The sequence below is a fragment of the Grampus griseus genome (genome assembly GCF_964374135.1).
Source record: "Grampus griseus genome assembly, chromosome: X".
Lineage (NCBI taxonomy): Eukaryota > Metazoa > Chordata > Mammalia > Artiodactyla > Delphinidae > Grampus > Grampus griseus.
The window spans coordinates 38,949,577-39,021,665 of NC_138999.1; the positions used below are offsets into that span (position 1 = coordinate 38,949,577).

At 39.1% G+C, this 72,089-nt stretch overlaps 1 protein-coding gene across 1 annotated transcript; it reads right to left on the reverse strand.

Moving 5' to 3' along the window:
• Positions 1-45,251: 45,251 nt before the first annotated feature.
• FUNDC1 (FUN14 domain containing 1) lies at positions 45,252-57,666 on the reverse strand. Its single transcript, XM_082681264.1, has 5 exons — positions 57,512-57,666; positions 56,608-56,764; positions 53,186-53,261; positions 48,479-48,607; positions 45,252-46,753 (listed from the first exon to the last, which is right to left on the reverse strand). The coding sequence occupies exons 1-5, from the start codon at positions 57,537-57,539 to the stop codon at positions 46,676-46,678; spliced, it is 468 nt and encodes a 155-aa protein (XP_082537390.1). The 5' UTR covers positions 57,540-57,666; the 3' UTR covers positions 45,252-46,675.
• Positions 57,667-72,089: the final 14,423 nt, after the last annotated feature.

Below are 72,089 nucleotides of genomic sequence, written 5' to 3' on the forward strand. Positions count from 1 at the left end.
CCCTTCTGGCTCTACCTCCCAACATGAGGTTCCTTCTAGAGGCTCTCCTCTGGAAGAACAACAATCCAGAACTCTCCTTCCTCCCCAAAACTTTCTCCCATGTGTACAGCCTCCCTGCATGGGACAGTCTGTCAATGGACAGGTCCCAAGCCCACAGTGAACAAACTTCTGTTCCTCAGAAGCTGACCTTGGGGGTACAAATGGAGATTCTAGTGACGGGAGCCAAGGAGGCACAAAGGTACTGACCTTGTCCCTGAAACCCACCATGGGTAGCAGCCCGTGCTCCTCAAAAGGAACTTGCCTGGTCTCTGGGCTTCACAGTTGTGTTTGTTGTTGGACAGTTAATGGCGAGACCGACCTTGGGATGGAGAAAGTTCTGAATTTGGTATATGGGAGCATAAGTGGTTCTGAATTCCAGCACTGTGGCAGATCAGTTGGTGCAGCTGCATTTTAAATCTGCCAAACACCTTGGCATTTGGTCAGAATACCTCACGGAGTCCCATAGGCCAAGGGCTCCTTCTGGCCACAAGAGGATCCATGGGATGGTCATGGTGTCCATCTCATCCTTGGATGGTGTGTTCAACAGGACAGAAACCTGGACTAAAGCCACAACTGAGAGAAGTAGCTTTGTCTCTGAAAATATATTCAGAGCACTTGATACATACTCATTGTATGGGGCCAATTTCTCCTCTGAACATGACAATGAAGCTCTTTTAAAGACCTGTAGATCCATCAGTCTCGAGACAATTGTGATAAGCCTTTTAAAGGCACTTATGCTGGGTTCAGCTTTTACCATTACCACTAAATGCATTGGATAGAATAGGACTGTTTGTGCCATATCACATTATAGGAAGACATGACTCCAGTGCCTTTATAGTGGAGCAGAATTAGATAACTCACATCCTCCATTTCAGCCCTCTGAGTACTTTTCAAAGACCTTTTTAAAAAGACATGTCTGTTTCTGAGACAGAACCAGTTTTATTTAGTTGAGATTTTTACAGTTGAATTCTGTAAATTTGTGGCATCCTGACTTAAAGTTCATCTGAGCCCAGAAAACTATATTCCCAATCTAACCAGAGTTCCAGGGTTTTTTTCCCCCAGAGTTTATACAGGTGGACCCCAGAGCTACAAAGCTCTTGTTGGTCAAATCTTCATCTCTTTATGGGCAGAGGTCATGAGGGGTTCCAAGTCACAAACAGACATGTCAGTTTGTTTTATTCTTAGAAATCCTCTTAGGCAGGGCTATAGTAACAGGCCTCTATGAAGTCACCTGTCATCTAGAAATAGGCCTTGAAGTCTTGGAGTTTTCCAAGCACTGGAGTATATATAAACATAAGGGCAACATGCATTAAGCTTAGAGGATGGATCAAGGACAGATAGATATTCCAGAGTTCCTGAGCCACCAAGCTGTTCACTAAACTAGTGACTGTTTCACAAAGGTCTTTAGAGTGCTTACTTGTACCTGTGAAATGTATATCACAAGGTGTATTTGAACTGTCTGCTCTAGCTAAATGAATTCAAATACGTCAAGTGTAAACAGAATCCGGGTGAATTTTATGGTTATGTAATTTATGCAAAATCCACAATGTGGCAGCCTCTATAGAACAAATGACTCATTTTCTTCCACAAATAAATTAAAGGGGGGAAAAAAGAGGGAAAGGAAACCTCTAAGCTAAAAGAAACTTAAGATACATATCAACTGAGTGCAATGTGTGAAGCTTGTTAGGATACTGATTTGTAGAAATCAACTGTTTTGTTTTGTTTTAATGAGACAATGGGAAAAATTAGAACATTTATTGGAGATTTGATGAAAAGAGGAATTGTTTTAATTTTTTAGGTGTGATAATGGTATTGTGGTTGGGAAGGAGGGAGGGAGGGAGGGAGGGAGGAAGGAAGGAAGGAAGGAAGGAAGGAAGGAAGGAAGGATGGATTTGGCTGGCTTTTATTGCCAGTTCCTGGGAGGTAACCTCTAAACCCTTAACGTTTCCTAAGGGACAGGAGTGGAGTGTCTTCGTTACTCATGGTGGGTCCTTTAGACACAGCCTGATAGTGTACGTCAAAGAGATGACTCAGGGTAAGGGCTGGCCACACCAGAAAGACCAACCGCGTGATTAGACGGTTGGGGCTGTGAGCCTCAGGGTATCAGCCTGACCTCTGGGAGCAGAAGGGGGCCGGAGATCGAGTTCAGCCACATGGGTGATGATCCAATCAATCATGCCTACATAATGAAACCCCAATAAAAGTCTGGACATCAAAGTTTGGGTGAGCTTCCTGGGGTGGCAATACTCCATGCACATATTGCCACATAGCAATGCCGGGAAAGTAATGCATCCCTGGGGACATGGGAGCTTTATATTTGGAACCCTCCCAATCCAAGATTCTGCCCTATGTGTATCTTCTAATTTGCACCCTTTGCTTGTAATAAAAGTGAATGTGAATATAATAGGTTTCTGTGAGTTCTGTGTGTCCCTCTAGCAAATTATCAAACCTGTGGGGTTTTGGGAAACCACTGAACTTGCAGTTGGTGTCAGAAGTCTTGGGCAGACTTGGCAGTCTGGAGGATGGTGCCCTTAACCTCAAGTTTTGCTAGTTCCAGTTAGAAAGAAAAGAAGTCCTTGTCTTTAAAGATACATATGGAAAGATTTACAGATGAACTAGTATGTCATGGATTTGCTGAAAAATAATCTGGGGGAGTGGGGAGAAGGAAGTCGAGAGCTAAGTGGAACAAAATTAGCCATGTGGAATCGCAGAAACTGGTTACTGGGAACATCAGGGTTCATGAAATTATTTTCTCTTCTTTTGTATATGTTTTAAATTTCCAAAATGAATATAAAGTAGTGATCCACATGGAAAAAATATGAATCATTACTTTATATGATGTGGTAGGCAGAATTCTAAAATGGCCTCCAAGATTACAGGCCCATGGTACACACACACCTTTTCCTAGTTATTTATTCAAACACAAATTGAGGTAGTGCTGTTTAGGGGTTTTGCAGATGTAACTAAGATCCCAAATCAGTTGACCTTAAGATAGATTGGGAATTCCCTGGCGGTCCAGTGGTTAGGACTCAGCGCTCTCACTGCCGGGGCCCAGAGTTTGATCCCTGGTTGGGGAACTCAGATCCCGCAAGCTGTGCTGTGCGGCCAAAAAAAAAAAAAAAAAGATAAGAGAAATTATCCTGGGTGGGCCTGACTTAATCAGGTGAGACCTTAAAACCGGTAGGACTCGTCCTGAAGAAGAAATTCTCAGTCAGAAAGATTTGAAGGATGAGAGAGATTCCACACAAGGGAGATTCTTTGAAGATGGCTTTGAGAGGAGCTGAGAGCAGCCTCTGGCTAACAGCCAGCAAGGAAATGGAGACCTCAGTCCTACAGCTGCAAGGGACAAAATTCTGCCACAACCATGTTAGTTTTCAAGAAGACTCCAAGTTCCAGTTGAGCACACAGACAGTCAACAACTAGATTTCAACCTTGAAAGATTCTCAGTAGAGAAGTCAGCTATTTTCTACCAGACTTTTGTCCTACAGAACTGTGAGCTGATAAATCTGTGCTGTTGTAAGCTGCTATGTTTGTAGTAATTTGTTACAGGGCAGTAGGGAACTAAAACACACAATTCAAAAAATAAATTCCAGTTGTGAAAAATAAGACTTTACAAATTTTTGAACAAAATTTAGAAAAATACATTTGTGGTCACAGTACAGGGAAGGATTTCTTAACATACAAAAGGCAAGATTAATAAATTCAACTATATTAAAATGACATACTTCTGAACTATAAAATGTACCAAAAGATAAAGTGAAAAGAAAATCCATGGGAGACTTCCCTGGTGGTCCAGTGGATAAGACTCTGCACTCCCAATGCAGGGGGCCCTGGTTTGATTCTTGGTCGGGGAACTAGATCCCACATGCATGCCACAACTAAGAGTTCACATGCTGCAACTAAAGATCCCGTGTGCCGCAACTAAGACCCAGAGCACTCAAATGAATAAATAAATATTAAAAAAAAAATCCATGGACTAGATGCTATTTTCAAGACATAAAATTACAAAGCGTATTTTTAAAAGAAGCTCCTACAGGGAAAAACAAGAAACAAGCCAACAGAATATGGATTCGTAACTCACAGAAGAGGAAGCTTAAAAACCAGTAAATATGTGAAAAGATGTCCAATATGGCTATTCATCAGAGACATACAAACAGTAATGAAATGCAATTTTACCTCCAGTGGACCAACAAAAGGTAAAAATCCAGATAATACTGAGTTCTGGTGAGGATGTAGGGTAACAGAAGCTCTCATGTCCTGCTGATGAGAGTGTAAATTGGCACTAGCATTGCGGAGAGCAATGTATTAATATCTAGTAAAATTAAAGATGTATATACCCTTTGACCCAGCAATTCTACTTATGGGAATATACTCTAGAGAAAATCTTCTACATAGGCTCAAGGAAGCATCTACAAGTATTCCACCATTATTTGTAATATTGAAAAAGTGCAGACAACCTAAATGTCCATTGACACGAGAATGAAGTTAATTAAGTTTTCATTTCTTTCCATCCTCAGTATTCTCCTTTAATCTTGACTGGCAACCCATCTGCTAATCTGCGAGAGAATCACACCAGTTGAAAATGAACTGCTTATTTCACCGGTTCTAAGAGTTACCCATGATTCTCTCAATTGTTGTCATTCACAGAAAAAATGTTTTCACTGACTGTGATCTTCAAGGAAGGCCTCTGAGCCAAGAGGGATCAAAAGTGCCCAATATATCTGGAAATGCACTTCCACCCGAGGATGAAATGACTTTCTAAACTGAGCTGGAAACTGCTGAGCTGAAAAAGAATATGGATAATCCAAGTGAGGCAAATGAATGCTTCTATGCTACTGAAAAAAGAAGATTCTTTTGAAAGGCGCCCGCAAATCACATGAGAATTAATTTCATTTAATGAAGTTGAGCGTAAGCAAAGCTTAGTGTCTAAAAGTCAATCTGTGGATCTTCCAAACATACTAGCACAAGGTAATCATGTCCTGCTGTTTAGAACACATCAGATTTTTAAATTACCTCCAAAGTCTCCATCTTTATTTTATTTATACCTTCCTATCTCATCTGGGAAAAGTCTGAATAAGATACTGGATAGTAAATGTACTCAAGAAGTACTTATGTTTGGATTTAACAAAATAACGAAAATGGAGGAAGGACTTTTTTGTCTTTTACCTGTCCATGATAAACATTCACTTTTAAAGCATGTTTAATGTCCATTCCAGACCCAATTTATATTTCTTTATTTATATTGGATGTTTATCAGGGAGTATACATTGGAAGCAGATATACGCTGTATTATTTATAATTGTATTTATTGAATACATCTAACACTTTCCATTGCAATAACTGACTAATCCAAACTAGCCAAGATACATTTTTTTCATTTTTGCTGATAAATAGTTATAATGGAGTGATATTTTAAAATTCAGATAATATATTTTCCTAAAATATTCCAATTGCAGAGTTATGTATGAGATGCTACAAAATAGATGTGAGTTTGATTAACAGTTTTATGAATAATCATATCACATAATTACCCAGATTTATCACTTTAAAATAAATGAAAATTCTTTGTGGCAGAATGTTTGTATGAATATCAAAGTGTTGATTTTTGTTCTCATTTGCTCAGTTTGAACCATGCCACATTGTGACTTGCAAAGCCATTTTCTCTTTGTGCTAATTATCCAAAAGTGAGTTCAAAGTGCTTTTCCATTTACCTAAGTGTGCAAAATCAAAAACCTAATTGCAAAGTCAAAGTGTTAAGCAAAGGCTCTAGATTTCTTCAGGTCCAACCCTAATGACTCTTAACATGATGACTATTTTATCAGGCCAAGGAAGGCTCTACTGCTTAAAGCAATTACTAAGCTCAAGGCAAAAGAATGTCTCATTATAATAAACTGATGAGAGACTAAAATAATAAATAAGACCCTGTCTTAGTCTGTTCAGCTGCTATCACAGAATAACATAGACTGTGTGGCTTATAAACAACAGAAATTGATTCCTCACAGTTCTGGAGGCTGGGAAGTCCAAGATCAAGGCACCAGCAGATTCAGTGTCTGATAAGAACCCGCTTCCTGATTTATAGGCAGCCATCTTCTTGCTGTGTCCTCACTTGGTGAAAGGGTCCAGGAAGCTCCCTGGGGTCTCTTTATAAGGGCACTAATCCCATTCATGAGGGCTTCACCCTCATGATCTAATCACCTCCCAAAGGCCCCACCTCTTAATACCATCACCTTGGGGGTTAGGTTTCAACATACGAATTTGGAGAGGACACAAACATTCAATCTATAGCAGACCCTTTATATGATATTCAGGGGGAAATGGGCAATATCATACCCTAAGAAGTCATTACAAGAACGACTTGTAACAGGAGGGGCTGCCCATGGTAGTCATTTTTCCTGGACCAGAGTCCTGCTCCGATGAGCCTGAGCTCTCCTTTTGCTATCATGTGGCCAAGATGTTGGTTGTCACCTCCTTTCTGGCAGCCTCCACATGGGGTCCACATCAATTTCTGTTCCCCTGAGATAATTCAGTTGGGCCAAAGCATTCAGAAGTGACTTGGATTTTCTGAGGTAGATGTAGGAAGGGACTGTGTCATGCCCAGCAGAGCAAATTCAATCCATCTTGCTATTTCTCGCTTCCATGCCCCATTAGTTCATCTCGCCACAAGATCGCCCCTTCCTGATCTCCCGCAGCAGGGCTCTGCCACCTCTTTTCTTCTGCTTCTCCAGGCTTCTGCTTCTGTCCTTACTATCTCAGCTGATTCTTTTTCTTTTTTTTCTTCCAGTTTTATTGAGACATGATAGACATGCAGCACTGTATAAGTTTAAGGTGACAGCATAATGATTTGACTTACATACATCATGAAATGATTATCACAGTACACTTAGTGAATATACATCATCCCATATAGACACAAAAAGAAAGAGAAAATTGTTTTCAGCTGATTCTTACTAAAACAGTTTACCCCTCTCATAAGTCCAAACTTGTCCCCCATCATCTATTCAGCAAACAAAGGGTCCTCCATTTATGGGATCCCCCTCCTTGGGGTCCAGAGAGGGATTTCAATTAACAAAGACTACAAAAATGTTTCATGTTCTCTCATATCTATCTACCTGCCTTGGCTGCCTCACAGATTTCAGAGATAATACAAGTGAAAAAATTTTTTTAGCCATAACATGCTACATACTTTTTCTCAGTGATTCTTTATTCTAACCTTCACATTTTACAGATGATACAACTGAAGCCCAGGGAGGTTAAATAACTTGCCCAAACAATTAGTGGTAAAGATTGACTTTAAACCGGGTCTCTAGCCTGCTGCCCTATCATTCCTTCCATTAATCTGAACTGCCTAGGGTAATTTGTGGATTTCTGGAGCTCTGCTTTCCCACACTCCATTAATTTGGGATTAAATGTGATCATTTTCTTGGGGGTCTCCACCACACTTATGCACATACATGTGATCATTCACACAGACCCTGTAGTTGAGGAAATTGATGGGAAGGCTATTCACTCTTTAAATAATTCATTTGTTCCACAGATATTTATTGAGCACCTACTAGGTTCCAGGTGCTGTTCTAAATTCTGAGGATATAGCAGTAAATAAAATAGACAGAAAACCCATGTCCTCATGGACTTTGCATTCTAGTGGGAAAAAGATATGATAAGCAAATGCATAAAGTATTTAGCATGATGAAAAATGCTGTGAAGAAAATAAACCAGGGAAGGGGGATAGGGAGTGGCACAGGGGAGAGGGAGGAGGTTGGAATTTTAAACAGGGTGGTCAGAAAAGTCTTCCCTGGGACTTCCCTGGCGGTCCAGTGTTTAAGACTCAGCGCTTCCACTGCACAGGGCGCGGGTTCGATCCCTGGTCAGGGAGCTAAGATCCCATATGCCACATGGCACAGCAAAAAAGTAAATAAATAAATAAATAAATAAAACAAAACAAAAACACAAAAGTCCTCCCTGAGGGGATGACATTTGAGCAAAGAGCTGAAAGACATGAAGTGTCAAACCATGTAGCTTTTGGGAGAAGAGCATTCCCAACAGAAGAAACAGCCTGTGCAAAGGCCCTGCATGAGAAGCAGGCCCGGCACACTGAAGGAGCAGCTAGGAGTCAGTGTGGCGAGAACAGAATGAACAAGGCGGAAAATCAGCAGAGGAGGGCAGAGAGGTGACAGGGGTATCAGTGCAGAGGCCCTTATGGGTCATGGTAAGGACTTTGACTCTAAATCTGAATGGCAGGGCAGCCAATGGACAGGTTTGAGCTGAGAAATGACTTCTGCACCCACATCATTCCTGCTGCCTTCTCCCTCCAACGCCACCCACTCAAAGTTTCAGGATAAAGGGGTCAAGTCATCTAGGTCCAGGTGGGAAGTTCAGGCATCACATCTTCTTTCACTGGGATATCTGCTCTTTAAAACTGTTACCTTGAGGCTTCCCTGGTGGCGCAGTGGTTGGGAGTAGGCCTGCCGATGCAGGGGACACGGGTTCGTGCCCCGGTCCAGGAAGATCCCACATGCCGCGGAGCGGCTGGGCCCGTGAGCCATGGCCACTGAGCCTGCGCGTCCGGAGCCTGTGCTCCGCGACGGGAGAGGCCACAACAGTGAGAGGCCCGCGTACCGCAAAAAACAAAAAAAACCACTGTCATCTTGGCAGGAAAAAAGAGTTAATTAGAGAGTTTTTGAGAATCTGGGGAAGTGTTTTCCAAGACCTCTGTGGGTTGCCTAAAGTCTCTTTGCAGAAGAAGAGGTTAAAAAACTAGGAAATAGGTTAGGAGAGGCAGCTGACAAAGCATTGAAGAAGTTAAGAAATGGGGGCTATTGCAGAGGGAGAGGGCAGAAGTGGGGCTAGAACACAAGTAGAGACTCCTTACCCAGCACTTCCTGTGCCATTGTTTACAGTTTATATAGCAGTAAACAAAATAGACAGAAAACCCAAAATAGATAAGTGGGGCTACATCAAACTAAAAAGCTTCCGCACAGCAAAGAAAACCATCAGCAAAATGAACAGCAACCTATGGAATGGGAGAAGATATTTGCAAATCATATATCTGATAAGAGGTTAATATCCAAAATATATAAAAATGCAAACAACTCAATAGCAAAAAGAAAACAAATTATTTGAAAATGGGCAGAGGAAGTGAACAGATATTTTTCCAAAGAAAATATGCAAATGGCAAACAGGTACATGAACAGGTGCTCACCGTCACTAACAATTAGGGAAATGCAAATCAAAACCACAAGACTATCACCTAACACCTGTTAGAATGGCTGTCATCAAAAAGACAAGAAGTAATTATTAGCAAGAATGTGGAGAAAAGACAACCCTGGTCCACTGTTGGTAGGAATGTAAATTGGTACAGCCATTATGTAAAATAGTATGATGTTCCTCAAAAAATTTAAAAGCTGCCACATGATCCCCAAATTCCACTTCTGGGTGTGCAACAGAAGAAAACAAAATTGAAGAAATATCTGCACCCCCATATTCATTGCAGCATTATTTACAGTAGCCAAGACATGGAAACAGCGTAAGTGTCTGTGAACAGATAAAGAACATGCGGTATATATACACAATGGAATATTATTAAGCCATTAAAAAGAAGGAAATCCTGCCATTTGTGACAATGTGGATGGACCTTGAAGACATTATGCTAAATGAAATAAGTCAGACAAAGAAAGATGAATGCAGTACTGCATGATCTCACATGTGGAATCTAAAAAAATCAAACTCATAGAAACAGAGATCAGATTTGGTGGTTGCCAGAGGCCTGGGGATTGGGGGCAGGGGAAATGGGTGAAGGTGGGCAAAAGGTTCAAACTTCTAGTTATAAGATAAATAAGATCTGGGAACATAATGTACCGTATGGTGACTATAGTTAACAATACTCTATTGTATATTTGAAAGCTAAGAGAGTAAATCTTAAAAGTTCTCATCATAAGAAAAAAACATAACTGTGCAGTGATAGATGTTAACTTATTGTGGTGATCATTTCACAACATATACAAATATCAAATCGTTATATTGTATACCTTGAACTAATACAAAGTTATATGTCAATTATATCTCAATAAAACTGGAAAAAATAAATTAAAATTTTCAACTTATATATATAAAAAAAAAAAACATGCCCTTATGGACTTTGCATTCTAGTGGGGGAAAGATATGCTAAACAAATATGTTAAATATTTTGCAAGACACAAAGTTTCTAAAAAGGAAAATGAAGGCAGCCCTCCTCAGGAGGAAAGCTCAGTGGTCCGTGGGTAGGACTTAGTGAGACAGGAATGAGCCCTGAGCGCCTCTCCTGATGGAATCTGGTAGTGGGTTCCCTCCAGGGGAGGAGCCACCCTGACTGGTCCAGTGTAGCCTCAGTCTAGACACAGTTGATGTTGGAGCCTGGGGCTCAGCCTCTCCTTCCCAAATATCCTTCCTAAAAGGTTCAGCTTCTAGAAATCCCTCTTACTCTAAGGCCCTGGTCTCCCACACACTGCCTTATTTTCTTCCCAAGTCCTGGAAGTCAGAAAACAACAGAGCAGGGCTTCCCTGGTGGTGCAGTGGTTAAGAATCCACCTGCCAATGCAGGGGACACGGGTTCGAGCCCTGGTCCGGGAAGATCCCACATGCTGCGAAGCAACTAAGCCTGTGTGCCACAACTACTGAGCCTGCGTGCCACAACTACTGAGCCTGCGTGCCACAACTACTGAAGCCCGCGTGCCTAGAGCCTGTGCTCCACAACAAGAGAAACCACCGCAATGAGAAGCCTGCACACCACAACAAAGAGTAGACACTGCTCACCACAACTAGAGAAAGCCTGCACGCAGCAATGAAGACCCAATGCAGCCAAAAAACAAACAAACAAATAAATAAGTAAAATAAATCTATATAAAAAAAAAAGAAAACAGAGCAGGGGGAGAAACTGTTACCTGGGGCCTGAGAAGCTGAATTTTTGGCCTTTAGTAAACTTGCTCCCTCCTCCCAGTGGGCCAGAGCTCCTTGACATGGCTGTCCCTGTGTATTTTCCCTCTACTAGCCATTCCGAGGCTTTTCCATATTTTACTTTTTGGAAGAGTGCAGTAAAAATATTACCAGTTGATGGCATTTTTCGGACAGTTCGTCATCAGCCATTATTGTACATTTAGTTACAACTCAGTGAAAGCCTGCTGTGTACGTGTCAAGAGCTGCATTAAGTGATCTACATAAATTTCTCAAGAACTACAAAGGGTCTGAGGTTTTACCCTTCTTGTAAGCTAAGAAGCTGGGCTGCCGCAGTTTCATGGACACTGCAGAAGACAAAGGATTAGGGACAAAGCATAGTTTATTACTCACAGTAGAGGCAGTATCCAAAGTATCATCATTTGCCTGGTTTCCCAAGCTCTAGTTCCCCAAAGGTAATGCAGTGAAGGCCGGGTGAAACCTGCACACATAGTGGGTTGTATTCCAGGAGAGGAACCCCAGCTTAAGGAACCCAAATCTTTTATAATGGGCAGTAAGTCTGCCTGACTCTTGCCCCAGAAGAAGACGTTGTCTATATTATACATGACAGCAAAAAGTCTGCCCTCTGCTCCAGGGAGAGACACTATCTCCAGCTTTCATGGCTGTTTGGCAGACAAACATCCTTGAAAACATGGTCTGGAACAAAAGCTCTCTTTTTGTGAGCAGTGTCTCTGCTTACCAACCCGGCAGATATGCAAGAGACCTAAGGAGATTTGTCTTCCAACAATGTTATCCCGTTTAAGCTGACACAGGCATGGTTTTCCCCATTTTTCAGATGAGGAAAATGAGGCAGAGAAGCTAACTTGTCCAGGATTCCACAATACAGGAGGCAAGGTCTGTGTGAGCCCAAAGCCTGGGCCACGTCCTTGGGTATGTAGAGGAGATAATGGTCGGGCACCCACTGTGTCAGACACAGAGGACGCAGAGACTGAAGGGCACAGCACTGCCTCTGAAGGACTTACAACTAGGGAGACAGAACATGCCCACCATACCCCTGAGGAGTGAGGGGGAAGCTGGGTGGGCGTCCAGGGTCACCTCTAACCACCTACAGCGTGCATGGTCTTTTCCCACTTTCTCTCTCCTTCCCTCTCCTTCTCTCTCTCCCTCTCTCTCCCTCTCTCCCTCTCTCTCTCTCTCTCTCTCTCTCTCTCTCTCTCTCACACACACACACACACGCACACACATGTGCAAGAACAACTTGCTAACATATTTGTTATAAGTTGTTCTCTCTTTGGTGCTTGCTATCGCTTACCTGCTAGAAGCCAACAAAATAAATAATGCGTAAATCATATATCGAGGCAAAACAATTGTCTTTTCGCAGAGACATGTTTGTTCCTGGCTGTGATTTTCTTAATATTACATACTTAAAATATAGCCTTATTTTTGAGAACTGTAATCATTCCAGGTTGCTGTGAGGTAATTAAATATCCCAATATTTTGTGTCTTTCCATAAAGAGCACCCTAATCCTAGGGGCTTCCCCACTTCAGCCGGTCACAGAATTTCTGATAGGCGCTCAGGGTGGAATGTGGCTTGTTGGGTTTTAAAAGACAAGAATTAAGACAGTTTGGCGGAGGCAGAGAGGCCATAGAGGGGAAAAACAGTGACTAGCCGGACAGGTATGAAATCAGGAGCTGGTCCCAGGAGAACTTAAAGGCCAGGATGGATTTTGCTCTGAGCAAACAATTCCTGAAAGTTTTTGAGCTGAGGCTGACTTGTACACCTTGAAAGGGTGAATTTTATGCATGTGAAAGAAGGAAGGGAGAAAGGAAGGAAGGGAGGGAGGAAGGAAGGAAGGGAGGGAGAGAGGGAGGGAGGGAGGAAGGGAGGGAAGGAGGGAGGAGAGAAAGAAAAAGAAAGAAAGAAAGGAGGAAGGAAAGAAAGAAGGAAGGAAGGGGAAAGAAAGAAAAAAGGAGAGAAGGAAGGAAAGAAAGAGAGAGAAAGAGGGTGGAAGGGAGGGAGAAAGAAAGGAAGGAAGGGAGCATGGAGGGATGGAGAGGGGATAAAAAGGAAGGAAAGGAGAGGAATAAAGAGAGAGAAAGAAAGAAAGCTCCCCAGCAGGTCCCAATGTACAGATAGACTGGAGAGCCACTACTCTAGAGAAAAGGAGACTTTTCTGCTATGATCCAGACCCAAAGTGTGGGGTGTGGCAGTGGGACAAGTCCCAGTGGAAAGGTCAGCTGTGAGGAACAGTAGAGAAGAAAACAGACCAGTAGTCCAATATTAATAGCTGATTGGTTGCAGAAGGTGAGGAAAAGAAAAAAGAAAGTAAAGACTTAAGCCAATGTTTTGAGCCTTGGTGACTGAAGAAACACAGATTTGGTAGGGAAAAGGGGACACAACTGGAGGTGAGTTCCATTTGGACATGTTGAATTCAAGATGTTGCAAAGAATTTCAGATGTTCAGCAAGCAACTGGAGGTTGAAATAAAAGCCATACCCTATGACCACAAGATGGGGAGCACAATATACAGCAGTGAGGACTGGATGATTCCTCAGAGGCCATTTCTTTTTTTTAAATTGGAGTATAGTTGATTTACAATGTTGTGTTTGTTTCAGGTGTATAGCAAAGTGATTCAGTTATACAGATAGATAGATTCTTTTTTATATTCCTTTCCATTATAGGTTATTAAAAGGTATTGGATATAGTTCCCTGTGCCATACAGTAGGTCTTTGTTGTTTATCTTTTTTATGTACAGTAGTGTGTATCTGTTAATCCCAAACTCCTAATTTATCCCTCACCCCCTTTCCCCTTTAGTAACCATAAGTTTTTTTCTATGTCTGTGAGTCTATTTCTGTGTTGTAAATAAATTCATTTGTAACTCAGAGGCCATTTCTTATCCAGTCTGCTACTTATGGCTGTGTGAGTTTAAACAGGCCACTTAACCTCTCTGAGTCTGTTTGCATATATGTGAAATGTGGTTAATAATACCTGCCCTGCCTACCTCACAAAGCTGTTGTATGAACGAAATGAACATGAAAGAGCTTTGAAAACTATAAAGTGTCACGTGACTGAAAGGTGTAAGATATATATAGTCAAATGATTTTGAACAAAGGCACAAAAACAATCCAATGGAGAAAAAAGCCCTGTCAATAAATGGTGGTGGAGTAACTGGATATCTATATGGAAAAAAATTAACCTTGATCCCCTACCTCACACTATACAAATGTCAGATGTGGGCTTTTTCACATGTTAACACTTGTGGAAACATTAAGTATTCTTCAGTAAATGAAATAAATAATTCACCATTAAATATTATTCATGTGATTTGATTTTGCCAAGTCAGCTGTAAATCATTGGATGCATAAATCTCTGCAATTACCACCCTTCTCTATTATAAAGAGGGTCACTCAAATGATGCCTTACATTGCTGCCAAGGACCTTAAACACCTATTTCTTTACTTGACTTATTAGGCTGACCATGTATAAAATAGCAGATCAAAAAGTTAGCTCTTTCTTATCAAGCAGATAAGGTTCGCTTTCTTTACCTTAGCTAGGTGGAGGAAAGGTGAGGGGAGGAGAAATTTTCCTACAGATGGAGCCATTAAAGTGAATTATGTTAACTCTGAGTTAAAATCTTGATTGAACCAGAAGGGAAAAATCTGTTGGTAGCTTGGGTCCAGTTGATACTGTTCTGAAACCCAGCTTTGGAAGTGCACTCACATTTTGAGGTGGAGGGTAGCCTTCGGTCCCTGTCAGGGCCGTAGCTTCTTATCAGGAACAAAAGTATAGGGCCCTTTCTTTCCCTAGTACTTCTTCAAGATGACATCCAGGCCTCTAGGTGGGCTTCCAAGACTGCACCTGTCCACCCTAGAGAGTTATGGAAATTCCCCACATATCACAAACTGCTGCGATTGGATAATCTGAGTCATGGCTTTTGCCATTCTCTTCACTTCTGGATAAGAGTCCTCTCTCAGAGAGGGAAAGGCAGGAGAGGCAGAAAAAGGCAGGAAAACTCAACTCAACAAGGCACTTGTTAGACTATTTCAGTGAAAGTGAATTTGTAACCAATGGAAAATATTAAAAACTTGCATGATGTAAGAGCTTCGCTGTTGGGTTCTCATATCCCTACTGCATAGGCATTAGGGAGTCAGCCTCACAAAATTTGATCTTTACTTATTAAAAGAGTTTCCTAGGGCTGCCAGAGCAAAGTACCACAAACTGGGTGGCTTAAAACAACAGAAATTTATTGTCTCACAGTTCTGGAGGTTAGAAGTCTGAAATTTAGGTGTTGGTAGGACCATGTTCTTTCTAGAACCTGCAGGTGAATCCTTCCCTCCTTCTTCCTAGCTTCTGCTGGTTTGCCAGCAATCTCTCGTGTTCCTTGACTTGCAGCAGCTGCATCACTCCAATCTCTGCTTTTGTCATCACATGGCGTTCTCCCTGTGTTTCTCAGTCTTTGCATGGCCGTCTTCACATAAGGACATCACTCATATTGGATCAGGGGTCCGCACTACTCAAGGATGATTACATCTTCCTCATATTAACTAATTACATCTAACAACAAGCTTATTTCCAAATAAGGTCACATTCTACGGTACTGGGGGTTAGGGCTTCCAAGATATGTTTTTTCTTGGCTGTGAGGGGAGGGAGGAAGGAGGATACAATTCAATCCATAACACTGTCAAAGGACATCAGCTCATACCAGAAATCGCACATAGGATCCAAAATACATTTTTCTACCTGGAAGGAAAAACCAAAACTCAAAAAAAAAAAAAATCATAAACTGTCGTAAGATGCAGAATTTTGAAAAGTTAAGGTTTTACAGAAGGAATTTAAAGGCAACTTGAATATTCCATTCAGGTTGATAGCATGGAACATATCAGAAAGCAAGATTAAAAAGCTGACAAAGTGACATCAAAAATTAAAGGTAGTATATTATAGTAAAATAGAAAATGAAGCAACAGGTAGTATAGTCTAGTGTCAAATCGTCTTCTGGTTTCAAGCAGTTTACCGTGTCAGCAATGCCATAATCTAAACCATTTACTTCATTTATGGTGAGAACAGCATCTAAGCACTTCCTTCCTAAAGCCAATCGCAGAATCCTAACATTGTTGTATGTCCACATAATCTGATTCAACATGAAATAATTTGTTTATTTAGTCAGTGCTACACTTAGCTGCCATAACTAGAAAAGAACAGATGTTGTGAGAGGAGGTCTATTTATTTAGGATTTTCACAAATGTGAAAATTTAATCCTCAACCTACAAAATGTACCCTGATTAAATTCTTCATGGACCGTGTAAGTAAGACCAAACTGTATCTCATATCAAACACTATGTGTGTGATTGAATTTTGGTCAACCTCATCGTAATACAAACCAAGAGTTGGCAAGTTTTATTCGTAAAGGGCCAGATAGCAAATGTTTTAGGCTTTGTGAGCCATATGGTCTCTGTGGCAACTCTTCAGCTCTGCTCTTGTTGCACAAAAGCAGCCACAGACAATACGTAAACAAATGGGCAGCGTGGCTGTGTTCCAATAAAACTTTATTTAGAAAAACAGACAGCGGGACAGAGGGCAGACCGTGTGAAGACACAGGTAGAAGACAGCCATCTACGAACCAGGGAGAGAGGTCTCAGAGGGAACCAACCCTGCTGATGCCTTAATTTTGGACTTCTAGCCTCCAGAACTGTGAGAAAATACATTCTGTTGTTTAAAAAAAACACAGATATCAGCCGAGATTTGGTCCATGGTTGTAATTTACTGACCCCTAGATTAAACATACTAGAAGGCAGCTTGTTCTGTAAACTAAACTTATAAGGTGTTCTTTATGACATGAAAAAGTCCTTTTTTTCCCCTGTTCCCCTGCCCCGCACACTTTTGTTTTTGAAATTGAATTTAGAATATTGGATTTGCTTTAAACAAGGTAAACACATACTGAATGTGATTTCCACTAGAAGGAATCTTGAGCAATGATTTTGCTTAGTCTCCTAACATCAAATAAACCTATGTCTAAATTGCCTCAGAAAGATGAGAATTTGACGATCCACTAAGAGCTGCAAGAAAGAGAGATCCATAATTGCCTTATAGTCCATGCTCTACTCAAAATAAAATCGTTTTTCCTAATAGCTAATCCCATTCTCTTCCGGCTACTTAAACCCATTTCTTCTATAGAGCGAGTGGGCATCCAGCTTGTCACTTCCTTCAGTATCGCCCACCTCAGGCCAATAATTTATTCATAAAGTCCGCCAAAGATAATCAAGGATCATTTGGCTGTAAGATAGCTTGTCCTCTTGGGCAGTTCTTAAAGCCACAAGCACGTTCATAGAGGCAGTGATGTCTTAGCACAGCATTTATAATCTTTTATGCGTCTTTTTTTTTTAATTGGGGTATGGTTGCTTTACAATGTCATGTTAGTTTCTGCTGTACAATGAAGTGAATCAGCTATATGTGTATATATATCCCCTCCCTCTTGGACCGCCTCTTTTAGCAAGCCTTTATTGCCATCCCCATCCCCTCCCTGCAACACTCCAAGCAGGTACAGTAAGTATTAAAGAAATTAAATGGTCATTGGACTGGTTAAAATATGGTTTTTAAATATCCATTATTTAGTCATTTAGCACATTTGGCTTCCTCTGTAAAACTCATGCGTGAGCCTTAATAGAGCTGACCTGTGAGAGAGAACTAGAGAAATCCACATGGGAAACGTACAGACTGCCTGCAGGAGGAATCTGACAGGCTTGTCACATCTGGGACTCCTCTAACCTGGCCGATGTGGTTTTACTGTGAAACTTCAGGGCCCCTCACTGCATGGCACCTTCCAAGGCCCCAGGGAGGAGTCCTAGCTACATGCTCACACAGTCAGACGTTTCTGTAAAATATGCAAAAGTCAGTGTCTTAGTTCAGGCTGCTATAACAAAGTACCATGGACTGGGTGGCTTAGACAACAAATATTTCTTTCTCACAGTTCTGGAGGCAAGATCAAGGTGCAGGCAGATCCGGTGTGTGGTGACAGCCCACTTCCTGGTTGGCTGTTTTCTTGCTGTATCCTCATCCGGCACAGAGCAACGGGAGGGAAAGCAAGCTCTCTTGTGTTTTTTTATAAGGGTACTAACCTCATTCGTGAGGGCTCTGACCTAATTAACTCCCCAAAGCCTCACCTCCTAATCACACTGGGGGTTAGGATTTCAACATATGAAGGGGGTCGGGGTGGGGACACAAACTTTCGGTCCATAGCAGTCAAATACTAAAATTCCAAACAGCTACAATTCTGTCTCTTTCCACTCCAGCTCAGCGTTGTGTTAGTTTCAAGCGTACAGCGAAGTGGTTGAGTTTCATATATATATATACATATATATATATTCTTTTTCAGATTCTTTTCCATTATAAGTTACTACAAGATATTGAATATAGTCCTCTGTGGTCCTTGTTTATCAATCTCCAAAAAGGTACTCTTTTTTTTTTTTTTTTCGGTACGCGGGCCTCTCACTGTTGTGGCCTCTCCCGTTGCGGAGCACAGGCTCCGGACGCGCAGGCTCAGCGGCCATGGCTCACGGGCCCAGCAGCTCCGCGGCATGTGGGATCTTCCCGGACCGGGGCACGAACCCGTGTCCCCCTGCATCGGCAGGCGGACTCTCAACCACTGCGCCACCAGGGAAGCCCCAAAAAGGTACTCTTCATCACACTTTCCCTCCTATAGTGTGGCGGCGGAGTGGCTGTGGACATTCTTAATAAATATTCACTTCAAATTGGATTTACGTCTGAATAAATGTTCACACTCAAATCTAATTTTGGATATTTTTTCTTAATGTGAGCTCTCACCCACCCCCAAACACACACACACACACACACACACACACACACACACACACACTCACATACACACCCCCCACCCCCAAGATCTATCTCTGTATCCTGACTATAATCTCAGAAAGGAAAAAGACCAAATGTGGTTGTAACACATGGGATGGAAACTAAGTCAACTGAATTGCACCTGTTTGGAGAAAGTGTGGCCCCCAAAAGGGAGTAGTCAGGCTCCAGACTAGAAAAGGAAGCCCAGAAACCCAAAGTGGGCCATGTTTATCCTACACTGGCCGAGAAGAAACACACACAGCCAGGATGAACAATCCATTGAGCTTACTCACCACATCTCTCTTGATTCCATCGTTACTGCTTTCTTTTATAACAACTCATTCATCTCTCCAAATTCCCTCAACAAGAAGACAGTTACTATGGCCAAGAGCCATGAGTCTTCTGGCAATTGAAACAGTATATCTCCCATGCTAAAAGATTGATAAATTGTCATTCTGCCTCTTTTAAACATGGGTCGGCCCCTTCAGAGTATAAACAATGCTGTGACCATGGAAACCAAAGTTCAGGTTCTGGATCTGCAAGGCTGAAGCCAACCTGGTCAGCCTGGTCTGGGCAGCTAGCCAAGTCCCCAAGGGACAATCCTTTATCTTGATGTCGCCACCTCCAAACTATGGCGCTTTAGAGAAAAGGTGATATCCGGGAAACCAGATGGACCCTAAACTGTTTTTGAATTAGAGCACCACAACCATGTCACATCCAGGAAGATATTCTCAAAGAAAAACAGATTAATAAGTCCCCAAAATGTATTCATACTTCTTGGGTGATGAAAGAGAATCTCAAACTTTGTATAGGAAAATAAATTTTCTACTGGTTATCATGAAGAAAAATCCTCTCTGCTGTAGTTCTGAAGAGTTTCTCTTTCCAATTCTCCACCCCTCAAGCCTACAACCATCTCTTCTGATCACAGCTACTATGTGCCAGGCACCAAATATTTACTACTTGCAGTTCTTCCAACTGCCTTGCCAAGTAAACATTATTGCTTACACAGATGAAGAAACCGGTTGAGTAACTTGTCCATAATTACAAAGCCATGAGGTGGTAGAGCCAAAATTAAAATGATGCTTTTCAAAGTATTCTGCTCTCTCAGAATTGCTAGCATTTTCCAGACTACTTTGAATCCAGAGTAAATAGTGGGATATCAGTTCTACCATTTATTCTTTTTAAAAAAGTACGAATATATTGACAGTAGGTGTTAGGCACCTAGGTATTCACCTGTGACTGGAGTGGCAAAGGAACAAAGGCATATATGAAAATGTGTTACTTTAAAAATATATACTTCTCCAGGGACCTCCTTGGTGGCGCAGTGGTTAAGAATCCGCCTGTCAGTGCAGGGGACACGGGTTCAAGCCCTGGTCCAGGAAGATCCCACATGCCGCAGAGCAACTAAGCCCGTGCACCACAACTACTGAGCCTGAGCCCTAGAGCCTGTGAGCCACAACTACTGAGCCCGTGTGCCTAGAGCCCCTGCTCAACAAGAGAAGCCACTGCAATGAGAAGTCCTCGCACCGCAACGAAGAGCTGCCCTTGCTCGCCGCAACTAGAGAAAGCCCGTGTGCAGCAATGAAAATCCAATGCAGCCAAAAATAAATACAATTAAAAATATATATATATAGATACTTCTCCAAAGAAGACACACAGATGGCCAAAAAGCACATGAAAATATGCTCATCACTAATCATTAGAGAAATGCAAATCAAAACTACTATGAGGTATCACCTCACGCCAGTCAGTCAGAATGGCCATCATCAAAAAATCTACACACAATAAATGCTGGAGAGGGTGTGGAGAAAAGGGAACCCTCCTACACTGTTGGTGGGAATTTAAATTGGTACAACCATTATGGAGAAGAGCATGGAGGATCCTTAAAAGACTAAATATAGAACTACCATATGATCCAACAATCCCACTCCTGGGCATATATCCAGAGAAAACCATAATTCAAAAATATACATGCACCCCAATGTTCATAGCAGCACTATTTACAATAGCCAAGACATGGAAGCAACCTAGATGTCCATTGACAGAGGAATGGATAAAGAAGATGTGGTACATACATACAGTGGAATATTACTCAGGCATAAAACAGAATGAAATAATGCCATTTGCAGCAACATGGATGGACCTAGAGATTGTCATACTGCGTGAAGTAAGTCAGACAGAGAAAGACAAATACCACGATATCACTTGTATGTGGAATCTAAAAAAAAATGGTACAAATGAATTATTTACAAAACGGAAATAGAGTCACAGATGTAGAAAACAAACCTATGGTTACCAGGGAGGAAAGGCGGGGGAGGGATAAACTGGGAGATTGGGATTGACATGTACGCACTACTATATGTAAAATAGATAACTAATAAGGACCTACTGTATAGCACAGGGAACTCTACTCAGTACTCTGTAATGGCCTATATGGGAAAAGAATCTAAAAAAGAGTGGATATATGTATATGTATAACTGACTCACTTTGCTGTACACCTGAAATTAACACAACATTGTAAATCAACTATACTTCAATAAAAGTTTTTTTAAAAATTAGAAAGTAAAATAAATATAAAATTTTAAAATATACTTAAAAAATTTTACTGCCACTTCAAAGCTTCAGAAGAGGAGGCCTCTTTTAGATTGAAGATTCTTGGCTTCACTAAATACCATGGAACCTCTGGCATACTGATAACATTCTCTACCTTGATTGGTTTCACAGGTGTATACTTAGATGAAAATTCATGAGTTATGCCCTTTACTGGATGTATATTATACCTCATTTAAAATAAAGAGCATGGTACAGGACAGTGTGTACAGAAAGCTTGCATTTGCATAAGAAAGAGTGGGGAGATTCTCTAAGTACTTGCTTGGATAGGCAGATAATGTGTCTGGAATGATGCAGAAAGAGCTGGCAACAATGGTTGTTTGGGGCACTGAGCGATGATATAAGGTGGACGGAGACATTTGCACTGTATATCCTCCTGCATCTGGTGAATTTTTACTATGTGAATGGCTTATATATTTTAAAAATTAGTAAATAAATAATTTCAAGGAAAAAGAAACACACAAAACCCACAAAATTTCCATGTATGTACCAAAATCAGTCCAGAAAGTCGGTCTGCATTTGTGATGCTTGAGGGAGTGCAATAATAAAGTGGAGATTTTCAAATACGGTATTCTATTTTTTCAGTAGCAGGAGAAATTATGAGGATTTGCACTCCCTCTCTCCACGGTAGTTGCTATGACACTCAGGTAATGATGGGGGATGAGGGTGAGGTTGGTGGGTACATGGAAAAGGAACATCTAACTTATTCAGAGGCAAACCTGCGTTGGTAATTACCATGAATGAATAATTGTTGCTGGGTATGATTTTACAGTTTTGCTTTTGTCTTTCAACTCTTTGCTTTCCTTCTATTTTTATTCTTCTCGAGTATGTGCATGTCATAGAAAGTAGAGATGAGAAATTCAGAGCAAACTCTGTTCAGAGGGCATCAATTGAGATGCTATTGGGGTTAAGGAAACAATGATGTACATGAAAACTAGAAAAACAGATCAATCCATGTGTCTCGTTTAGACCCCTATTCCAATACGACTTGTCCCTTTCCTCCCCAGCTCCCGAGATGGCTTGTTCTTCCGTTAGGAGGTGTTTGTGTGTGGCAGCTGTCATCTCGAAAATGTCGAGTTATTTGTCCCTTGTTATCTGCAGATTTCAGACCACTTTGCAAAAAAACACATGATTATTTTAGATCTAAGTGAATTAACAAATGAGGAACAGAAGAAATTAAATGATGAGCACAAGATACCTCAGTAAAATAATTTCACAAGCACAACAAGGATCATTAAAAAAAACAAACAAAAAACTTTTCTTCAAGTCTTTGTTTCCTCTTAGTTTTACTGAGCTCTCCTACAGTGTGTTGAAAGAACTTTATGCTCCACTTTGTTTCTAGGTACCTCTAGAGATAAGTTTACCATTTCCTACAACAGGTTTCTCAGCCTCAGCACTACTGACATTTTGGGCTAGATCATTCTTTGTTGCAGGGGGCCGTCCTGTGCATCCTGGGATGTTCAACAGCACGCCTGGCCTCTACCTACTAGATGCCAGTAACACACCCAAGTCATGACAACCAAAAATGTCTCCAGATATTGCCAAATGGCGCCTGAGGGGCAAAATTGTCCCCAGTCGAGAGCCACTGCCCTAAAAGTTAATATCTAGAGATCTTTATTTTAGGAAATACACCAGCATCTCTTATTTCCAGAAAACAGGCACATGTGTGCAACAGTGCATATGTATACCCACAGACTCCAGCCTTAAAAAAAGAATTTATAAGCTTTTAAGAGGAAGTGTACTGGTGGTCATTTATTTTGAAATATTTTTTTTTAAATATGATGGAATAAGTGATAGATTGATAGATAAGTGATAAAACAAGTACAGTAAAATGTTAATTGTAGAATCTAGGTGGTAGGTATATGAGTGATCACTGCAACATTCTTTCAACTTTTCTGTATGTTTGAAAATTTTTCATCATAAAATGTTGGAGGAAAAGATTTTATGAATATTTGACTATCGCAAGCTAGAAAATCAAGAGGTTCATTTTACTTAATTGTCTTAGAGAAAAAAAGGAAAACATCTCACTGTCAGTGCTAACAGGGATATTCTTTTTCTTCCAAACCATGTTGTGAAATCTAAGTAATCTAATCACATAAGAGAACTACCTAATTGTCGTGAGGCAGATCAAAATAGTGAGCATTGATTATAGCTGAAAGAGGGCTTGGTTTCTTCATTTGGAAAATGGGACCGTTAGTGAATCTAAGTCCAGGAGAGAGCATGCCCTATATCTTTAAGGAATTGCTTTAGGGACTTCCCTGGTGGCGCAGTGGTTAAGAATCTGCCTGCCAATGCAGGGGGCACAGGTTCGATCCCTGGTCCGGGAAGATCCCATATGCCATGAAGCAACTAAGCCTGCGAGCCACAGCTACTGCAGCCCGCACGTCTAGAGCCCATGCTCCGCAACAAGAGAAGCCACCGCAATGAGAAGCCCACGCACCGCAACGAAGAGTAAAGAGTAGCCCCCGCTCTTCGCAACTAGAGAAAGCCCGCACGCAGCAACAAACACCCAAAGCAGCCCCAAATAAAAATTAATTAATTAATTTTAAAAAATAAAGAAATGTTTTAGACAGGAGTCTTTTTCTAGTCTTCTAGTTTCAAGGATTCTGTCAGTGAACGTTTATTTTAAAATAATCTTAAACACTATTTCCCCCTGGGAGCCTCAAGGCCCAATAAAATAAGATACTGAAATATTCAAGTTAAACCAGATACATCACCTTCTGAAAAACCCTTCCTACCCTTATAGTGACTGTTGCATTTAAGCAGTTCATTAGACCATAATTCAGCCAATGTTTATTCAAAATATCATATGTCAGGAACCATGTGTACAGTACAGACCGTGAGAGCATTGTGAATTGTAGAGATTTATACCAATGTGAAATGGCTGTGCTGTTGTCCTGTTGTCCTAAGACTTTTGGAATCAGATGACTCCACAGGTACAGGCTAGATTCTTTGAGTTTAGTATTTTACAAATTTTTAAAAAGCAGGCACGGAATGAAAGATGCTCAAAAATCATCAGAAAATGCAAATTGGGCTTCCCTGGTGGCGCAGTGGTTGGGAGTCCGCCTGCCGATGCAGGGGACACGGGTTCGTGCCCCAGTCCGGGAAGATCCCACATGCCCCGGAGTGGCTGGGCCCGTGAGCGATGGCTGCTAAGCCTGCGCGTCCGAAGCCTGTGCTCTGCAATGGAAGAAGCCACAACAGTGAGAGGCCCGTATACCGAGAAAAAAAAAAAAAAGAAAATGCAAATTAAAACCACAGTAAGAGACTACTATACATAACCTCCCCCCAGAATGTCTAAAATTCAAACACCTGATACTTCGAGGTGTTGGCAAGGATGCAGTACAAACTGGAACACTCATACATAGCTGATAGGAGTGCACGATGGTACAGCCACTTTGGAAAACAGTGTGGCAGTCTGTTATAGAGTTAAACATAATCTACCATACAACCCAGAAATTCCACTCCTAGATATTTGCCCAAGATAAATGAAAATATGTCTAAACAAAGAACTGTACACAAATGTTCATAACAGCCTTAACATGGCAGCTAAAAGCCAGAAATATCCTGTATCTATCAACAGACAAATAGATAAAACTGTGGGTATATTCATACAATGGAACAGTAGGCAGCAACAACGAGGAACAAACTACTAACACAACATTGATTCATTTCAAAAACGTTACACTGAGAAGAGGATTCTCACACTTTGAGAACCACTGCATTACTCCAATACTTACAAATTGTTCCATCTCATATAGCTACTTGTTTTCATGATATCTTTTCTCACTGATGCAACAGACGTGACACTCCATGTTACTATGAGCATATGGTCTAAGAAGTAACTTGTAAGCACTGCAACAGTAGAATCAGGTTTACAACTATACAGGAATTGTGAGGTCAACCACCACAATTTCCCAACCCTTTTCAAAAATCTCCTTAAAGTGCACCAGTTCTGCCTTTTCCCTTGTCAAACCCAGAATGCTGAAAAACAGAATTTTCATCAATTTAGGACCCTGCAGTTCTTCATCTGAAATACCAATTTTTATTTTATAACATTGACCCATGTAGACAGCAGGAGATATGCAGGTTTATCTGGGTCTTTGTGGTTTCCTTTGATTTCTACTCCTGCAGCTTCCCATCTCTAGCAGTTCTTTTGGACTTGGTTTCCCCCTTCCCCTCTCTCGTCCTCCCGCATTGGGTCAGTTTATTCTCAAATTAAGAGCACTTCTTTCATTGATTTTTTTTTTTTTGCCATTTTTTCTCAGTCAATAAATGACCGATACTGACAGGGTTTTTGTTTGGTTGGTTGCTTTTATGTTGTTTTGTTCTGATATGTGTCTCTAGCTGTAAAAATTCTATCTCTACAGTTTTACATACCTTGATTCTTTCAAATCTTTTCAGACTCTCCAGAAAATTTGCTACACATGTGCCGTTTTCCTGACATTTTTCTGAATATTTATATAATACTTTCACATAAAATATGTTCTCAAGCAACCTTGACTCGGGGCGAGAGATTACAAATTAAATTACTACCCCCAGGCACCTAAGCACTGACTTTACTAGCCAGCTGATCCCATTCATTCACATTTGGCCAGAGAATGTCTATCATCTCAGCTTCATCTACACTCCCAATCAACTCTTGCTTTATAGAAAACAAAATCACCTCTACTCCTTTCAATTTAAAAATGAACAAGTGGGGACTTCCCTGGTGGCACAGTGGTTAAGAATCCGCCTGCCAATGCAGGGGACACAGGTTCGAGCCCTGGTCCAGGAAGATCCCACATGCTACGGAGAAACTAAGCCCATGCACCACAACCTGCGCGCCACAACTACTGAAGCTCACGTGCCTAGAGCCCGTGCTCCGCAACAAGAGAAGCCACCGCGATGTGACGCCCGCGCACCGCAGCAAGGAGTAGCCCCTGCTCGCCGCAACTAGAGAAAGCCCACACAGCAACAAAGACTCAACACAACCAAAAATTAAAATTAACAAAAATAAATAAATAAATAAAAATGAACAGGTAGAATCCCTGGCGGCCCAGTGTTTAGGACTCTGTGCTTTCACTGCCAAGGGCCCAGGTTTGATCCCCGGTTGGGGAACTAAGCTCCCACAAGCCACGCGGTACAGCCAAAAACAGAAAAAAAGAACAGGTAATCTGTTTCTCAGATTACCATAAAGCAGAAACCCTCCAGTGTAGTGGAGGAAAAAGCTCTCCTCAGCCCTTTTAGGGTCCCAGGCTGGGTCTGAAAAATTAAACCGACAAAGACAGATTAACAGGAGAAAAGCATATAAATTTATTTAATGTAAGTTTTATATGACAAGGAGCCGTCATAACGAAATGAAGACCCGAAGAAACAGGTCTGGGAATATTTATGCTAGGTTTGATGAAGAGTGGACAGTTGTGGACAAATAGGAGAGGCAAGGAGTACAAGATATATGTAGCAAACTGGGGGAAATTTAATAAGACCTCTTTGGACTCTTCTCAGGGTCCCTTTGTCTTTGGAGATAATGATGCTCCTTTCTTCCAGGTATAGGGAGGGTACCTATCACTTGAGGGTTTTATGATCTTCTCCAAAAGGGATGCGGGGGAGGGGATCAGAGTGACCTTCCTGCTTCTGCTCTTTCTCAAACTCCCTCAGCTTAAAATATTCAATACACCAAGGTGTTATATTTGGGGGAAGCATATTCGCAATCCCAACACCAGTCTTTGTTAAAAATAAAGGTATTCATTCGAAAAGATGAATTTTCTCCAGTGTTGGCTATAATAAATTATTGCACTTCCTCAATCTGAACAGCAAATGTAAGGCTCTGTTTCAGCTCTACAGCTTACACAAATTTAACTTTTTAAAAAAGAGGTTGTACATTCACATGATTAAAATAGCAAAGTGAGGGCTTCCCTGGTGGCGTAGTGGTTAAGAATCCGTCTGCCAATGCAGGGGACATGGGTTCAAGCCCTGGTCCGGGAAGATCCCACATGTCACGGAGCAACTAAGCCTATGCATCACAACTACTGAGCTTGCACTCTAGAGCCCACGAGCCACAACTACTGAAGCCCACGTGCCACAACTACTGAAGCTTGTGCGCCTAGAGCCCATGCTCCGCAACAAGAGAAGCCACCGCAGTGAGAAGCCCGTGCACCACAACGAAGAGTAGCCCCTGCTCGCCACAACTAGAGAAAGCCCACGCACAGCAACGAAGACCCAACACAGCCAAAAATAAATAAATAAATAATAAAGTAAATAAATTTTTAAGAAAACTAAAAAACTTGCAGAAGAAAAATAGGAAAAAAATTTTTTTTAATCAAAATGAAAGTGTGGGTATTCTCACTCTCAATATGATTCCTTTAACCCTATTTCCTCCCCCACCCATACAGATAACCACTTCTATTTATTTCTTATCTATCTTTTCCTTTTCCTAATACATCCAAACCAACATGAATATATTTCATATATTCCTCTCTTTCAGAAAAGGAAGAATCCACTATTCTTTACCTTGCTTTTCTCATTTAATAATAAACACTGTTGGTTTTTTATTTCAGTATATAAAGCTTTTTTTTTTTTTTTTTTTTTTGCGGTACGCGGGCCTCTCACTGTTGTGGCCTCTCCCGTTGCGGAGCACAGGCTCCGGACGCGCAGGCCCAGCGGCCATGGCTCACGGGCGCAGCCGCTCTGCGGCATGTGGGATCTTCCCGGACCGGGGCACGAACCCGTGTCCCTTGCATTGGCAGGCGTACTCTCAACCACTGCACCACCAGGGAAGCCCCATAAAGCATTTTTATAGCTAAATGGTATTCTACTGTGTGAATATATCATGATTTATTTAATCAGTCTCTGATTAATGGCCACTTGGGTTGTTTCCAAACCTCTGCAATTATAAACAATGCTGCAATAAATAACCTTATGCATATGCCAACAAAATATAATCATGATTATCTTATCTCTAGGAAATAATATCATGGATTTGTTTTCATTATAGTTTTCTCCATTTCTAAACTTACAATTAACATGTATTACTTTTATAAGGAAATATAATAAATGTTATCATTTTTACAGGACTTTTTTTTTAATAAATAAATTTATTTATTTATTTTTGGCTCATTGGGTCTTTGTTGCTGTGCACGGGCTTTCTCTAGTTGTGGCGAGCGGGGGTTACTCTTCTTTGTGGTGCACGGGCTTCTCATTGCGGTGGTTTCTCTTGTTGCGGAGCGTGGGCTCTAGGCATGCAGACTTCAGTAGTTGTGGCACATGGGCTCAGTAGTTGTGGCTTGTGGGCTCTAGAGCACAGGCTCAGTAGTTGTGGTACATGGGCTTAGTTGCTCCACGGCATGTGGGATCTTCCCAGACCAGGGCTCGAACCCATGTCCCCTGCATTGGCAGATGGATTCTTAACCACTACGCCACCAGGGAAGCCCTCACTTTGCTATTTTAATCATGTGAATGTACAACCTCTTTTTAAAAAAGTTAAACTCGTGTAAGCTGTAGAGCTGAAACAGAGCCTTACATTTGCTGTTCAGATTGAGGAAGTGCAATAATTTATTATAGCCAACACTGGAGAAAATTCATCTTTTCGAATGAATACCTTTATTTTTAAATAAAATTTAACTCTCAACCACTGCGCCACCATGGAAGTTCCACAGGACATATTTTTGAAGTACCTTAACTCTTTTTGCAAACAATAGTTTTTAGTTAGAATACTTGGAGATGCTGAAAGTTGGCAGCGTTTTCCAGTCATCTAAAGGTAGCTCGACACGCCCCTATCCCCATAACTTCCCCGCGCAAAAGAAAGCAAAAATAAATATCACCACTAAGCACAATGAGAGACCACCATCTACAGTGAAGGACAAAGGAAACTCCAAAATGGTTTGCATTTTTCTCGTGCTACCTCATGACATTTTGTTGTACTTACCAATTCCCCTAACTTTAGTACACCTGCCACTTGCCCATGATACAAAACCATCCTTAAACTAGTTAACAACCTACTCCCCTGCCCCGCCCAGAAAAGCCTGTATATTTAGGAAGAGATAACTCATCTCTCTCTCTTTTTAAAAAAATTGTTTTTAGATATTTACTAATCAAACCAAAAGCAATGCTGGGGATAAATCAAACCAAGGCACGCATGTCACTCCATAACAGGCCTTGACATTGCTAATCATTTCTTTTTGTTCTGCTTTTAACTATTACTTTATATTTATAACTATCCTTTGTTTTATAACGTTAAGAATTTTAATGGATTGTGACCAGTAATAGACTTCATTTACCTACACTCAAGTTTCACTTACAAGAAACATAGTAAGCTCCCTTGGGCTTAACAATCAAATGAAACAGAGAGGACATTCTGTTTTCTTTTTGAATTATCTGATACATTATAAATATTTGAAAATTCCTAATTCGAGAAGGCTGTTTTTTTGGGATGCTTCCTTCCTTAATTTTTCACTTGTTTTATGTTGCAATACTTCTTTAATTACACTGAAACACTGACCCGCTCAATATTTACTGAGATTCAACAATGTTAGATGGCATCCTTGAAAAAGAGAAAAGTTCAAGTAAGGATGGGAGTGAAACCAGAACTACTATTCACTAGGTAAAAGAATGATAAACATATTTTATGATAAAAAATGGATCAGAGAACATTATTCAGCCATAAAAAGGAATGAAATTTTGATATATGCTACAACATGGACGGATCTTAAAAACATTTTGCTTAATGAAATAAGCCAGAAACAGAAGGACAAATAATGTATGATTCCACTTATATGAGGTACCTAGAATAAGCAAATTCATAGAGACAGAGAGCAGAATAGAAGTTACCAAGGGCTGAGGAAGGGGGAAAGGGGAAGTTATTGTTCAGTTGGTACAGAGTTTATGTTGGGGATGATGAAAAGGTTTTGGGTATAGATAGTGGTGATGGGTATACAACATTGTGAATGTATTTAATGCCTCTGATTGTACACTTACAAATGGTTAAAATAATAAAAATATTATGCTATGTATATTTTACTGCAATAAAAAAGATCAATTTAAAAAAAGTCAAGGGAAAAAATGTATCAGGACTTATGGGCCAATGGGAGAGATTGAACAAACACATAACACTCCATCACATAACACTCAAATTCCATTGATATGACAGAAATTATACTTTTTAAAAAGAATAAATAACAATGTTAGGCATAAACTTAAAAAGAAAGGTTCAAAACTTATATGAGGAAAATGACAAAACTCCTAAAAGACCAAATGTAGCCTTGAAACAATGGAAAAGACCATATTTGGAGATAGGCAGACCTAACATCGTAAAGGATGTCAACTAATTCTAAGTACAGTTGACCCTTAAACAACACAGGTTTGAATGCACAGGTCCACTTATAAGTGGATTTTTTTCAATAAATATACAAAAATACATGAGTAGAACATCATATGCAAAACTTGTATTGCAGTGGACAGCCTTACATAGCCATAAAGGTGAGTGATATTTAATATAAAATTAATATGTTAGTTTTCTTACTGTTTTATAACTTTGCTCTCAAAGAATTACATTATTGTACAGTATGCCTCTCCCTCTCATAATGGGAGAAGCTTCATATCAGCCTATCATCACAGGTAAGTGGTTTTTTAAAAAGTGTAACAATTTTCCCAATACTGTATAATGAATATGACTGTAATACTGTATGCCATAAAATTTTATAATGGTTCATTCATTAGTGTATAGGCTAGGCTACCATGAAGCAATCATATCGATTACACTAGGCTACCTTAAAGCAATCATATTACTGCTTCTTCATTATCAATGCATGAATCGTTACACCTGTAAATAAATATGAATTTCTTTTTCATATTATCTTTTCATTTTTGATGTCTAGCATTAGTAACACATATCTCAGTGTTTTGTATCAGATAGGACAATATTGATATAGGTACTGACAGGCAGACAATTCATCTTGTAAACAGGTAATGTAAACTTACAGTAAATGCAGTACAGTACTGCAAATGTATTTTCTCTTCCTTATGATTTCTTAATAACATATTTCTTCTCTCTGCTTACTTTATTATAAGAATGCAGCATATAATACATATAATATACAAAGCATATATTGACTGTTTATGTTATTGGTAAGGCTCCCAGTCAACAGTAGGCTATTAGTAGTTAAGTTTGGGGGGGAGTAAAAAGTTATACACAAAAATGTTGCAGGATACATACACAGAAATCTCTTGCATTCCTATATACTAACAACGAAAGGGCAGAAAGAGAAGTTGAGGAAACAATCCCATTTACCACTGCAACAGAAAGAATAAAATACCTAGGAATAAACCTACCTAAGGAGGCGAAAAGCCTGTACTCAGAAAACTATAAAACACTGATGAAAGAAATCAGATGACATAAACAGATGGAGAGATATACCATGTTCTTAGATTGAAAGAATCAATATTGTGAAAATGACTATACTACCCAAAGCAGTCTACAGATTCAATGTAATCCCTGTCAACTTACCAATTGTATTTTTCACAGAACTAGAACAAAAAATTTTACAATTTGTATGGAAACAGAAAAGACCCCGAACAGGGCTTCCCTGGTGGCGCCGTGGTTGAGAGTCTGCCTGCCGATGCAGGGGACACGGGTTCGTGCCCCGGTCCGGGAAGATCCCACATGCTGCGGAGCGGCTGGGCCCGTGAGCCATGGCCGCTGAGCCTGCGCGTCCGGAGCCTGTGCTCCGCAACGGGAGAGGCCATAAGAGTGAGAGGCCCGCGTACCGCAAAAAAAAAAAAAAAAAAAGACCCCGAACAGCCAAAGCAACCTTGAGAAAGAAAAACGGAGCTGGAGGAATCAGGCTCCCAGACTCCAGACTATACTACAAAGCTACAGTAATCAAGACAGTATGGTACTGGCACAAAAACAGAAATATAGATCAACGGAACAGGATAGAAAGCCCAGAGATAAACCCATGCACATATAGTCACCTTATCTTTGCTAAAGGAGGCAAGAATATATGGTGGAAAAAAGACAGCCTCTTCAATAAGTGGTTCTTGGAAAACTGGACAGTTACATGTAAAAGAATGAAATTAGAACACTCCCTAACACCATACACAAAAATAAACTCAAAATGGATTAAAAACCTAAATGTAAGGCCAGACACTATAAAACTCTTAGAGGAAAACATAGGCAGAACACCCTTTGACATAATCCACAGCAACATCTTTTTTGACCCACCTCCTACGGTAATGAAAATTAAAACAAAAATAAACAAATGGGACCTAAATAAACTTAAAAGCTTTTGCACAGCAAAAGAGACCATAAACAAGATGAAAAGACAACCCTCGGGTGGGGGAAAATATTTGCACACAAAGCAACTGACAAAGGATTAATTTCCAAAATATACAAGCAGCTCATGCAGCTCAATATCAAAAAAACAACACAATCAATCAAAAAATGGGTGGAAGACCTAAATAGACATTTCTCCAAAGAAGACATACAGATGGCCAACAAACACATGAACTAATTATTAGAGAAATGCAAATCAAAACTACAATGAAGTATCACCTCACACAGGTCAGAATGGCCATCATCAAAAAATCTACAAATGATAAATGCTGAAGAGGGTGTGGAGAAAAGGGAACCCTCATACACTGTTGGTGGGAATATAAATTGACAGCCACTATGGAAAACAGTATGGAGGTTCCTTAAAAAACTAAAAATAGAACCACAATACGACCCAGCAATCCCACTACAGGGCATATACCCAGAGAAAACCATAATTCAAAAAAGCACATGCACCTCAATGTTCATAGCAGCACTATTTACGATAGCCAGGACATAGAAGCCACCTAGATGTCCATCAACAGAGGAATGGATAAAGAAGATGTGGTACATATATGCAATGGAATATTACTCAGCCATAAAAAGGAATGAGATTGGGTCATTTGTAGAGACATGGGTGGACCTAAAGAGTGTCATACAGAGTAAAGTAAGTCAGAAAGAGAAAAGCAAATATCATATAATAACACATATATGTGGAATCCAGAAAAATGGTATAGATGATCTTAGTTGCAAAGCAGAAATAGAAACACAGACGTAGAGAACAAATGTATGGATACCAAGGGGGAAAGGGGTGGGGTGGGAGGAATTGGGAGACTGGGATTGACACATAAACTTTATTGATACTATATGTAAAACGGACAACTGATGGGAACATGATGTATAGCACAAGGAACTCACCTAGTGTACTGTGGTAACCTAAATGGGAGGGAAGTCCAAAAGGGAGGAGATATCTGTATGTGTATGGCTGATACGTTTTGTTGTGCAGTGAAGGCTAACACAACATTGTAAAGCAACCATACTCCAATAAAAATTAATTTAAGAAAATATTGTGGTCCTCCAAAGGGTCACAGTACATAAATTTAAAAAGTTATACACAAATTTTCAACTGTGTACCTAACAAAAACAAGCTCATCAAAAACAAGGCAAGTCTGAGAAACTGTCACACCAAGAGGAGCCTAAGGAGACATGAAAACTAAATCCAATGTGACATCCTGGATGGGATCCTGGAATGGAAAAAGGACATTAGGTAAAAACCAAAGAGATCTGAATGAAGTACGCACTGTAGTTAACCCTAACCCTTGCATTATTCAAGGATCGACTGTATATATATTTAATATATTGCAATAAAAAATATCATCAGAGGGACTTCTCTGGCAGTCCAGTGGTTAGGACTCTGTGTTTCCACTGTGGGGGGCACAGGTACCATCCCTGGTTGGCAAAATAAGATCCTGCATGCCGCAGGGTGTGGCCAAAAAAAAAAAAATCAGATTTTTGTCTCCTGGACTTGATTATAAAGTACTTTAGGAAGGACAAGCAAGCAAGAATAGCCAAGAAACGCCTGAAAAAGATAGGCAGTGATGGGGGCTTGCCCTATCAGATACTGATAGGGCAATAATCCAAATAGCGCATAACCCAAAGTGAAAAATAAGTATCCAAGAGTTCACACTGATATAGATAAGTGATTGAATAAATAAATAAATAAATAAATGTAGACGAGACAAATCTCTCATGCATTATTCCATTTAATTTATGTAGATAATCTGACCTCAAGGAAATAGAGCCTAACTCCCCACTCCTTAAGTGTGGGCTGCACATAGTGACTTCCTTCCAAAGAGGACAAGATAGAAAACAAGGGGAAAAAGGAGTAACTTTACAGTGAAGAAATCTGACAAATACTACCTCAGCCAAGCGATCAAGGTCAACATCAACAGTGACAAATCGTGTTGATATGTGCCCTTGATATAATGCGATGAGAATGGCACGTTACCTCTGTGCTCTTCTGCCCCAAAGCTCATAACCTCAGTCTAATCATGAGAATAACATCAGACAAATGCCCCAATAGAGGAGCATTCTACAATATACCCGACCAGTGCCCCTTGAAACTGTAGAGCTCATCAAAAACAAGGAAAGCCCGGGCTTCCCTGGTGGCGCAGTGGTTAAGAATTCACCTGCCAATGCAGGGCACAAGGGTTCGAGCCCTGGTCCGGGAAGATCCCACATGCTGCAGAGCAACTAAGCCCGTGCGCCACAACTGCTGAGCCTGCGCTCTGGAGCCCGTGAGCCACAACTGCTGAAGCCCGCATGCCTAGAGCCCGTGCTCCACAACAGGAGAGGCCACCGCAATGAGAAGCCCGCACACCGCAACGAAGAGTAGCTCCAGCTCGTCGCAACTACAGAAAGCCTGCGCACAGCCACGAAGACCCAACACAGCCAAAAATAAAGAAATAAATAAATTAAAAAAAAAAAAAAAACAAGAAAAGTCTGAGAAACTGTCACACCAAGAGGAGCCTAAGGAGACATGAAAACTAAATCCAGTGTGGTATCCTGGATGGGATCCTGGAATGGAAAAAGGACATCAGGTAAAAACTAAAGAGATCTGAATGAAGTATGCACTGTAGTTAATAATAACATATCAGTAATGGTTGATTAATTGTAACAAAGGTACCATGATAACTTAAGATGTTAATAATAGGGGAAACTGGGTGTGGGGTATATGGGAACTTTCTCTACAATCTTCTCAATGTTTTTGTAAATCTAATACTGTCCTAAAAAAGGTCTATTGAAAAAAATGCTGCACAAAACAGTTTTGTAGATGTCACCTTTTGGCCTTTGCTGTAGGTTAACTGGAGAATACACCTAGAAGTGAAGATGCTGGGTCATATAATTCAGCTTTGCTAGATATTGTCAAATTGATCTTAAAATGCTTGTACCAATTTTCATCCACACCATCAGTGTATAAGAAATCTAATTCCACCCCCCCTTCCCCCATAACACTTGTGTACTCTTTGATTTTTGTATTTTCAGACTTAATTTTTTGAAAATTTACTGGGTGGAAACTTGACAGGGATAGTTGTATTAACTTGCATTTCTGCCGTTGTTGGTGAGGTCGATTATCTTTTCCTGTTTCTCGACCATTAGGCCTTTCTCTTCTGTGTATTCGTGTTTGTTAAGTTTGACCAAGTTCCTATTTAATGAGTTGCCTGTTGTCTTTAACATTGTGATTTCTGGCTCTTCATATAGTTTAGAACATTTGTATATTATATAAGTGTCCAATGTTTTTAAACCATTTTAATAGTGTCTTTTATGACAGAAAACTTTTAAATGTTGATGTAGTTAAATTTATCTTTTTTTCTTTATAGCATATACATTGTGCTGTTCCTTTGAAAAATCTATCCTATTGAGATAATAAAGCAATCTCCTATGTTTCCATTTGAAAAAATAAATAAAGCATATAAAAAAGCATATTACAAAGCCTCAATAATTTAAAGTAGGGTATTGGCACATAAGCAGAGTATGGAAACTTGGCATATAAAGGTGGCATCTCAATACTGTGGCGAAAAGATGGACCTTTAATAAATGGTAGTGGGGTAACTTGTTAGCTATACAGAAAAAGATAAAATAGGATCTGACAAATTCCAAATAGAACAGAGATTTAATAGTAAAAAAGTAAGCCACATGTCTAGGACAGATCATATGTGAATTCTTCTATAAATCAGGAATGTAAAAACCTTCCTAACTAGGACGCATCCAGAAACAAAAAGAGAAAAATATTGCTAAATTTGACCACATAAAATTGAAAAAAGAAAACTGCATGCCAAAAAACATCACAAACCAAGGAAAAGGACAAATGGCAAATAAGGAATATTTGCAACTTTCATCACAGATAAAGGTTTAATTTCCTTTATGTAATTGTTTAAAAATAGATAACTAAAAGGCCATCTGCCCCATAAAAAAAAATGGGAAAGAGAAAAGAACACACATTTCAAGAAAAAGAAATGCAAATAAAATAGTCTTTAAACATGAAAAGATGCTCAGCCTCGCTGGTAATAAAAGAGATGCAAATTAAGTTACACAAAGATACCATTTCTCACCTATCAGATTGGCAAAATCCAAAAGTTTGATGACAAACTGGCTGGAGCACCAGTTTGAAAAAGAAGCAGTTAAAATTGACTTCCTGGTCCCATGATCTCAATATTTAACCATTAAATGTGATGTAGACGTTTTGTAGATACACTTTACCAAACTGAGGAAGTTCCCTTCTTAGTTTGTTGAGAGTCTATATTTTTTATAATTGTTTAATTTCACTAAATGATTTTTCTGGGGAATTACCTGGTGGTTCAGTGGTTAGGACTCCTGCACTTCCACTGCAGGGGGCACAGGTTCGATCCCTGGTCAGGGAACTAAGATCCTGCAAGCCACGCAGTGTGGCCAAAAAAAAAAAAAAAAAAAGATTTTCTGCATCTGATGAAGTGATAATGTGGTTTTTTCCCCTTTATTCTGTTAATGAGATGAAATACATTGATTTTGAAATGTTAAACTGGTCTTGAATTCCTGAAATGAATCCCAGTTGGTCATGATATATTGTCCATTTTTACGTATTGCTGGATTTGATTTGTAATATTTTTTCTAGGATTTTGGAGTCAATGTTCATGGGAGATATTACACTTTCATTTTCCTCTTGTAATTTCCTTGTTAGATTTTGGTCTTAAGGTTATGATGGCCTCATAAAATAAGTTTGAGAGTGTTTCTGCTGTTTCTGTTCTTCGGAAAAATTTGAATAAGACTGCCATTATTTCTTCTTTAAAATTTTGAAAGAATTCACCATTGAAGTGACCTGGGCCTGGAGTTTTCATTATGGGAGGCTTTAAATTGTGGATTCAATTTCTTTAAAAGATATAAGACTCTTCAGGTTTTATTCAGATTCTCTGTATCTTCTTGAGTAAATTTCGGTAAATTGTATTTTTTGAAAACTTTATCCATTTCATGTAAATTTTCATATCCTGCCTTCCCTATAACTAAGTAAATCTAAAAGTATCCAAATAGTTGATGGGAAAATGTTCTTTTTTCTAAAAGAATTCAAGCTTATAAATTATTTGTTCAAGAACAAATAATTAAGTTAGAACATCACTATTTTGTAATCCAAATGAAATCATGGAAATAGGCAATCATTAAAAGCTGCTCAAACATTAAGCGATAAGCTGCTGGGAAGTTTTATAATGGTTGATTTAGGCTGAGACCGCTTGAACCACTGATCAGTTTTAATGCTCCCAAAAGAGAAGTAATCAGACATTATGTGTTGCCTCTTGCAATACAACACAAAGTATATACCACTACCTATGAAATAGTCTTGCAAAAAAAAAAAAAATCAAATTCGAATCTAATTATGTCTGGTGATTTAACTATCAGTTGACAGGTAACATAGGGGCCAAAAGAACATGTTAAATGACACCACAAGGAGGTAATCAGCAACATTCAAAATATAGTAAGTTCAATAGGGAAATGACCTGGTTTCTTCAAAGAATAAATTATAAGAAGAAAAAAAGAGGAAGTGGGTTCGATAAATTAAAAGAGAATTAACAAACTTAACAGCAACCGCATACAATGTGTAGACCCTGTTTAGACACTGATTTGAAAAAAACAACTATAATAAAAAGAAAAAAGCTTGACATAATTGAGGAAATTTGAATACCGAGAGGATATTTCATACTATTAAGGGATTATTATTAATTTCTTTGGTGTGATAATAGTAATATAGCTTTCTTTAAAGAGTCCTTGTCTTTTAGAGATACATACAAAAGTATTTACAGGTGAAATTATACGTTTGGGATATATCTCAAAATAATGGGGGGGCAGTGGTTAAAGATAGTGGGGGAATGTAGTTGAAATAAGATTGGCCATGTGTTAATCGTGGAAGCTGGGGGATGGGTACATGGGGGGTTGTTATATTATTTCCTCTACTTTTATATATATTTAGAAATTTCCAGAATAAAAAGTTTTAAAAAAACATAATAGTGCCATTCAAAGACCAAAACTTTTATGAAATTCGAGACATTTGACAGCAGAGGGGACCAGAGGAGAAGTCAGAGGACAGGAAACCACAGATCAAGTCATCACAAGGGCTCTTGCCAAAGCAGCCTTGAGAAAAGCAGGTGAGGAAGTATGCCTTCCCAGAGTTATGTATTTTCAAAATTTAGTGGCATGAATAGGGACAATTAGCCTCCTTTCTCTCCATCTGGCCCTTTTTTCCCCTCACCTGAACAGAACTGTTGGCAGGAAAAGTCCAAGATAGTTCTCTAACTGGCCCTAATGAGGGTGTAAAACCCTGAGAAAGTAGCAATGGCAGTATCCTAGGGTCAGGGAAGAGAAACTAGAAAACAGGTTCCATCCCTCTAGCTTTCCGGTAAGTCCTCCATGGAACTGCACCTGCCTACTACTCCCTGCCCCTACCTATCTCTAAGGAAGGCCTCCTGCTGCTACAACCTGGCCTCACACTGAACCTGCACCCAGCCCTCCTCTTCAAAGGAGCCCCTGCCAGGAAAGCAGACCTACAGAGCCGCCAAGAAAACCCACTCCAGCTATCTATATTAACCAAAACAATCCTTTTATTCATAAAAATAAACCGAAAGCCAAGAGTTGCCAGATCTTGGAGAAAAACCAATCCCGTAACAGAAGAGTAAAATACAAAAAGTAGAACAGATTGCAATGAAAAAGAAACAACCGAAGACACAAAAAGGGTTCTTAGCAAATGAATAAATGAATGAATATAATTACTGACCTAAGTCTTTTAATTAATAGGCTGAATGATAAAACCTGCCTAAAAGACCAAATTCGTGGGCTGGAAATAAAACTAAGGAACTAACCTAGAAAACAGAGGGGGAAAGAAAAAAAAAACAGATGAAAAATACTAATAAGGGGACTTCCCTGGCAGTCCAGTGGTTAAGACTCCATGGTTCCACTGCAGGGGGCATGGGTTTGATCCCTGGTTGGGGAACTAAGATTCCCACACACCGGCGTAGTGTGGCCAAATATATATATATATATATAAAAGTTATGAAGGAAAAATCTAGGAGCTCCAACATCTAACGGATCAATGTTCCAGAAGTAGAGGATAGACACTATGTCAGGGAAGAAATAATCAAAATTATTATTAAAATACAATTTGCTAAACATATTGATGGGGGTATCTCAAAGGGACACAGGAGCCAACAGAAAGAGCTTCCAATGAACAAAGCTGGAATAAGAGCAAGAAAATAAAGTCATATTGGATTATAGTCCAAAATGCAAAATAAATCTCCATTAATCCGAACTGATATAAATGACTGAACAAATTAAGGAATGAAGGAGAAAATACATACCTCCTGTGCAGAATTACAAATAATTTATATAGCTATTTCACACATAGTGACTTCCTTCCAAAGAATGCAGTAATGGGAAGTGGAGAGAAGAATAACTACAAAAAAGAGAAAGCTGACTAACACTAGCTCAGCCAGGTGACCAGGGTCAACGTCAACAGTGAGAAGTCAAGTTGATAGTATGTACCCTGATGGGATATGATGAAAATGGTACTTTACCTCTGTGATATCCTTCCTCAAGGCCTGTAACTCCAGTCTAATCATGAAAATACATCAGAAAAGGTTCAACAGAGGGGCATTCTACAATATACCTGACCATTACTCCTCAAAAACTGTCAAAATCATCAAAAACAAGGCAAGTCTGAAAAGCTGTCACACCAAGAGGAGCCTAAGGAGACATGACAACTGAATGTCACATGATATCCTGGATGGGATCCTGGATTAAAAAAAGTAATATTAGGTAAAAACTAAATCTGAATCAAGTATAGACTTTAGTTAATAATAACATACCAAGACTGGTTCATTAATTGTAACAAACGTACAACACTAATGTAAGACGTTAATTATAAGGGAAACTGTGTGTGGGTCTGAGGGAGATACATGGGAATTCTCTGTACTATCTGCTCAATTTTTCTGTAAACCTAAAGCTGTTCTAAAAAATAAAGTCTATTGAAAAAGCACAGTTTGCTTGAGGCAAACTGAATCTTCAGAATGAAAGGATCTAAAGAATGCTGCGTATAATGAAAGAAGAACACTGTATTTCATTTCCGTGATTCTGAATCCCTCCCTCTCGTATTTACTGAGCACTTATTTTGGGGCTCTCAATCTCACAATCTAGGGAGTGAGTTTAGACCCTCCCGCTGGCTTTGGTTTTTAAATGTTAGCTAATATGTATCTTCTCTGTAATGACAAGAACACACAGCAAAAGGACACTAACATGCATTTTTAAAGTTCTCTAATTCAGTTTGTAAAAACTCACATTTCGAGACAAATTTATGAAATTTCAAAACTCCAAGATAAAAGAAGAAAATCTACAAGGCTTTCAAAGTAAAACAAAAAAAATTACAAAAGAAAAGGTTACCCAGAAAGTTCAAAATCAGACTGACATCATGCAACATCAGACAGTAGAATACAAAGGAGCAATGTCTTCGAAATTCTAAAGGAAAACTATTGTCAATCTTGAATTGTATGAGAACAAAAGATATTTTAAGCATACGAGAACTCGGAAAGTTTACCTCCCACACTTATAAGAGTTACTCAAGAAAATAGTTCAACCAAAAATATAAGTAATCCGAGAAAGAGCACATGACGTAAAAGAAACTGAGTTTGTTCCAGATTGGGGGTGAGGGCGAGAGGATTAGAAGGAAAGTTAAAAGAGGCTTTATTACATCTTGAAGCTTGGAGAATTCTCCACTGAACCGTGATGTTTTATAAATATTTCCTTTCTGTGGCTCTAATCCCACTACTTAGGTCTACATAGGATGATGTTTCTATAGAATCACATTGTGAATTCTGTTCATTTTTCCTTTTGAAGTGTGATTATTGATATATTTGGATTTATTTTTACCATCTTTTATGCTTCCTATTTACTCTTTCTCTATGCTTCTTTCTTCTTCCTTTCCTGGCTTCATTTAGATTGCTTATTTGTATGTTTGAAATGTATTTGTCCTCAACTAATAGTAATTCATTTAGGGATTGCTCTTAAAATTTTAACATGCATGCATACTCAAAGTGTGAGGTTAATCAATATGTTTTGGAAGAATACAAGGACTTTACATTAAGAATCCAAATATTTCAGTTCTACATTTGTTTCATTGCCCTTCCAACACCCCCCCGCCCCCCAGCTCCAGAAGACACTTAACTATTGTTTTACACAAGCAATGTTGGCTTAGATTTACCCACTGTAGTGGAGACTGTTGGTGTCCCACCCAGATCCCTTTTACTGGGCCAATATGCCTACTACCCAGCTGTATATTAACTGCTGACGGCTAACAATCACACCATTCTCTTGACAGTTGCTCTCAGCAGGACAGTCCCTCCCTAGCCTGGAGGTTACCCACCCCAATCCCTAAGGGCAGACTGCAGCCAGTGCCTGCCTGATTGATATGGGAATACAAAAAGCTAGCTCTCTTGCCACAAGGGGACACAACTCAGTGGTGCCAGTATTAGATTTCTATTGCTGCTGTAACAAATGATCACAAACATAGTGGCTTAGAACAACACAAATTTATTATCTTACAGATGTGAAGGTAAGAAGTGTAACACGGGTCTCACTGAGCTAAAATCAAGGTGTCGGCAGGGCTGTGCTCCTTTCTGGAAGCAATAGGGTACTCTGTTTTCTTGCCTTTTCCAGCTTTCAAGAGGCCACCAGCTTTCCTTGGCTCATGGCCCCCTTCCTCAGTCTTCAAAGCCACAACAGCGTCGGCCTGATCATTCTTCTTCCATATTCACATCTTTGTCTCTCTTCTGCCTTCCTTCTCTTTTAAGGACTCTTGTGATCACATTGGGCCCACCAAGATACTCCAGAATAACCTCTTTGAGATCAGTTGATGAGCAACTTTAACTCCATCTGCAACCTTCATTCTCTTTTGCCATGTAACCTAAGGTATTCACAGGTTTGGGGGATTAGGACATGAATATCTTTGTGGCAGTGCGGGGGCAGGGGTGGGATTATTCTGCCGGCCCCAGTGCCCTTCATGCTCCAGAGCTACTTGCAGGATCAGGCTAAGGCTAGATTCCAGCTGAACCCACATAGATGGACCTACAGGAAGTTGTGTTCTTATTCAACAGTAAACGATATTTGTCACAGTAACATATAAAACTACATAGAATTTAATAAATTGTTACTACAAAGATATGAAAAGGAAGGCGTTATAGAGCTAAATCCACATCTATCATAATAGGAAGTACAAGCCAAGTTATTTATCATAATAGGAAGTCCAAGAAATATGGTTGCAGTAAATACCAAGAGAAACAACTAATATAGTTGAAACTTCTGTGGGGAAAAAGCCACTAAATTGAGGAATGGTAGGACAGAGAAGTGCTCCTTTTCTTACAAGCCTTATTTATAGTCAAATACCATTTGACTTCTTGGACTATATGTATTATTTTGACAAAAACCACTTAAAAAATAAATTCACTGAATAAAGCAGAAATAGCCCCCTAAAATAGCAATAACCTATTAATTTTAATTCCTATTCCTGGTTCTAAAAAAACAATGTTTGCTTCCTATAAAGTAACATGTACTTATTGTAAAGACTTCAGATGACACAAAAATGTTGAAAATGCAACATGAAAATCCTATATACCAACCTCTCAGAGACAGCCTCTATGAGTATCTGTGTACACTCATGCTCACCTGCATATTTTTTTAAAAGTGGGGTCATACTTTTTGTAACCTGATTTTATCACTAATATGTGGACCTTTCTAGATTAATTTATATAGCTCTACATTCCTCTTAATAATTGTATAGAATTCTATCATTTGAATATGCCATAAAAAGTAATAATAATTTAACAAAAATCAGGAGGCCACAGGGTAACAGGGAAGAAGTACACTTATTTTCCTCATCTTTAATAACAGGGAGTTAGCAGATATTATCTAAAGCTGGTAACTAAGGACAGAAAAAGCATAATATTTAAAGTAGTAAAGATATCTACTAGAAAAACTAAAAATATATTAGCAATCAAAAAAAAAGGGAGAAACAGTGGATGTGCACAAAATTCCTTACCTTTCAGAGTGCACATTCAGTGTATATCAATACTATCCAAACTTGGACAATAAAAATAATATAAGTATAAATATATTAAAATATATGTATAAAGAACTTTTCATAATGGTTGTCTCATAAAAGGGGATGAGGGTGGGCACTTGTATCTTTCTGTCATCATAAATGTACCTATTATAAAAAGATATTTATAAGTGAATATAGCTATTTATAAAACAGTACATAAACTGACAATTTTTATACAAAATACACATAATATGTATTCATATATATGCAGAAAAAATTCCAAAGGCTATGTATCAAAATATGGACAATCATTATCTCTAGGTACATCACATTATCGACATTCTATATATTCTTTACGCTGATGTATTTTCTATAATAAACATATTTCATTCATATTGCATTTGAAATAAGAAAATGTTAAAAATCATCTTTTTTGTGAGGGAGATTGGGGAGGGTTCTAAGAATAAAAAATAAAAATCAGTCAAAATGTCCTTACAAATTTTCTAAGCCACAAAATATCTATATTCCACATACTCAAGTTTTAATAAATCTTGCAAACAACCTTTATGCCCTCAAACATAAAAATCCCCATTTTAGACAAAGGCAGGCTATAGGCTTTTCATTCAGGCCAAGCCCCACCAAGTCATTTCTAATGGAGCTTCTGATTCTCGGGGCTGCCATACTGAGAAGATTTCCTACAGGTTGACACCAACTCTAGCACAGTAAAATATGCTTTTCACATACTCATTCACAACGTCAGCTGAATACCTATGGTGAGCAAAGCATTACACAGGCTGTGTCACAAGTTATAGATTAATTAACACCGCACACGACTGCCTCAAGTAGCGTACAGCCTCGTGGGGAAACGGCACGGACACGAGGCAGAACAAGGGGCACTAACAGAGAGGAGAGAGTATGGAGAGAGCTGATAATATTTTACACCGGTATACAAATATTTTCAAACAAATCAACAAATACTTGGAAATGTATAGGTAAAAAATGAAGTGCTCTTTTTCACTTTTCATTCATGTTTGGACTCTGAAAGTAGTTACCTCTACAACTCATTTGCCACTAAATCATACGCCAAGTTCTCCTATAGTAGTATGTAACTTTTCATATAGGAATATTTAGTCTTTATTTGAGGGCAGACATTTTTGTGCCCCCCACTTTCCCAATATATCACACACAGAACAGACACTATAAATATTTCGAAAATGAACAAACTGAGCCAGCTCCTAGAACTTCCCACAGTAGCCTGCCACACTGCATCAGATGAAAGGTATCATGCAGACATGGCACACAGAAGCGTGGCCCAGGTTCTACCTAACGTAGAATATTTTTCCCTTTTAATTCCACAGTCATGAAAAGCTAGGCAAGGCAGAAAGAGAGAAAGGCTCAAAGAAGAAAAATTAAGTATTTATAAGCAACATCACTTCATATTAAGAAAGTCTGAGTTTTATTTAGCATTTTATCTGAGGCGCTGAGAGTAAAGGAAGAAAATGAAGATCAATCCCACATTCAATTTTAAGGAGTCTTGCAAAAATGAAAGCACACAGACTATAACAATCTCAAAAGCATGAAATGCCTTATGTTTACAATACACAAAAAATACTATAGAGACTTCCTATCAAAAGGAGATAGTCTTGAGTATCTGCAAAGTCTTTCCAATCTGAAGATTCCAACACACGTTGTTCTGCTGTTTTTCCCAATTCCAACGTAGAACTCTGGACAAAACAAACAATACAAAAAGCTTTTCTAGGCCAAGGACCCTCTGAGGGAGTGTGATATTTGCCCTGAGAAACAAGTCAACTGGCCTAGTGTTGGGACCAACATAAAATGCTACCTAAAAAGCTGAAAGCCTCAGCATTTACATCTCAAGACTAGATCAAAGAGATGATTCTCTTTAAACTGCAATTTCATGATTATATAGAAAATCACTGTTCTTCAGACAATAAATTCATACTATACTACTAAGTATTTTAAGGTGATTTTTACCTCTTTGTAAAGAAAGGGTCTAAATAATAATTAGGATTTTTTAAAATGAAAAACAAGCTTCACTCAAAGTTAATAAAACGAATCAGTGACCCAAGTATATGTACCCTCAAAATAATTAATTCTACCCAGGCTGCCAAGATAAACAAATGAATAAAAAAATTAGAAGCTTATATGCAAGAAGATATTTTTACAACTACAGACATCAAAAAAAAGAAGAGCTTTAGACATGTAGTATTTCCCTAGAAGAGCATTTACTACAGTTATTACATAGTAAGCAAAGTAAGAATTGCAGGAAAAAACAACCTAAAAATTGGTATTAAATTTGTTTAATAACTTTAAGAATTCTATTATTTGTAAATCCTTCCATAAAAGGGCATTACAGTTCTTCAGTTTATTGCAAACATATCCTTAAAAAAAAGTCAGCCCTACTGTTGAAGCTATAATACAAATTTTTAAATTATTGGCACTATACTAAAAAGCACAATGGAGAACATCTTATTTAAATAAAATGACGATGATACTTCACTGGGGAATATAGCCAACAAATTTTTTTCTCTCTCCATATCTACATCCAACGGTGGTGTTTTATAGGCAAATTTTAAACAAATGCAAGTTTTTAAAAAACTTGAAAGCCATGATTTGCTCAGGAATACTATTATACACAGACCATATAGATTGTTTTATAGCAGATACCAGTCTGCCAAATTTCAGATGGCAAAATGCTAAGCAGTGAGTTTGGTACTGTCCAGCTAGTTGTTTCTTGTCATCCTGGAGAATCTGTCAATGGGTAATGCTGAGACCATCTTGTCACCACCATTTCTCTTCTCAGAGGTGACTCCACTGTGATAGAACATTCATATCCTTAAGATGCAAGGCCTAGCAAAAAGCCTCCCACAAATCCACTGGATATCACAATGTTCTGTTTGACAAATTCTGTTGCCTGAAACAAAGTTTAAAGAAAAATACTCTGATTTGTGCTACAACATGGATGAATCTTGAAAACATTACAGTAAGTGAAATAAGACAGACAAAAAAAGGACAATGTTGTTATAATTTCCACTTATATGAATAGTCAAATTCATCAAGACAGAAAGTAGAACAGAGGTTACCAAGGGCTGGGGAGAGGGGCTGATTGTGGGAATTACTGCTTAATGGTTAGAGTTTCTATTTGGGATGATGAAAAAGTTCTGGAAATGGATAGTGGTAATGGTTACACGAAAGTGTGAATGTACTTAATGCCAGTGAACTGTGCATTTAAAAATAGTTAAAATGGTAAATTTTATGTTATGTATATTTTACCACAATAAGAAAAAGAAAAGATATAAATTCTTAAAAATACTCTTAATTATTAAATCCAGAGCTAAGTATCGTTTTCAGATGTTTTCCTCAATTCAGTAAATATTCAGCAAAAATTCTTGTGTACCTACTATTGTAGGTGCCAACAACCAGGCAAGATGCCAGGGCTGTCCGTTACAAACTGAAGGAGCCTAGAGCCCCCAGCCAGGCCCAGTAAACTTCCTGCTTCTGAGATAACAGGCATATGGACAGCAAAATTCTCACAGGTAAAAAGAAATCTCCCTATAGGGCTGGCATAAATGGTCCATTCAGCAAGTTTTTAACGTAGATGATTTAATAAATTCCCACAGCATATGCACAATGATACTTATTAACAGTCAGTTCACTTAGTCAGTAGGAAAAAATGCACAGGATCAAAAAAATAACACCTTGATAAAATGTTTAACCCAAATAAAATCATGAAGAAGCAATCAGACAAAGCCAGACTGTACGATACTCTGCCTAGATGTTTCAAAAATGTGTCATGAAAGACAGAAAAACAAAAACAAAAAAACAGATGAGGGGACCATCTAAGATTAAAGCAGACTTCAGAGACATGACAACCAAATGCAATATGTAATTCTTAATCGGGGGGAAACGATGTAAAAGATATTTTGTGGAAAAATTGTAATATGAACTCTATATTAGGAAATATTATTGTATCATGTTAAGTTTGGGGGGATTAATAAGGGTAATGGTAATAGTATAGGAGAACATCTGTACTCTTGGGACATATGTGCTGAAGTATTTAAGAATAAAAAGACCTGATGTCTTAAACAGTTCAGGGAAAAACAAAAAAAAAGGGTAAATTTCTCACTCACACACACACACACACACACACACACACACGCACCAGCGAATGTGGTGAAACATGAACAATTTGATGAATAGGTGAAGGGTATTTGGGTATTCACTGTTTTTGTCTTTCAACTTTTCAACCGATCTGAAATTTTTCAAAATAAAAGTTGGGGGAAGTAAAAGGACAGAATTAAAATAAAGGCAAAGGAGCATGCAATTCAATTCTAAACAGAATATAAGAAGAAAACAGGCAAAATTCACATAAAAACATGAATAAAACTAATATATATATTAATAAAATAAATATATACATTTTCAAACTATTCTACTTCAAAAAAAAGAAAAAGGTAGTTTTGGTTAACAAGTAAAAAAAATGAGTGATTTAAATGGTGGCTTGATCCCAAATTTTACTTAACACTCTAGATATGACCAGAAACACCATTTTTTTTTTAAAGAAGATAATCCCTAGTCACATTTTCTACTGAGATTCATTAAAAAAAAAAAAGGAGCCAAAAAATGTACATTGTCTTACTTCTTCTATTATATTGTTGATTTCAGGTGCTGCCTTATTTGCTCGTTTCTTAATCTGTCTTTTTGCTTTGTTTACATCTTTTTCAACTCTCTTCCAGTCGACCTGCACATAGCCACTGTGACTGGCAATCTGCAAAAATGTGATAAAAATGGTTAATTCTAAACCAACTAGGTTGCTAATACGATATATGAACATTTAGATTTCAAGAAATGTATGAAGCTTATGGGTAAGAAATCACAATTTATCCACTAATTTATTCATTAACAGACAGTGAGTGCCTATTCTGTGCCAAGCACTGTTCTAGGTCTCCAAGCTGTGGCCAAGAACAAGGGAGACATAGGTCCCCACCCTCAGAGAGCTTATGGTCCATTAGGGAAAACAGACTCAAGCATAAATAATTACTTAGATGTGATGAACACTATGTTAAGAGAAGTATAGTACTTAATGGGAAAAGCTTCCAAAAATTGTATTATAACTATTCTATAATCCTATCATAATTTTTGGAATTTGAGAATTAGCTAAAAAGGCACAGAGACTATTGAAATTATATAGCTAATAAAAAAGTACCTTTAATTAAAGAGATGTTTAATTATAAGAGATCAGTAGCCAATCAGCTACTAGGTCACTAAAGTAGCTTGATAAAGGCTCTTCACTAACTCTGACTCTTTAGTCAAATTAAGAATACTTTCTGGTAATTGCTTTTGAAAGTGAAATATAAAAGAAAATATGCTCTAAACAACCTTCATGCCATAAATCCTTTTAATAAAACTACAGCTAAATGCCTACTACCCCTAAGAAAAAGTCTCATATGGTGCTACTGAGACACTGCAAAATCTGAGCAGGAACAACAGTGTGTGTGTTAAGTCAGTAAAGGTAGTCCCTCCGAATAATACAATCAACATATAAAGAATCACATGAGTAGTAAACAATTGAGCCTTGTATACCATTATAAATCACTTCTACCAAGCTTATGCTTTCTTTGTAATCTTTTAATACATCACTTTAAGTATGAACCACACATAAAATACTTCAAAAAATAAAAATATCTGATTTTATATAAATAGGCTGGGAATCTTAGGTTCCATTTTCACTGTGAATGACTCCATAGAAGAATCTATTTATCTGCATTTATCCCTATATTTACTCACCTTCTATCACTTCTAACTCTAGCCTCAGCAAAACAGAGTGGTAATGAAACCAAATGGCAAGTGAAAGCTTTTCCTGGCAATACCTGACATGGCAATTTGGGTCACAGACATGGAGGGGATGATGAACCTTAAGGTCCCTCCCATAGACAGCGACTATAAACCCTGGTTAAAACACAAGGGCTCCAGAATTAACAAAAGGAAGCAGATTTTGAAGAGGAGGTGAAACTTGTAGGAAGAGACCAATGTAAGGTAAGTTGCCCATTTTTTTGGCTTTATCCTGAGGATAAGATGCAGTTGCAGGGTGGCTAAAAGTTCAATAGAAAACATGCCACCTTTCTGGCCTGAAGAACCAGAGGGCAGAGCCCAGGACAATAACAGCTGCCAGAAAGGACACAGCTAGAGAAGGGGAGCCCCAAATTCTATGTGTAAACTCTACCCAAGTTCTGAACCACACATTCATGGGGCATAATGAAGCACTCTGGCTAAGGCTTAAAAAATAAATAAACTGAGGGCTTCCCTGGTGGCGCAGTGGTTGAGAGTCCGCCTGCCGATGCAGGGGACACGGGTTCGTGCCCCGGTCTGGGAAGATCCCAGATGCCGCGGAGCGGCTGGGCCCGTGAGCCGTGGCCGCTGAGCCTGCGCGCCCGGAGCCTGTGCTCCGCAGCGGGAGAGGCCACAACAGTGAGAGGCCCGCGTATCGCAAAAAAAAAAATAAATAAAAATAAAAAATAATAAACTGAGATTTGAGCCACTATCCACCACAGGTGAAATGGAGTTTGCAATTTGAGTCTAACCAAGTTAACTGCCTACTAAAATCAAAACATTAACAAACTTCGGAGGAATAAAACAGAATCCAGATTCTCCACGATGTAACATTCCTAATGCCCAGGGATAAAATACAAAGTTATTTGATATGATAAAACAAGAAAATGTGGCCTAGTCGCAAAAGAAAATCAACAGATGCCAACTCTGAGATGACCCAGATATTGAAATTTACAGGACTTTAAAGCAGTACTGTAACTATGCTCAATGAGGTAAAGGAAACTACACTTGTAATCAGTGAAAAGATAAGAAATCTCATCAGAGATATAGAAAATATAAAAAGAACCAAATGAAAATTCTAGAATTGGAAAATACAGTATCTGAAATAAATTCACTGGATAGCCTTAACGGCAGAAGGTAGATGACAGAGAGTCAGTGAACCTGAAGCTAGATCACTAGAAATTACACAATCTGAAAAAAGACTGAAAAACTAGATGAACAAAACCTCAGAACATTATCAAAGAGCCCAACATTCATCAATCAGAGTCATGTTCAGAAGGAGAAAGAATAGGAGAAAATATTTAAAGAAATAATGGCCAAAACCTTCCTGAACATGGTTAAAGACATTACTTTACAGATTCCAGAGCTCAGTGAACTCCAGGTAATGATCTAATACAATTATGAAATAACAATACTCAGATGATGTGGGGGTTGGGGGGGTGGGGCACACAGAGAAGTTCAATACGTCATAGCTAAATTCCCATATTCCATAACGGGAAGCCAACAGTTAATACCTCAAACTGAAAGATAAATGTCCAATTCACTTGTTTAGGAAAAAGGAAATAAATACCTTAAGAATCAGCTAGTAGTTCAAACTGGTTACCTCAAGGGAGGGAAAAATGGGGAGGTAGCGAGGGAGGCAAAGAACTACCCTAATCTGTAATAAGCATTATACATGTACTTGACCCTCTGAATTATGGACATGTACAACTCAAAAAAATAAATAAATAAATTTAAAAGATTTATATACCACTGTCTGTTTTAAGATGGCAGTGTGGCAAATATCTACTGGAAAACACCTGAGTTACTAGAAAAGCTTTAAGTTGTCAGCAAACTAATATTTATCGTTAATAAAAATATGGAAGCGAGACTAAATAATAGGTAATTAGCCTAAATGCCATTTGTTTCTTTTTTCTTCTTTGTTTCCTTCTACTGAGTTTTCAAGGTAAGTCATATTTGTGGGAAAAATTGGTTTGATGCTGACAGGTCTCATGCTCTTCTAATCAGTGACTTCAAACAATATGTGGACTAGACACGAAGTAGAAGGTGGCAACAGCAAAACGTGGGTTTGAAGGGTACATATCAAGTGGACTGAAATGGACTTCTGAAAAACTGACATGCAGAGTACACTGAAATGTATAATTCTCTCTATCTGTTAACATTTTAGGGAACTCTGTTTTGGTCCAGTACCCTTTTCCACTAAACAGAAATGACAACTGAGTTTTCAAAATAGCTATAGAATTCACTATCTTGATTCTTGATAACTATATAAATATCTTAATTCTTGGTTCTATATAAACCCAAGTCAAAAATCAGCTTAAATAAAATTCTCCTTTGTACAAATACTGGCATATTCATCCAAAGGACTAAATTTAGATATGAACCATATTCCTTTTTACCTCTTACCACAAGTCATAAGCAATTACCCCTAATAATACCACCAACAGAAAAAAAAATACATATATATATGTATATATTTAAACTGCTTAGTAAACAACTTAAAATCTGTGCTTAACACATATGAATCCAGTCCCTTTGTACTTCAGGCAATGACACTGGTTATTACATGATCAATGGCTTAGGTGCTGAACTCAGATTTTGGTTGCTATGACCATCAATCATTTTTAAAATCTGACAGATTTCTGTATCTTTAAAATTGTTGCTAACATTCATTCCCAGAAATTTTTAATTTTAGGATTTACTATATTTGATCTTCAGGGAATGATATTTTGGGGAAAATATATGCCAAACAGACATGAATGCCAGATAATATCCTGATAAACATCCTCTAACAGCAAAGCATTTTTTTTTTTTTTTTTTTTTTCAGCAAAGCATTTTTGAACCTTATACTTAGAGGAACATGAACAAGACTAAAACTTCAAATCCACTTGCCTCAGAAATAGGATTATGAATGATTTTTTAAACCCAATTTTCCACTTTCTATATTACTATGGTTCCCTAGTTTTAAAAAACATGTTAGAAATTGCTAACAGCATTTTCCCCTAGGAAGGAAAACTGGCTAGGAAACAGGAAAGAGACTTCTTGAATTTTATATATTGTGTATGAGAGTGTGTGTGAATTTTTTTTGAATTTTTGAATTATATTTTATTTTTTTATACAGCAGGTTCTTGAGAGTGTGTGTGAATTTTAAATATATGTTTTAAATGGTCAGCATGAACAGGTTATGCTATTGATGAAATGTTTATTTTTCCAGGGAGATGCTTCAAGGAAAATTTAGGTAAATAACAAAAAATGAGATACCTCAAATTTTAACAGTTGTGTTTTTAATAGCTGGGATCAAACTATGCTTAAAAAACCTCAGAAGTATTTAAATTGATGCTTTTCATGACAGATGCCAGCTTTCAAAACTCATTTAAGTTTTTCCATAAACTGATGTCTAAAAGAGAAATTCCATCTTCTATTAAAATGGACAGGAGTGAAATGGCTAAACTTGACTTTCTCAGTTCCTAAGGGCTACATATGTAAGCAGAGGCAAGGACCAAAAGCTCTGACATACCTGAAGGAGAAGAAAGCCACCACCTACTGCAGTTGCTGCAAGTTTTCCAACTTTCTGGAATAAAAATCCCGCACACCTTTAATGGAAGAAATGACAAAGGATGAGATCAATCAATGATGTACTAGACTCTCTCCCTTCTTCTTTTCACTGCTTTCCTAATAAAATCTTAATGTCTTCCCAGTTCTTTTGATCATGCCCCTTACCCGCTCAGAAACCCACAATGTTTCCCGTCAGTTATATAGACTAGTCAAAAGTGCATAACTAAATTGTCTGAGATGTGCTTCAAAATAAGGGATGGAGAGAAGAAGAGGGGAATTTACAGGAAAAAGACTGGCTACTGAAACTGAATGTTGAGTACTCAGGGGTTCATTATACTCTTCCTTCTATACTTGTATTAAGTTGAAATTCCTCATAATAAAAGTGCTCAGTTTTGTTTTGTTTTTTTTTTAATACACTCAAGATGTTCCACACACCTGGCCGACTCTCACTCTACCCAAACCTTCTGCTCCAACCCAGTTTCCAAATATGTCACCACTGTTGCTCAAGCTATTAACCTCCCTGTTTCTAGGGGTTTCTACCTAGCTCTGCCTATCTAAAACTTTCCTACCCTTTAAGGTCCAGCTGGAGTTCCACCTTCACGACTATACTTCAGCCCATATTTCTCATGGCTTCCTTATCTATTCCTATCTCTATATTAAACCTGTTTTGTCTCATCTATCCTGTAAGGATGTCAACCCATACTTCTTTTTTGATTCTCTCCTTCAGTGAGCTCATTATTCCCTTAAGTATTCCAGACCCAGTATGCAAAAGAATCTCAGATTCCCAACTCCAGCCTTCTGTACTGGGTTGAAGAGTGTCACCCCCGAAATCCATGTCCTTCCCAGAACCTCAGAATGTGACCTTATTTGGAATAAGGTCATTGTAGATATAGTTAGTTCAGATGAGGCTATACTGGAGTTGGGTGGGCCCCAAATCCAATGTGTCATAGAGATACACTGAGGGAAGACAGCCATGTGACGACAGAGGCAGAATTGGAGTGATATGTCTACAAGTCAAGGAATGCCGGGGATTGCTGGCAACCACCAGAAGACAGGAGAGAAGCATGGAACAAATTCTCCCTGAGCCTCCAGGAAGGAACCAACCCTGTTGACACCTTTCAAATTTCTAGCCTCCAGACCTGTGAGAGAATAAGTTTCTCTCATTTTAAGCTACCTAGTTGTGGTACTTTGTTACAACAGCCTTAGGAAACTAATACACATACACCTTCATAAATGGAAAATTTACATTTCCAATTAAATGATGAGCTTCTCTTGCCATCCAGAACCACATATTCAAAATGTCCCAAAGCAAACATCTTTCCAACCAAACCAGCTGTTGCTAAGGCCCAATTTGTAAGTGACTGCACCATTCTCTAGGCCTGTTATCTCATGCTCATCTCAGGCTGCCTTCTTCATTGCCTTTGGGGTCCAACTGACGGCCAATTGTATATACTCGAGTATCGCCAAAACATCATTTGATTGTCTTTTGTCTTCTTTCCATCCTCAAGGGCATCACTACCCTGCTTCCAGACCACACTAAGGACACTCTAGCTAATCTTCACACCTCCCATCTCGCCTAGCAGCCACCCATCCTGCTATCAGTTTTAATTTCTTATTATGATCAAGAACCTATAGCTACCTACAGCTAAACATAATCTCCTCAGTTTCCCATTCATGTCCTGAATTGGTCTGAATTATTAACTCGTTAAGTTAACATCTATTAACCATTCCTCCTTAATGTATGCCACAACAGTACATCAGTTTCATACCCTAAGAAAATTCCAAAAATTTATTACACTGAATCTAAAGTCATTGCAACAAATCACCTGTATAATATTAGGGTCCTATTACACAGCTCCTGGACTGACACCTGGCTACAGTTCAAACATATGTGTCCCTCAGTAGGGGAGACAGCAACAAAGACTCAGAAAAGGGAACAGAGGAGGCAAGCAGCAGCCAGGTCTTAACAACATCCTGGGGAATGTGCTCCACAAGCATGTCTATCCTTTGCTTGACGGCATGAGCCACTAAAATGAGTCTACTAACTTCCCCTCTTCTGTCTCTAGGCTTTCCAAGCAAACTCTTGCCAATCATTGGGCTTCTCACCAAGCTTAGCCTACAAGGAGAAAACACACAGCAATTTAATTCTATTGCTCAATTATTTTTTAGTCTCTTTTAAGGTGGGGCTTTAGGCCTTGACTCACATTAACCCATCACCCATGGCACCAAATTGTGAGCTTATTTAAGCGGAAGGCCAGGCCCTGAATTGTGGGCATCAAGGTACCACTGGCCTGTGAAAAATCATCTGAATAACCAGGGCTCTGACCAGGCATCTCTCTAACTGCAGGCTTTTTTCATAAGCCGCACTAATAAGTACACATCATGAATAAATACTGCACCTCTTTGTCACAGAATCTTCACAGTGAGTGTTTCTACCATAAAATGGCATTTATTAAAAAAAGGCATAAAAGAGTGCACCATTGTTCCAAGGTGCAAGTAAAACACAAATCAAAAAAATCATTTTATACTCAGTTTAAATATGTAAATATTTAAATTAATGTAAGATGAATTTAACTTAGAATCTAAGAAATCAATGATTACTCACAAGTTAAGCACGTACACTAACTTCAGAAATTCTCTAGGTCATGAACATTTTCAAAATAAAGAGTCAAACTTGTTTCTGACCCTTGTTATTTGGCTAATCTTTTAGTCTAAGAATAACAGAATTGTATCTACAGTAGCAATTATATAATCATGTGATCTGAAATGTTAACTGGTTAGGTTAATGCTTATTAACCTCTCCCCCTTAATGTACTCCACAGTATTATTACTGAGTAAGCAATCAGTCCTTTAATTCCAACCAAGACCCAATCTACAACTCTTCTTCAAAGTATTATCATAATCCAAATTAGAATCATCCGTAACATAATCAGTACTTTTTACTGAGAATTTTACACTGCTCTCCACAGGGCCGATAATGGAGACCAGTTTTACTGCGGGAATTCTCACAGGGTTTTCCGGTTGTTAGCAGTGAACAAGTAAAAATTATTTACATATAATTAAGTCTTCTATATTTTTCCCTCCTTACCCACTGTCACTGAATCAGATTCACTAGATCTGCGAAATCTGAAATGGGCGAAAATATACAAAGAATCAAAGGAAGGGTGAGGAGGGGACAGTGGAGGGTGGCGGAGGATGATCACCAAAACCCAACAGTCTCTGAGTGTTGATTACACTAATCATACCACAGAGAAAAGCCTCAAGGTACAGCTCTTCTGAGATTAACAGTGTAAAGCCACTGACTGAGCATGTAATTGGCCCAGATACAAAAGGGCAGTAGTCAGGCTCCCAATGAAATTTAACAAAAAAAGACGTTTTTCTCACCAGCCACTCACTCCACCCATTACAATCTGGGTGGCTACTGAGTATTTTTCTACCATAGGTCCGGAACTGTGGCCAAACACTCGATTCCACCAGTGGTGTCTTCTTGCATACTCAGTTAAATCCAACACTTCGTAAGAATCATCATCACTTTCATATTCTTCAAAGCAAAAAATGAAAGCAACAAATTTACAGTCAACCGAAAGTTAAAAATGCCCTGTACATTTTCATCTGTTACAACTCATTGTTACATTTGGCATACAGCTAAAAACGCCCAGATGGAAACAAAGTTTCTTAAACCCAATCCCTGAGACTAGGGCCTTGACAGTAAAGGGCCACGCATCTCCTTCTCAAAGGCCCAGAGACCGGCCTGGGTGCCGGGGCAACGTCACTTACGCAGCAGAGGGGTCACCCCCGCACCCCAAATCTCAGTAGGGACAGGTCAGAGTTTCACAGCAGGGTCTCCCCCCAATCTCAGCGGGTCAGTTCAAAGTTTCACAGCATGAAAGGTCACCCCCAAATCTCAGGTTCAGGGTCAGTGCAGGGTCCGTTTTCATCAGTGGGAGAAAGAAGGAGGGGGGGGGGTCCTCCACTGACGGAACCGGTTAGAGGCCCGACAAGAAGAAATGATTTCAAAACCAAGACTTAAAAAAAAAAACAACCAAAAAACGTTAGAAGATGGACAGGAACGGTCGGAGGTGAAGGTAAGGCAGGAGGTGGGGCTGTGTTGAGGGCGAGGGTCCTAGAGGGGAGAGCGAGTCTAGTCCGAAGTGGGTGCTCAAAGGGTTGCCTCAAGCAAACAGAGCCCCCAGGAACCCTGGGACAGGGGAAGGAAGACGCACCCCCGAGCCAAGGTCGAGAGCTGTGAGCCGTCTCTAAGATACTACTTCGGGCCCCGGCCGCTCACCTTGGGGAGGGGCGTTCCGGGTCGCCATGATACCGCCGGCGGCCTGTATTGAAGGTGGTCCCAACCCGCCCGCCTCTCCCCGCTACTTTAAGAACCGCTCTAGGCCCAGGTGGAAGTCTATGGTCTCTTTTTTTCCTCCTCCTCCTCCTTTTCCTCCAGGCGCGTAGTTCTGTCCCCGCCCCCTCCTCTAAGCGGAGGGCTTTCCGCGCAAGCGCAGGGCACAGGGCCGTGGGGAGGGAGAGAGGGGAGAGACAGGCTGGATACCAGCCTGCGAGGGTTTGTGGGAATTGTAGTCCGTTGCCCTCCACAAGCCTGGTTTCCCACCCCTCCCCCTCTAGAATTTACAGAACCTGAATTTTGGTTATTTTGTTTTAAAGAGCCTCAGGGCTGGAGGGGAGGAGGCGTCACTTGGTTAAATCGGAAACCCGCTTGCTATTTGTAACACTATACCAGAAAGAGGCTTTTAAAAAGAGATAAGAGAAACCCTGTTTCAAACCACACTTTTCAAGCAGTCAAGGGCTCAACTAACGGATGGAAAATTTTTCTAACGCGCTGCAGCTGGGAACTGGAACGTTTTCATCCTCTCCTTCTCCACGCGTTTCCTGCCAGGAACCTGAGGAGGAAGAGGGAGGCCTAAGAACTGACCTGACACGAGTTATTCAAGAGGACATAATTTTTAAGCATCATTTTTATTATTTAAATCTGACAGGAACAAGGGCAAGTTCTTCACCCAGAAGCCTCACGAGATTCTGTTGAATGAAAAACCGTGTTGATTGCCAAGCAGCTAACTCAGGTTCACGTAAACCAGCCCCCAAACTTGTTTTGAACTTGCATTGCACCCGCATTCGCTGTACAATTAAAACAGCCCTATCAGTATTCCTATTCCGAGAATATGGAGATGAAGGAAAAACAAGAAATTCTGGTAGAGGTTGTATTATTTAAAATACTGACTTACATAATTGCACTTGGCTTTTCAAGTCCTGGTGCTCTAAATGCAAGGGTTGATTCAAGTTCCTCACCCTGTGCCCCCCCAAAATACAATTCTAAGACTGGCTGGAGATGTTAGTCTTCAATTTGCGTAAGATTACACGTTTCGGAAACAAAATAACTTTAAGGGACATAACTTCAGAGATCTTCACTGAAATATTTTTACCAAGAGTTAACAGGTTTGAGTTCATACACTCCTTCCTCCCCATTGCCTACCCACTCCTAATGAGGTGCTAAAGAATAAGAGAAACAGCAAATGATGGGCCACTGAAATGGAAAAAAGGAGAAAAGAGAAATGAAAAATACAAACTGAAAGAGCAAAATTACAAATTGGAAGAGGGTTGACTGGGCCAATGACATCCAAATGACACTTTCACATACTTATAGCAATATCTGCCAAGTACAAAAAGAAGCCACTTTCCTGTCATGGAAATGGTATTTAGAATCAAACGATTTTGGAGAAATGGGGAGAAAATGGAAACAAAACAGTGCTCTTAAGATAACAAAGAATAGACCTTTGTATCCAAAATGCATCCAAAACATGTCCAAAAATGAGTTAAAAGGCAATCATTTCTCTAAAGGACTTAAGGGCTGAGAAGGAAATTTTTAATGCTCTTCCCTTTTTTCTTGCGGTGATATGCCCTTGCCATTACCTCAAGGAATTTGGTTGTATAATATACTTTTCTAGTGTGAGTTTTTTTCTTTCCCAGTATCTAAAAAGCTGTCATTTTGTTGGCTCAATGACGAGTGGTTTAATATGTAAATTGTGTACACAGGCTTTAAAAGGTGCTTTGATCCTCCTGATGGGTTCAAGGCGGGTGATTTTTTTTTTTTAATTCCCACTTTGAATAGTGGGGGGTTTTTTTGTTTTTTGTTTTCTGTTTTTTTCAGTCAACAGTAATAAACATTTTCATTGTGAACACTGATATCTTAACACTGGTACCAACTGTACCAAAACATAATTCATGTAGCCTCCAGCTTTTCAATGGGTAGTGTTCCAAAAGTTTATGAGTAACTTATTTGAAATAGAAAACATTTTCTATTTACTCCATAAGGAAACTATAATGAAACTATTCCTTCCTGATCTCCACTTTTCCTCATTGTCTTTGGAAACCTCATTTGTTAAAAACAATTTAGTCAGAATTGAGAAAACAAAAAGCAGACAAAAAAACAAACAGAAGAACAATTCAGTCCCTGGGCAATCTAACCTCCCCCATTGGCTACAACTAATCCCAACACAATGGATTCCACTCACCCCACGTTTGCACACTTAAAATGCTGTAAGTGGCCTTTCAAAGTACTGAGGTAACCAATTGCTGATGAGAAAAGTGTGGCAAAGTTGATGCTGCATGAACTAGCTTGTTGGAGTGTAAACAGGTAGAAGGTTTAGTAATGTGTATCCACAATTTTAAAGATGCCACTTCAATAATCCCACTAAAGATCAGTGCCGAAAACTATTTAAAGTGTTCTTATGCATAAAGATACTCATTGCAGGGTTGTTGTTTTGTTTTGTTTTGTTTTTCATGATGAAAAGGAATAGAAACAATAGGGAAAATGGAAAGTATCCAACAGTAGATGAATAGTTATGGAAATTATGGAATGTTATGTTTAAAAAGACTGTAATAACAGGAAAGTGCTTAAATGAAAAAACTGTTTACCAAATTGTATTTACAGTTTTATTGCAAGTGATTTATTCAATTTCTGCTAAAAAAAAAAGCATTAAGACTTGATAAACTGGAATGGATTATGTTGCAGACTTGATTCTAGCCTGCTGGCTGTTACTGAACACAAGTTCGTGTGCCCAACGCACAGGGAGGCCAAACAAACCAAAACATCAGAGTCTGGCGCAGAGAAAGGTTTATTGCAGGGCCAAGCAAGGAGAACAGGTGGCTTGTGCTCAAAACCCCCAAACTCCCCAATGGTCTTAGGGGAGAAGTTTTTATAGGCAAAAGTTACCTGAAGTTACCATCCTCCACCTGGGTGGGGGCATTAGTTCCTGCAGAACTCAAAGGTATTGTTATGTATATTCCTTGAGGAGGAGCCAGGACCCTGCCCCAAGTCTGCACTATTGTTTCTTGACTGCTCCTCCCTTGTTTCTACATCCCCTTCCTTCGCTAATTAGCAAACTGTTTGAATCTGCCCTTTGGAACTCAGGGAAGGTCAAGGAGGCTGAACGAAGCCTATTTCCTACAAACAAGAAATGGGGGACATGGAAAGGATTTGTACCAGGGAGGGCCCCACAGGGTCCTGCTTGGTTTCAGAACTAAATGGTTTATAAGGTATTGTTACTGAACCAAACTTGGGTCTGCTCACCTGCATGCAGTAAAGCCAATCGACTGACACCAGGCTGTGGTTGTAACAGGGAAGAACAAAATCTGACTCCATGTTGGATCTGTTTCTTTTACTTTGACCTTTGCTTTCCATTGCTTTTGTTCTATCTATAGCTATTGGCATATGTAATGGCCTTCCTCGGGAAACCCTGCCCCTCTGCCTGAATGTTAAACTAAAGTGCCTTTGTTCAGCTCACAGGGAAGCACCCTGACCCTGCCCACCTGTGAATGGCTGCAGAAAAGAAGAAATTAACATATCCCCTCCCTGAGGCTGGCCAAAACCAGGAGATATTTTGCAAGACTTATGGCCTTTTTACTTTACTTCCTCACCTCCTCCCCTCTCTGTTCTATAAAAGAAACTAGCATCCAGACACTGATAAGACACTGTAGGACACTAGTCTGCCATCTTGGTCTGCCGGCTTTTGGAATAAAGTCGCTACTCTTTGCCTCAACACCTTGTCTCCCGATTTATTGGCCTGTCATGCGGTGAGCAGAGCGAGCTTGGACTTGGTAACATGTTGAAGGAAAGTGCAGCATTTATTGTAAGGTGCCATACAAGTAGTCCAAGACAGCTAATGCTCAAAAAGCCCAAACTCCCCAATGGGTCTCAGCAAAGCATTTTTAAAGGCAAGGTGAGGGAAGAGGAGTCCCAGGGTAAGTGATCAGCTCGTGCACAGTTCTCTGATTGGTTGATGGTGAGGTAACAGGGGTTAACATTATCAATCCTTAGGCACCAGTAGGTCTGGGGACTACATGCTCATGGTCATCAAGTAGTTAATTTCTTCCATTTTGTGGGGGTTTTTGCATCTGTAAAACAACTCCAGAAATGTGCAGCAGATACTATTATCTAGGTACTTCAGACAGGAGCTAAAGCAGAGGATATGGGGGAGGGGTCTGTCCTGGGAAGACACCATAGGGGCCTGCTTGGTCACAGTAGTGATAAAAGAGTACTGGTTAGAAAAATAAGCAAAGATAGCCAGGAAAACGCTAAAAGGAAGAGCAATGTGAGAGGACTAGCCTGACCACACATGAAAACGTAATTTTTTTAAAGTTACTAATTAAAACAGTGTGATACTGGTGTATGAGCAGACAGACACACTAAGAGACTGAAATAGAAAGTCCAGAAATAAATACAATATATACCAGGGAATTCCCTGGCAGTCCAGTGGTTAGGACTTGACACTTTCACTGCCAGGGTCCGGGTGCAATCCCTGGTCAGGGAACTAAGATCCTGCAAGCCACGTGGCACAGCGGAAAAAAAAAAACCCCAAAACAAAAACAATATATACCAGAATTGAGTATACAATAAAGGTGGAATCTCAAGTAGTCAGGTAAATATGAACTTTACTTTAAAAACTGCTGTTGGAACAACTAAGGCTGATATCTGACATCTGGAAAAACATACAGCTAAATCCATTCCTTACAACATGTACCTGGATGAACTCCAAATGGCTCAAATACCTAGATGTAGAAATTAAAATAAGAAAACAATTGAAGAAAACTGGACAAATTCCTTTATAACTTTGCAGCAGGGATGACCTTTTATAAATGACTCAAAAATTGATAAATTTGGGCTTCCCTGGTGGGGCAGTGGTTGACAGTCCGCCTGCCGATGCAGGGGACATGGGTTCGTGCCCTGGTCCGGGAAGATCCCACATGCCGCGGAGCGGCTGGGCCCATGAACCATGGCCCCTGAGCCTGTGCGTCCGGAGCCTGTGCTCCACAACGGGAGAGGCCACAACAGTGAGAGGCCCGCATACTGAAAAAAAAAAAAAAAAGATAAATTTGACTATATAAAGTTAAAACTTAAGCATAAAAAAATAAGCAAAATCAAAAGACAAACTGCAAACAGAATAATGTTTGCAATTCTTATCGAAGGCAAAGGACTAACCTCCCTAATATATAAAAGCTCCTTTAAAAGGGAATTTATGAAAGACCAACCACACCAATAGAACAGCAACAGACACATACACAATTCACAGAAAAAAGAAATACAAATGGCCCTAAAACACACAAAATACTCTCAACAACAATTATAATAATTGGACAGTATAATTCTCACTCAACAGATTAATTAAAATTCATAAGTATTACAACAGACTTGATATGTTCATGTGATACATTCACTTGTGTGTATAAACTTATTCACTGTAGCACTGTCTGAAATAGCAAAAGACTTAAAACAACCCATGTGTCCAGCCTTATTGGACTGCTTAATAAACCATAGTATATCTGCATAACCACAGCTGTAGTAAATAAGTAAATAAAAAAATAAGAACAAAGAATTTATCTATGTCCTGACTTGGAAAGTTCCCTAGGATATATTGTTAAAAGTAAACCAGCAAGTTGCAGAAAAATGTGCTACTTTTTTTTAAAAAAACAGCTTTATTGAGATATAATTCATATATCATATAATTTACCCATTTAAAGTGTACAATTCAGTGTCTTTTAGTATATTACATTATTAATTTTTTAAATTGTAGTAAGTATATACATATATAATTAAAATTTCCATTTAGCCATCTTAAGAATATAATTCAATGGCATTAATTACATTCACAAGGTTGTACAACCATCACCACTATGTATTTTTTTTAACATCTTTATTGGAGTATATATAATTGCTTTACAATGTTGTGTTACTTTCTGCTGTATAACAAAGTGAATCAGCTATACATATACACATATCCCCATATCCCCTCCCTCTTGTGCCTCCCTCCCACCCTCCCTGTCCCATCCCTCTAGGTGGTCACAAAGCACCGAGCTGATCTCCCTGTGCTATGTGGCTGCTTCCCACTAGCTATCTATTTTACATTTGGTAGTATATATATGTCAATGCTACTCTCTCACTTCGTCCCAGCTTACCATTCCCCCTCCTTGTGTCCTCAAGTCCATTCTCTATGTCTGTGTCTTTATTCCTGTCCTGCCCCTAGGTTCATCAGAACCATCTTTTTTTTTAGATTCCGTATATATGTGTTAGCATATGGTATTTGTTTTTCTCTTTCTGACTTACTTCACTCTGTATGACAGACTCTAAGTCCATCCACCTCACTACAAATAACTCAATTTCGTTTCTTTTCATGGCTGAGTAATATTCCATTGTATATATGTACCACTTCTTTATCCATTCATCTGTCCATGGACACTTAGGTTGCTTCCATGTCCTGGCTATTGTAAATCACCACTACGTATTTCCAAAACTTTTTCATCACCCCAAACAGAAACTCTGTAATCATCAAACAATAATTTCTCATTCCTCCTCCAGTCCCTGGTTACCTCTATTCTATTTTCTGTCTCTATGAATTTGCCTATTCTAGGTACCTCATAAGTGGAGTCATATAATATTTGACCTTTTGTATCTGGTTTATTTCACTTAGCAAAGTGTTTTCTATGTTTACCCATGTTGTAGCATATATCAGAACTTCATTTCTTTGCATAGCTGAATAATATTCCATTGTATGGATATACTTGACTTCTCCTCTCAAGCTATAAAGGTCCTAGATGTCACCTTCTTCCAAGATAAGGCTGTTTCTTATACATAGAAAATCTGTTGTTTAGTGTAGCCACCTTGATTTTTTTTAATTTTTAAAAAATTAATGTTATTATATTTTTTATTTTTGGCTGCATTGGGTCTTCATTGCTGTGCACAGGCTTTCTCTAGTTGTGGTGAGCGGGGGCTACTCTTCGTTGTGGTGCACGGACTTCTCATTGCGGTGGCTTCTCTTGTTGCGGAGCAAGGCTCCAGGCACACGGGCTTCAGTAGTTGTGACACGTGGGCTCAGTAGTTGTGGCCCGTGGGCTCTAGAGCACAGGCTCAGTAGTTGTGGCGCATGGGCTTAGTTGCTCCATGGCATGTGGGATCTTCCCAGACCAGTGATGGAACCTGTGTCCCCTGCATTGACAGGTGGATTCTTAACCACTGTGCCACCAGGGAAGTCCCTGTAGCCACCTTTATTAATTGATTATTTTGGCTAGATTTTCTGGATAACTTGCTGCAGCTTCTACATCAGCAGTTGGTTTTTCACCTTGCAATTTTATGTAATGGAGATGGTTTCATTCCTTAAACTTCATGAACCAACCTCTGCTGGCTTCAAACTTTTCTTCTGCAGCTTCTTCACCCCCTGTCAGCTTTGTAGAATTGAAGAGCGTTAGGGCCTTGCTCTGGTCTAGGCTTTAGCTTGAGGGAATGTTGTGGCTGGTTTTGTCTTCTATACAGACCACTGAAGCTTTCTCCATATCAGCAATAAGGCTCTTTAGCTTTCTTATCATTCGTATATTCACTGGAGTAGCACTTTTAATTTCCTTCAAGAACTTTTCATTTGTATTCACAACTTGGCTAACTGTCTGGTGCAAGAGGCCTACCTTTTGGCGTATCTCATGCCTTCCTCACTAAGCTTAATCATTTCTAGCTTTTGATTTAAAGTGAGAGTCGTGGGACTCTTCATTTCACTTAAACACTTAGAGGCCATTGTAGGGTTATTAATTGTCCCTATTTCAATATTGTTGTATCTCAGTTAATAGGGAGGCGCAAGATGAGGGAGAGAGATGGGGGAACGGCTGGTTGATGGAACAATCAGAACACACACAACAATTATAGATTAAGTTCATCATTGATTTGTGGCTCCCCAAAGCAGTTGCAATACTAACATCAAAGATCACTGTTCACAGATCACCATAACAAACATAATAATAATGAAAAAGTCTGAATATTGTGAGAATTATCAAAATGTGACATGGAGACATGAAGTGAGCAAATGCTGTTAGAAAAATGGCACCAATAGACTTGCTCGAGGCAGGGTTGCCACAAATTTTCAATTTGTAAAAAAAACGCAACAACTGAGAAGCACAATTAAGCAAAGCACAATAAAACAAGCTATGCCTGTATTTCTAGTAGTTTTAATTACATATACTAATTAGAATTCTTAACCCTTAGAAACCTTAATTGATAATGAAAACTAAGTAAGCACTTGTGAACTATCTGTTACACCAGCATTCTCTATATTGGCAAATTTACAGATACATTTCATAATTTCTAGAAGCATGTTCTTCCTCATAGTAAATTTTTCAATGAGTTACAAAGCATGTTTACTGAAAAACCCAAATATCTTTCATTCCTTTGTAAAAAGCAAAAGTAGATAAACCTTTGTTCAGTAATTAATATTTCAATATTTAATCTTATTTGGAAATAATCTGTATACTCAATGAACATCCATCATTTAACTTAACTTAGTCTTGCTCTAAGGTTTCAAGTTACCAAAAAGATTTTAGAAACTATTTTTAAGTAGACATACCATAAAACATAATTGTTGTAGAAAAGTTAATTTATAAACTTTTATCTTAATTACATTCATTTAATTCACTTGTTCTTAACAATTATGTTTAGATTACTCATAAAAATTTCATGAGACATTGAACAGATAACCATCATCTTAAGTTTTTTTGTTTCTTGCTAATGAATTCTCTAACAGGGATAACACGAACTTATTTTACTAGTGAACTTGGGTAGAATAAAAGTTCTGTGTCTGCATTATATTAAATGCTGATAACTCGGAAGACATGCCTATTTTAATCAAATCAACAAACTTAAACCAGCTTTTATTTACTTAAGATTGTCCCAGATCACATGAACCTGAAAAACATTTAGGTAAGTTTCTATATTTTTGAGAGTTTTAGGCATACTTATTTATATAAGTATTCCTTTTTCTTTAAGCCAATTAAATAAAGTTCACAAATTAATTTTGGCAGTACCATCCAGAGGTGGAAAAATCACACATCTATAACATATCTGTCCGTCTATCTATCTATCTATCTGTCTACGTATCTACCTATCTGACATACAGAAACAAAAAGACAGATGCAAACAGAGATGTTATAGCTTTTGCTGTAAAATTTTAGCCATTAGACACGTACAACAATGCAAAACTCACTAGTTTATAAAAGAACAGTTGGGTCCGAATTGTGTTTCTGGCAGATGGCATAAGTTAAAGTTACCTGCTCAAGTTTTTTACTAATATTAATGGAGAAGACATTTAAGATTTTCATTCCCTGGTATCCAAATAGCCCCTCTTTTTTTCTTTTCTTTTCTTTCTTTTTTTTTTCTTTCCACTTCTTATAAGAATTACCTCCCTGTAGTTGACATTTCCAAGAGATGGCTCTGGGTTCCTAGAGAAGACAAGGTAGAATATTTACATCTCAAAGGCACAGAAGAAGGATGTAACTTTCTCCAAGAAGGATTTTGTTTCCTTAGTCCACATCTTTTATGATATCTACAAGCCTTTTGAGATGAATAGGGGAGGTTTTGGGTTTGGTAAAAAGGATAGATGGGCCTTAAATTGCTTTTAGAGCTGCATTTCTGTTCTTATACTCAATTAGTAAGACAAGAAGAGTTGTTTTTAATTCCTCAAAGAATTGGTTGCAATCTGAGTGATATAAGGGGCTGATCCAACTACATTGTCTTCAATTTGCTTCTTTACATCAGGGAGATTTCCAACTAAGATGGAAATCAAAAGATTCCTATCAGGGACTTCCCTGGTGGTGCAGTGGTTAAGTATCCTCCTGCCAATGCAGGGGACATGGGTTTGATCCCTGGTCCAGGAAGTTCCCACATGCTGCAGAGCAACTAAGCCTGTGTGCCACAACTACTAAGCCTGTGCTCTAGAGCTCACGAGCCACAACTACTGAGCCCACACGCCACAACTACTGAAGCCTGAACACCCTAGGGCCCGTGTGCCATAACTACTGAACTCACATGCTGCACCTACTGAAGCCCACATGCCTAGAGCTCGTGCCTAGAGAAGCCACCGCAATAAGAAGCTTGCACACCACAACGAAGAGTAACCCCTGCTTGCCGCAACTAGAGAAAGTCCACATGCAGCAACAAAGACAAAAAAAAGATTCCTGTCTTAATCAACCAGTATGTAATTTTCTGGTCTACCTGTCTTAGGGTGGAAGGTCTAAAAAAACAGTTCCTATCAAACTCTGAATATCAGCTTCCAATATGGCCAACTTCTGACCATAGAGCTACTTAAAAAAATTCTATCAAACATCTTATCACTTTCAGTCAGGACAAACAGTAAATATCCCTGGAAGTGTTGAACAACTTTTTTTTTTCCTTTTTCTTTTAAACCAAAGGCATATCTATCAAATGACTCAAAACCAAAACCAATTAGCCCTTTATGACTTACCCATGGATGCAAGAGGTGTCCCCACCCCATAGAGAGCGCAAAAGATACTATCCCCCCAAGCTCTAGGGCCATGCCCAAAGACAACCAAAAGAAAGACACAGACAAGTCCCCTGAGAGCTGGCAAGTCAGTAACGTGCTAGCTGCAAATGGGGTGCAACCCACATTCTGTCTGGCCATATTTTCAGTGCCCCCAACCTGACAGTTGAGCCACCTGCATATGCAGAACCCCAAATCTCCATGCCCTGAGCAGGCAGAAAGCCAAGCCAAGTTCTCAGAACATACAATGAGAGAAACAGAACAGTGGCTGTCCCTGGGAGGGAAAAGCTCAATAACTAATAGGTACCCCCAAACCAAATTTTAACCAGCATCACAATCCAAAGAACTAAGTCTTACAAATGCTTTCCTCCTGCTAATCTGAATTTGGAGAGGAAGGGACAACATGAAATTTTTACCTTTCTCTCTTGACTGGGAACTACAGACAGAGAGCTGACTTTGGTAAAAATTCTTACCCTTCACTGGCTTCTTCCAGTTTTCCAGGATTCCATCTGCAGGATCTGAAGCAAGTAGTGTATCTCAGTGGGTCCCATCTGTGTTGCCAAAACTGTGGGGGGAGGGGCGGGATAATTTTTCTCTAGCACTCTAGGTTCTTGTGTGAGACCCCATGTAATAAAAAGATTAACAGGAGAAAAAGGGAAGTTTAATAAGATGTATATGCCTCATGTACACATGGGAGATACCCAGGAAAACTGAGTAAAATCCCCCCAAATGGCCTAAGCCATCACCTTAATTACCATCTCCAGCTAAAGACAAAGGAAAGATGTTGTGGACTGGGGAGGTCAGTTATAGGAAGTTATCAGGAAAAGCACAGTAAACAAGGGGAAGTTTGTTATGCAGATTCAAGTCAGGTGCCTGCTCCACTGAGTTTCTTGTGATTTAGAGTCATCCTTCTCTTTTAGGTACAGAGAGGAAGATACCCCTACAAATGGAGATTTCCCTTATAAATGTAAATTTCCCTTAAAAAAGGGTAAATTCTACTCTGCTTTCAGAGTTTCTCCTGTGTCTGCAGCCTCTCAAAAATAACCAGATGAAAATAATCTTTAGGCCTAAGAGGCATATTTTGAAGAGGCATATTCTGCTATTCTTCAACACTAATAAAAGCTGTTGAGGATGAGGAACAGGGTAGGTAGATATGGGAAGTAAGACTTCTCATTAGGTATAACTTTTTATATTGTTTTTAATGTTTGACCATTTTTAACTTATTGCCAAAGCAAAAAATTCAAGTCTTATGATGTGCTAAATTTACTTACAGCAAGAGACCCATTAATAAGGTAGAAACCTACGTATGTGGAAGGGTGAAGGGGCAAAGTAGACATGACTAATAAGTTATCCACTCTGCAGTTAGTGAACTATTTCTATAAGTCCAAATTGAGTAAAGAATAATTTAGTTACTTAATTCATTCTTTCAAACCATGTTTATTAAGTTTTTCCTTTATGCAAAGGACAGGAATGTCAAATTATGCTGATTATTTTTTACCTCTAATGTTTATATTAATATAATGATAGTTGTAAATAACACACAGCATTACTAATAATATTGTTAGAAAAAAAATTCAACCAAGTATATTTGAAGATCTAATTGGTCTTATTTAATGATTCATCCCACTTAGCAACTAGAAATACACTCAGAGGGGTTGTACAAAATGGGAGGTTTTTATAGGAAGAAAGGTGGGGCAAGGGAGCTATTAGCAAAAGAAAAGAAAGGGTTATTTTTAGGGCAAGACCTCTCCTTTTGGGGAAAAGGGAATTGCAAGGGTTTTATCATGCAGATTGCCTCTTCTTCCTCTGGGGGATGGAGAGGGCCCAGCTGGTAGATTACCTCATTGGTGCTGACCAGAAAATTACATACTGGTTGATTAAGATTACATTTGTGGTGAAGGTGGAAATGACAATTAGTTTAGGTATTAAATCTAGGTTTGGTTTCATGGGCTTTAGTACAAGTGATGCCATTTTGGACCTATGGTTTTTCTCTTTAACAATGCTATCTCTCTCTTTTTCAAATTACAGTATCCCGGGATGTAAAATAAAATAATCTCCGTAGGAGAACAGTGGTTGAAGAAAGTCAATTGCACGAGGAAATAAATGAAATAAAAAATAAAGCCAAATTTCCCTGGTTCTGTCTGGAGTAGATAGCCTTGCTGGAGAAATTAAACTCACACTGTCTCATACCTCCTTCCAAAAATGTCAGGTTTTAATGGCCCAGGAGCAGGAAAAGGAGACTGGGAAGCCCTTTTATTGTAACCAGAAAGGCCGAGAGCAAGAGAGAAATCATTCATTTTCCAAAGAAAAACACAGAAGAAGAAGACAAGGTTCATAATAATGTCACCCAATCATTTAACAAAAGGAAAATGAAAGCAACAGTCTTCTCAGATCAGTAAACACGCTATTGTTAAAGAGTATAAAGAAGAGAACATTTTTCACATGAGTCAGAGATGGTGGAGTAAGGAAATAACTCTCAATCAGATATGAATCCTTAAAGTCATAGACAAAATTTGCTGCAGCACCTGGCTAATCAGAGGCTATACAAAGCTTGTTTGTCGGTCCCGGGAAAACTCCGTCTGTGGCTTATCTTTTCTGGCTAGTTTCTCTATAACTCAACACACTTCCTCAGGGAACTAAAAGCAAGCATGTGACCAGCACAGTCAGCCCTGAGTATATCAGGAGACAGGAAAGCTGCCAACAGCCCCATTCCCTGATGTCAGTCTTCCTGCCCCTAAGCAGATTTCAAAATAACATTTCTCACTCCAGAACATCTAGTGCATTCTGACAGTTCATGGAGCGGTGGAAGTGGGTCTGTTCTTTGAGGGTGTTTTGAGAGTACATCTCTTACACTGAGTTTTGAGACCCTACATTCAATGGAGAAACATCCAGAACATCAGACCATTAAAAACAAACATACAAGACAAAACAAAAAAAGACCAGCCTTTTCAGCAATCTGCTATGCTATAATCACCTGGCTGTGTCTCCAGGGCTAGGAGCTGAATGGGATCATACCCCACCCGGGGCAGGCAGCCAATTCATTTCCTCTGGATTTGAACCCTTCCCCAAATTAGAGCACGCGCATGCGTGTGTGTGTGTGTGTGTGTGTGTGTGTGTGTGTGTGTGTGTTTAAGCCATTGTCATCTGCACTGGGAAAACTAAGTATTAAGAAGGAAGCTTGTCTAAAGACCGATATAAACTCAGAGTCTTTGTTTCACCTATAGTTGGATCCAGATAGTCCACAAATGGAGGTGGGAGAAGGTGGGAGGGTGGGAGGGTGGGAGGAGGAAGTTGAGCTGTGCAGGTTTAGTCTCTCAGTTGAAAAGTCATATTGGAAGAAATGCAGATCCCTCAATTCTATAAGGTGCAGTTAGTAGAGTTCATTTCTATCTTCTCATACTCATAATTATTCTAGCATTAGATGAATTTTGAAAATCGTTGCAAGCATTAAAAAAATATCTAACTTAGTGCCATTATGCTTTACTTTCTTATAACAAGGTAGTTAGCAGCTTGTTCTTTAACAGATACTCTACTTTCGTGGTGGGGCAGATTTGTTTCTTTTTGCATAAAAAAGATTTCAAATGTTGACATGCAAGGTATCATTCTTGTTATCATTGAAAAATGAAAAAGATAAACATACCAATCTTCTGATTTTAAAAAGCTATTTTAAAGCAATTTGAGAGTTGTTTTAAAACCATTTTGAAGCTATTGTATAGGATTTAAATGACTGGGTGAAATGGGATTTTTATCTTATTTATGATTTTCTCTATTTTCCAAATTTTCTATGACATTTAAAAAAAAATTTAAAGCAAAGTTCATGTTCCTATAATTTAACAGTTATACAAGGATTGTTGCAAAGAACAGCAATTCCCCAGTCCCACAAGCCCGTATCTCCAGACGCAGCAATTTTCAACTCTTTTAACTGACTGTATTTACCCCGATATTTCCAAATATTCTTGATTTTGTAGTTTCAGGCCCTACCTGTTGACTTCCCTCTATAGTAAAAGAGGATTTACCTTTCATACAGGCATGACTCCCATT

Coding starts and splice junctions, on each gene's coding strand:
- FUNDC1 (XM_082681264.1), bottom strand. CDS start 57,539: ATGGCGACCCGGAACGCCCCTCCCCAAG. Junction 53,262..56,607: donor ATGGGTGGAGTGAGTGGCTG/GTGAGAAAAACG, acceptor CTTCCATTAAAG/GTGTGCGGGATTTTTATTCC. Junction 46,754..48,478: donor TCAACAATATAATAGAAGAA/GTAAGACAATGT, acceptor ACTTTGTTTCAG/GCAACAGAATTTGTCAAACA.